At 39.8% G+C, this 72,089-nt stretch overlaps 1 long non-coding RNA gene across 1 annotated transcript; it reads right to left on the minus strand.

Moving 5' to 3' along the window:
- Positions 1–39,893: 39,893 nt before the first annotated feature.
- On the minus strand, positions 39,894–41,361 carry LOC147614451 (uncharacterized). The gene is made up of 3 exons (XR_015263032.1): positions 40,863–41,361; positions 40,329–40,457; positions 39,894–40,244 (listed from the first exon to the last, which is right to left on the minus strand). It is a non-coding gene; the product is annotated as an uncharacterized LOC147614451 (long non-coding RNA).
- Positions 41,362–72,089: the final 30,728 nt, after the last annotated feature.

Here is a 72,089-nt window from a genome sequence, read left to right on the forward strand (position 1 = left end):
ACCTAGGATCAAATATCCCAACAAAATGAAATGTAACAAATGTAAACAAACGGGACATATCACATCTAAATGTCCTAACAAAGAGTCACAGGCAAACTTTGTATCAGCCTCTACCTCTACTGAGAAATTGTTTTAAATCTCAATGTAATCACACCTATATTCCAAACCTTGTACGCCTAATGTTATAAAGGCATCCTATGTCCAATACCACCTATTCCATTCTTTCATAGTTGGTATTGAGGGGGGTATTAAAAGACTAAGGTTATGTAGAAGGGGAAGAGAAGGGTGTGAGTGTGAATGGACTTAAGGTCCACTAGCTCATCTATTTAAAGGTGGAGCTAGGAGGCATTTTGTATTGAGCAAGGCCTAGTTGTATTCATAAACAACTTAATAAGCAAGATATTGTTCTTGTATTTTGTGAGTCTCTCCTCTCCACACACTTGATCTAGCATGAGTACCACATTTTCTCAACTTGGTATCAGAGCTCATGCTAGATCAAGTGTGTAGGGAGGAAAGACTCACAAAATACAAGAACAATATCTTGCTTATTAAGTTGTTTATGAATACAACTAGGCCTTGCTCAATACAAAATACCTCCTAGCTCCACCTTTAAATAGATGAGCTAGTGGACCTTAAGTCCATTCACACTCACACCCTTCTCTTCCCCTTCTACATAACCTTAGTCTCTTAATAAAATGCACTTAGCCCCCGCAAATCTTTCTTAAGTGCAATTTCAATGCCAAATAATCCCATACTGGTCAAGGTGGAAGAAGTCTCATCTCATGATCCAGATTATCAAAGGATGATGAAGTTAGTAGAAGAAGGGGCAAATTCAGAGAAAGAGAAGAGTCTAATCAAGGGATACTCCACTCATGAAGGAAGCCTCTACTTCAATCACAGGCTATGTATCCCTAAGGATCCTGCTTTAAAGAAACTAATCCTCCATGAAGCTCATGATAGTCCTACTGCAGGACGCCCAGGCTATGCAAAAACATTAAATGCCGTAAGAAGGAGCTTTCATTGGGCAGGCTTGAAAAATGATGTCCTTCGGTACTTGAAGCAATGTCTCTCATGCCAAAGGATCAAAGCTGAAAGGGTCAAGATGCCTGGGAAACTTCAACCCGATATTCCCCAAATGAAGTGGGAGTGCATTAGTATGGATTTTGTCACAAGTCTCCCCACTGTTCAAGGAGGATATGACTCCATTCTGGTAGTAGTGGACTTACTTACCAAATTAGCTCACCTTATACCAGCAAACAAGACCTTCAAAGCTTTTGATGTTGCTCGAATATTCATCAAGGAAGTCCTCAAACTTCATGGTCTCCCAAAAAGGATAGTAAGTGACCGGGATTCTAACTTCACTTCAAAGTTTTAGCAGTCCTTATTTCAAGCCCTGGGAACTCAACTTTGCTTTAGCACAGCTTATCATCCAGAGATCGATGGCCAAACTGAGAGAGTCAATCAAGTAATTGAAGACATTCTCAGAGCATATTGTGGATGGGAACAAAGAAGGTGGATTCAATACCTTCCTCTGGTAGAATTTGCCTACAATGCATCTTTTCATCAGAGCATAGGAATGTCCCCATTCAAAGCATTCTATGGGCAAGAATGCTTGTCTCCTCTAAATTTCTCTGATATGACCATAAGAGTTGAGGCATCCAGGAAAATGCTCAAAGAGATGGAGGAACAAACCAAGGCAATCCAAAAGGATATTAAAGCTGCCCAAGATCGACAAAAGCATTATGCTTACACCAAGAGGTCTGAAAGGATCTTCAAGGAAGGAGACAAAGTTCTTCTACGAGTGTGACCCAAACGAAGTTCTCTATCACTTGGGAAATATAAGAAGCTCAGCCCTAGGTATTGTGGTCCCTATACAGTTATCAAGTGGTCCCTATACAGTTATCAAGTGTCTAGGTAAAAGTGCCTATAAACTCCAACTCTCAGCCCATATCAAAGTCCACAATGTATTTCATGTAAGTTTGTTAAAACCTTATGTACCCAGTCTCGATCATATTCTTGATGATGAACAAGTTGTAATCCCTACTCCCTACTCAAGGATTCCTTGAATTACAACACAATAGCATCATAGATTCTAGGAAAAGGCAACTCCGAAATAGAACTCTTGTAGAACATCTAGTATAGTGGAAAGATTACCCTTAAGAGGATGCAACTTGGGAAGATGAAGCTACACTCTTAAAGTATTATCCCCAATTCATGATAAGATGAGGACATTTCTATTTCTTTAAGGGGGGAAGGATGTAACATACCCATCTTCACTAATAAAGAAATGTCCACATGTAATAGATAAATTTATGAGTTTTTATGGTATAAAAATCAATGATTTTATTATTTGAGTCATTTCTACTTAGAATATTTAAATTTTGAGTCCAAATTTGAAATTTGCGTGCGATTTTAGCCTAATATAGGATTTTATAGCATCCAAAACGGACACCAGATCAAGCTTATACGCAAATTTCAGTCATTTTTAGTTAAAAAGCGACGACCTTTAAACCTTAATAAATGCACGATCGAGCGTCCGATTGACGAACGGTCTACACCCCAACGACCAAGAGAACATCTCACAGACAAAAAAAAAAAATCACCCCCCCAGGGTAGTCCGGCACGCAAATCGAGGCCGATGCCCCAAATTTGGAGACCCCGTCCCAAAATTTGGACCGTACACACTTACCAGGGTGCCCATACGATGGCCGCACAAGAACCAAAGGATGGTCGCCCATTGTGTGGTCCACACGTAGTACCGCTATGTGGACACCCATGCTGCCCCCTGACCAGATAAGGTACATGCGTACCACTCCTTTCCCTGTTAACCAACACCGTACCTTTCCCCCTGAGCCATGCAAGCCACTGATCTACAGCCTTTGCTGGTACACCATCCTTTCGTCCTTGCTTTGCGTAGTGCCCGTACCCGTACCCCATAGTTATATAAACCCCCGAGGTGCTCCATGGGCAACACGCATTTTTGCGTAGCTTATGCTCTGTTGTGCCACCGTCCGTACCGTCGTCTGTCCCTGTGCAGTGTACTTGCTGTAGTACAGCCACCCCTCTCCACACCCCCTCATTTGCCACTTTTCAGATAAGGCATTTTTCCTCTATCCCCCTCTTGCTACTAGGAGGCAGTTTCCTTAACTCTTCTCCTCCCCCCCATTTGCGTGGACTTTAGCAAGCGGTTTTTGCCTTAGAGAGGGTTCATGCACCGTGGTATTTTACTCATACGACGGTGAGCAAATGATCTCAGAATGAAGATCCGACTGGAGTGTTTCGACTGCGAGCGACAACGAGCCCTACAAGACGACGTCCAAGATGGCCCCTTCTCGAAAATGTCAGAATATTGCCTTGGGAGGAGCACGCAACAATGAGATTAGAGAAGATGCTCCCGATGCGGCTCCAACCCTCCCTTTACAAGCTCCTCAAGGAAATGGTGCTAGGTTAGCTTGGTTATCTTTTAAAAGAAGAGTTTTTTTATAAATATTAGTGTTAATAAATGTGTATCTTTTTCTTTTAAAATAATGACATGAAATTGTATGAAGTTACGAATTGAGTGATGCTGTATTCAATGAATTGCATTGAAATTGTTATCTGTAAAGAGTGCAAGTTTTTCTTGGCTTCGATGCTAACTCCGTTCTGTGCTTGTGTAGCCGGGCCGCGTCGTTTAGCAAAGCCCGGGAATGGCCCAAGGTATCCCTCATACCATTGGGAGAATAAGATTCTGCCGATTGAGGCGAGAGATTATGATGTTGTCTAGTTCTGAGGGGCCAGGCTAGTGTGGTGAATAAGCCCACCCTAGTGTGCAGACATCCCTCTAAGGGGCGGGAGGATCGAGCGATGGAGCCTGAGAGGACGACAGGCCGGCTTGTGTCCTCGCCAGCAGCCAACGATGAGGTGTATGGTCCGGTAGGGTTTTTCCCAGCATGTAGAGGCTGGAAGGCTGAATTCTAGATCATTGGTAGTATAAAAGAAAAAGAATAGGAGAGCCGGTTTGGCTTGTATGGAATTGATTCATGTATAAACTTTTTTTTATATAAATCTTGTCTTTGGCATTATTGTATTGTGAAAAAAAGCTGTTTTAACAAACCTTGTGAAAAGGGCCTTAATTAAGGAACATGTTTATTTATGTCAAACAGTGTGGTAGGATTAATTAGAAAACAAATTGACGCGTGAGTAGGGTGGAAAGTGGACGGATGGAATGCCCTGACGGCACCATCCTACAGACGGGTGGACCACCCGATTAGTCGGGTAGCTTTCCAACAGATTAAGTGAAAGCCCTACGCTAGATAAATAGGTTCTTGGGCAACTCTATTCTAGAAAACTAGGACAATTGTGCCTTGCATGGATGAGGAAAAAAGCGTTGCCTCTAGAAATCAAGTCTTATAGTTGCCCAATTTATGATCAATTATCCTATGGGTGATTTGATTTTTAGAAGATCACGCTCTCCTTGCGGGATAGGACTAGGTCTTACCTATGAATTGTATCCTTGAATCTCTACTTGGTCAAGGTGTCGATGAATGGGAAATTTTCTCCAAGTTAAGACTTAGTGAACTATCTTAAGTGTTTCCCCTATTTTAGAAGGGGGGGAACCTTACAGATAAATTAGTTTATTTAAACTTGAGTCAAATAACAATTAGTAGGGTTCTAGAGCTAGAGATTTCGAGATGGAAAATTGTTGGTTCTAGAAAAAATATGAGGGTCTGGAGGATAAGAAACTGACAGAGGTCACCTGAATCAGATTTCAGTTAGGTAGTGGTTAGCTGAGAATGAGCTCGGGTCAGTTTAGGTCAGCAGGTTATCAGAGAAGGTCATCTGAGGAAATAGGTTTGAAGATCAGGGTCATCTTAGGTCAGCAGGTTATCAGAGAAGGTCATCTGAGGAAATAGGGTTGAAGATCAGGGTTGTTTAGAGTCATATTTGACCTAAGAAGTCATTTTAGAGAATCAACTGATTTAAGTTGAGGAGGGTAAGGCTTCAGACTGTATCAGTAGAGATTCAAAGGATAGATGAAGGTTAGCTAAAGTGAGGTAAGTGACTGTAGTCTTAAATCTTTGTAGGATCTAAAGTGTTTGAAGGTCAGTGAGTGTCAAAGGACACATAGGTAAGGAGATGTGAATTAGCTAAATCAGGTCAGCAGGTTATCAGAGAAGGTCATCTGAGGAAATAGGTTTGAAGATCAGGGTCATCTTAGGTCAGCAGGTTATCAGAGAAGGTCATCTGAGGAAATAGGGTTGAAGATCAGGGTTGTTTAGAGTCATATTTGACCTAAGAAGTCATTTTAGAGAATCAACTGATTTAAGTTGAGGAGGGTAAGGCTTCAGACTGTATCAGTAGAGATTCAAAGGATAGATGAAGGTTAGCTAAAGTGAGGTAAGTGACTGTAGTCTTAAATCTTTGTAGGATCTAAAGTGTTTGAAGGTCAGTGAGTGTCAAAGGACACATAGGTAAGGAGATGTGAATTAGCTAAATCAGTTTAGTCAGACCTGAGTCAAATAAGAGTCACAATAGAGGACAATTGACATATTCAATAGGGTCCTAGAACTAGAGATTTGGGGATTCAAGATTGATGGTTCTGGAGGAAAATCCAAGGGTCTGGAGGACAAGAATCTGATAGAAGTCACAGCAGTTAGCTGAATTAGATTACATCGTGGTCAATTGAGAGTCAACTGGGGTGAGTTTAAGCTAGCAGGTTGTCAAAGAAGGTTAGATGAGGAGATAGGGTTGAAGATCAGGGTTGCTTAGATCATATCTGACCTAAGAAGACATTTCATAAGATCAGCTGACTCAAGTTCAAGAGGGTAAGGTGTCGGATTGTATTAGGAGAGATTCAAAGGATAGTTGTAAGTGTGTTGTGTACCCTAGGCTGGGCAACTTATACCCATCTGTAGTAGCAAATGTAGTCTTAATAGAGTGATGATCAAGGCTAGAATGAACCCATGTTCATAATCACGTGTATTCATAGTTCTAAGCAACACTCTTTCATTTTTACCATACAGAGAAGTTAAAACAAGGCTTTGATCCAGCAATACTCAGAGCTAAAACACATAATGATGCCCTTGAATACAGTTGTGTAGATAAGTTTAATTTCTTACAAAAACCCAGCTTATTCAAGTATGAAAAAAACAGTGTTGTTCTTAAGTACTTGTGTACCTAGGTAGAAGGACCCCCTGCAAAGGCAAGGGTGAGAGACATCGCGCAATGTTTGATAAGAAAGAAGACAGGCTAAGTGAGTAAGAAAACCCACCTCCATTCTAATATATATGTCACTACTGAGGTAGAGTGGAGAACCTAGGGGGGTCACTCATAAATATGTAAGCGTACACGTGGGTTCAATAGAAGGGATTTTTAAAATCCCATTTTTACACATTTGTTACATACAGAAGGGTACCATTTAAAGGGGATATTCACAGGTTGAATAGAAAAAGGGTATATTTTATTCATGAAAAATTTATAGATAAGGTATTTTTAAGATAGGCCTTGAACACACGTGATATAGAGGGTTTACTTATAGTGAGCCCCCTGAGGTGGAGAAATCTTCATCATAGAAACAAGTGCTGTAAGAACGTGATTGTCCACATCACCATCCTTTGTGAGATCATGAATAACAACCGTGTACGGGTTGCAGCAACCTGTATGTAGCGGGGCGGGTGCCACAAAAACGTAACTGCCCACCCCACCCCTTGTAAGTTTATGATGAACAAAGAGACGTGGGAGAGTCGCAACAACAACCAATAGGTCCAATGTGAAAGAATTTGCAGAAGTAAAGAACCTTAGTAAAGTAGGATATTATTCCATTTGTGACATTACATGTGTCATATGAGCACAAATGGAGTAAGTGTGTGTGTGTATGTTATTTGAAGCTTAAAGACAACCCAAATATAAAGCCAATTGCACAAGATGGAAAATAAGAAGGATCTTAATGGTGCCACTACTCCTTTTTAGGATGAAGTCCTAAGTGATGTACTTCATGGATATATTATGAGAGTAGTTGTAATAGAATTAGGCCTCTTATGACTAGAGTGCCCGGCTGGCCACAGTTTAAGTGAGTGTGAACACTTATGGCTATGTATATAATTGAATATCTCTCATAATGCATGATACTCTCCCATTGTGCAATGGAGTCTTGCTCTTGCTAATCTCTCTCCCTAATGCACGCTAGTGAGTGTGTGTGAGTAAGGTGTGAGATGAGAGGAGGGACGAGTACCCATAGTGCAACGCGGTGGTGTGATAACCAAGGATTTCACTGACGTAAATGAGAACATGTGAACATGTTAATAACACAAAAAATCTTGTGATCACATGTTATATTCTCATCTCAGTCCCCTGTAATCATCCCCTATTTTAGAATGCAAGAAAACATTGTTTTTCCTTGTTTTTGACCTAGAGAGAGAACATATTCTAGAGAGAGATAATATAAAATTGAGATATTTTTGAATACAAAGTTTCTCCTAATATCTAAGATAAATTCCCTGAAACAAAAGCTCAAAAATAATTTTTCAATGTGCATTAGAAATTAATTGAATATGTGTATTAAAGACCTTAGCCTAAGGGTCCACATTTTCAGAAATTTTTGACTAAGGTCCAAATAAGGTTCTAAAGGGCAAATAGGATTAATCCAAGTGTTGGGATGAAAAAAATACAAAGAATAAAAGAAAATATCCCAAAAATGAGTAAATGCTCACATAAGATGAAGAGTTGACCAAGTACTAGGTTGATTAGTTAAAAATTAAGGTTTATTAGTTAAAAAATCTAATTTTTGACAGTAAGGAGGGAAAGGGCTCATGAATTAGGCACCTTTTTTTCATCATTACCTTGCATTTTTAATTTAAAAAATTTGGGATATTTTATCCCTCCTCCTTCAAACTGGATCAAAAAATGAGCCAAAGTAGTCCAAAACTTGTCCAAAATGGATCAAACTGAAGCTCGAAGCCTCTAGATCCTAGTTGAACTTGGTTAGTGGCCTCCCTCACCTATAAATAGACCCTCATTCCTTTGTATTTTCATCTTTGAGTAATTACAATGCCAGTATTATCTTCATTTTAGTGTAAGTCTATTTTGCCTGTACTTTTGGAAGCTTTGGAGCTTCACAATTCTCCATCCTCTCTTGGAGATTACCCTCTCCAACTTGGTGGCCAAAGCTTGCTTTGTGGGCTTCAGTTCTTTCTTTAAAAGAATCAAGCCAAAATCAAAGGTAAGCCTTAATTCTAATGATTTTTCTATCTTTCTCAATGGTTATCTCCTTCCCAACCCCTCTAATGCTTGGGAAGCTTTCAATTAAATGGTTTTTCTTAAAATCAAGCTTTCTAATGATTCATAATGTTTAAATGGTTTTATACTAATCTTTATGCTTAATTATAGTATTTTTATTAGTAAATCTCTCTTTTTGAAAAGATTAAGGTTAGATCCTTGTTTAGAAAGATGGTTCTTAATGATAAACTTTTTATCTTAAACAAAACTCTAGGCTTGACAAGCTAGAGAAAAAGATTAGGTATTTTTATGATTTTAATCTAGTTAAAAATGATGATTAATTTCTTTAAGCTTGTTTATGATTAAGAAAAATCATATTAATTCATTGTAAGTTGAAAGAGGGTTATGCTAACATTTTTGGAAATGAGGAATGGATATTTAATAATAATCAAAAGATTTAATCATAATTATGCTTATAATTATGATTATAATTATGCTATGTATGCATAATAAAATTTTAGTTTAAAAGAGGAGTTCCTATTACATTTCATATTTATGGGTATTTATTTAAAAGTAGAATTTTGAGAATTCTCAAAAAATGCAGCAAAACTACGGTAAAAGTTTTTTAAAAATAAATTTAATTCATGCATAATTTTGTTAATGTACAAAAAGAGGAATTCCCATCGTATTCTAAGCATAAACATTTTTATGCTAAAAGAATGATTTTTGTTACATTTATGAAAACTTTTATAGTATTTATGCATATTTGTTTAAATAAAGAAAAGAGGAATTCCCATCGTATTCTAGGCATAGATATTTTTATGCTAAAAGAATGATTTTTGTTACATTTATGAAAAATACTTTTATAATATTTATGCATATTTATTTAAATAGAGAAAAGAGAAATTCCCATCATATTCTAGGCATAGATATTTTTATGCTAAAAGAATGATTTTTGTCATATTTATGGAAAATACTTTTATAGTATTTATGCATAATTGTTTCAATAGAGAAAAGAGAAATTTTTGTTATATTTATTTTTATATATGTACATGCATAAAAATTTAGATATAAAAAGAGAAATTTTCACGATATTCTAGATACAAATATTTTATATATTAAAAGAGGAGTTTTCGGCATATTTCAAATATGGGTATTTTTATTTAATTAAAAGAGAAATTTTCATCGTACTTTAATTAGAAAATTCATAAATTAATTTCGGTGTTAAAAGAGAAGGTTTCACCATAATTTCATGTAGAAAATTATGCTATATTAATGTTGAGGATCAAAATGGAGAAAATAATATTTTAAGATATTTCTATGTGAATAAATCAATAAAATGATGTATGCATATTCACAAATGGATTATTATAGAAAAAGAGTTATCTTTATAAAACTCCATCATTCTCGAATAGAACTATTTATAATTCTACTGTGACCAGGAAAGAATAAATTTTTGCAAGTTTTCCCTTACGATTGAAAATTACCGTTAATTTATCAGATAAATAGAAGAAAAATCCTTAGGGATCAAAGCTAAGATTAAATCCGAGTAATTTATGGTTAGACCACGACCACGTGAGAATGGTGGGCTAGTTAGATGCTTGCCCATCTCTTGAATGAGACATTAAGCAAAACCTTATGACCATTCCCATTTCTTCAATGCAAAGAATGAACTGATTTAGAGAAGTTTTCCTAAGACCCGAAATCGATGAAAAATAAGTTAGAAATTTGTTGTAACTGATGGGTGGATTACCGAGATACAAGATTCGTGATTTTCATTAAGAAAGTCTGGATTTTGAGAAAAAGGGTCTTGTGGAATCAAACTCAACGGGATATTCTTACTTGTGAAAAGGACAGTCTTACACCACCAGAATGCTAGAGGAAGCATTTGGCTTATGGTTTAAACTAAGGAGAGTTACGTTGCAATAGCTGACGGGGAGTCGTCAAAGGACGTCGCTCGGTGGCAAAGCCTGCCAAGGTCTTGACCAGCCTCGGTATGGTTGAAATGGTGCGCTTCCGGTACGATGGGCGAGGGCTGATGAAGCGGTCCCTGAGTGAAGTGCTAAGACACCTAAGGAGGATCCTAGAGGGTTCTTACTAGGCGATGCATGGGCTCGCGGTTGCTAGGATACCCATGCATATGTTGATAACGATATGGATGGATTGCTAAGGAATTATCTATGTGAACTGGAACTTAAATTTGGATCTCGTTTGGTTGACTAGCTGGTCTTCAACGGAGAGTCCGGATGATATTTTGATTGTAAAACAATGGACTTGATATTTTGGAGGATTATGATCGAAATACTATGGTTTCATTTCAATTCTACTTTAAAGACAACTGAATCTATAAAAATTCATATTGGGTGCGTAAGTGGTGTGTCTAAATTGTATTTTGCATGAGTGCCCCGGCTAGGGGGTCTGGGAACTCTTTTCCCTGGTACCCAGGACAAAACTCAACCAAATTTTTATATAAAGGGATCCCACCAATACAGTGGTTGGGCAGTTGGCTAACCCATGGGCCAGGCTGGATCAGTAGATTCCTGCAATACAGTTAGATACGTTCAAGTTACGTTAATTAGAATAAGTCCCAGGAAGATTCTTATTCTGTGGGAAAGAATCAGCAGTTGTGCCTCGCTTAAGGGGAAAAAAGCGATGATTTCTACTATGAACCAAGTGCAAGTCCCTTCCTTGATCTGGCCATGTGACCTATGGGTTCATTCGGAATAGAAAAGCTAGTTAAGGCCTTGACTTGTTAGATGATTTTCTTGGTGGAATTGCCCGAGCTTTCCCAGCGAGGGAAGTTTTTTTGGTCTCAGTTTTGGGAGGAACCGCCGGATTAGTATCTTGTCCGGACATTCGTGGGCGAGGCCCCGAGTGGGAAACCTTGCCCCACGTGTGAGGTTGCTACTTGTGCTACCAGCACCCCCGAGAAGGCCGCGCGGAGAGGGCAGAGGTCTCACAGCTGGTATCAGAGCTTTGTTGAAAGCTTAAGAAGGAAAAATGCATTTTATCAGAAATTTATAATAAAAACTTAGAAATGCATTTTCATGTTGTATTCTCATTCAGATTAAGTTTCATTAATGGAGATTTTTAATCGATGAATTTGATTTTATAGATGGACGTTTCGTGTTTATTTGGTATTCCCGATCTCACTCAATCTCAGGATATGGCTGCGTTCTCTTTTGAGCATATCCTCTCCTCCGCTAACGACTCGAACGAGCAAAGCAAGACTTGCAAATCATTTTGAGGAATTATATTTTCCGGACCCGATCGACTCAGAGACGATAGCATAAGTGGCACGTAGGGCAATATGTCCACGCCTCTTGAAACCAGTGCGCCTGATGCTGAGAAATAATATCTCTTTAGCCATGGTCCTGTTGAGGCTAAAGGTGGTTCGCGGTGTTATCCTTTATCACCCCACACCTCGAGATTTTAGGCTTTCTTGTCATATTTATAGACTTCTTAGATGTTTTATCCTGGGAAGTAAGATTGTAGCACCTTTAGAGCAGTAAGGAAATAATTGTATCGTGGCATGTCAGTAGCCCAGTATCCTGGTCTCATGCTTATACCATAGAGGTTTTGATTTTCTGGAGCCATGTTTCTCTATGTATATATTGCAAACCTTATGTAAATAAAGAATTTTTTGTAAAAAATTTCTGGTAATCTAAGTGATTTAACTATCAGATATAGAGTTTAAAGAAATAAGATCTATTTTCTTGGACGTATGTCGTAGATCTTTAATAAGATCGATTATCTTGTTCAAAGTAATTATTTGCAAACTTCTTAAGCTTATGATCTCGATAACGAAATTAAATGAAAATTTAACGATGTATCGTTTTGGCAGAATCATGAGACGTGCGAACCATGGCAAAAAGCCAGATCCTTTCACACAGATGAGGAAGAGCTTGACCCCGAAGCCCTTCACAGATCTCAGCCACATCCCTTCACTCAAAGGTGAAGGGAAAACCTTGGGCGAGGTTGTGGAAAAGTGGATCGAAGAAGTGGAAGAATACTTCGATGTCACAGGATATAATGAGAAAAGTAAAGTGGCTCTTGCAAGGCTGAAGATAGTAGAAACAACCAGAGTAGCATGGAGAAACCACTGTGAGACAAACTATCTGGATCGGAACACCCAGACATGTGAAAGATCCTCTGCACAACAAATTCGGGGGTACTAGCAGCGGAAGTAGCACTTCTTGCACAGGGCAGAGCCTCTCACTCCTCGGGGCCTTACCCACCACAGATATCTAGACAAGAGACTAATCCCTCGGTTCTTCCAAAACCGAACTTGGAAAAACTTCCCTCGCCCAGCAGACATAGGCGATTCCTCCAGGATATTTTTATTCTAATGCAGTCAAGAGCCTTAACTAACCAGACTGATCCGACTGAGCCCGTAAGTCACATGGTCAGATCAAGGAAGAGACTTGCACTTTTTTCCTCATCAAGATGCACAGCTGTTGATTCTTTTCCATAGAACAAAGACTACCCGGGATTTACTTCATCTATCGTAACATAACAGAATTGAGTCTCATTTTAGGGATCCATCAGTCCAGCCAATCCCATCGGTTAGCCAACCGCCCAACCCCTGTAGTGATAGGATCCATTTAGGAAATTGGTTATGTTTTGCCCCGGGTACTAGGGAAAAGAGTTCCCAGGGCCCCTAGCTAGCGCTTCAAGCAAACTTCAAGATAGTCACACCACTTACACACCCAATATGAAATTGCCTATTTCACACATTCAACTGTCTTTAAAACAATCTTTTAATGAAACCATAGTATCACTTATCATTATCCTCCAAAATATCCAGGTTGAATTCTAATTTCCAATCATTCCTTCATCATCGATGTACCTATGGCATCATTGGCAACCAGAACGCTCACCACCTGTCCACTCAGGGGCCTTTTCAATAGTTCCTAGCTCATAGTCCCCAGAAATATATTCACTTATGAAACTCCAGATGGACTCTCCGTTGAAGATCAGCAAGATCAGCAAGATCAGCAAGATCAGCAAGCTCAACCAATAGATCCATATTAAAGAGCCATGGACTCATCCGTTGAGGACCAGCAAGGATAATCAACCAGATCCATGCTTGAGTTCAGTAAACAACTCTAACTCCTTATTCCATTTTCTTCCTTGATGCACGCATGGGTATCTTCGGTGACCTAGAGCTCAAGCACCATATGGTCAGCACCCTCTAGGCTTCCTTCGCAGAGGTCACTAGCCCTTCACTCATATGCCGCTTCCTTGGTCCCTCATCCACCGTACTACAGAAGCTCACCATTTAAATCGAACCATGGCTGGTCAAGACCCCGGTCGAGACCTTGCTACACGAGACGTCCTCTGTTGACTCTCCATCAGTTGTTTGCAACTTTATCAATTAGGTCTCCACACGGCCTCATTCACAAGATGGTCAAAATGCTTTCCCAGCATTCTTGACATAAAACAGTCATTTAAAAACAGGTCATAAATACAGTTCCTAACAACTCTCATCTTTCCACATTATTCCACATCATTTCTCGTTATTCCACACTCTTCTACATCAATTCACATTGATTATTTCACATCCAGTAATATGTATTCCCATCGTCTTCATCCATTCTCATCCAATCACATCATATTACATCTCATCCAATCACACCATGTATTATGATATGAATGAGCATGAGTCATGCTATAAATCAATTGTAAGTCAACTCTACTCATTCATTTGAGCTTGTAACCACATTCCACTCACGATTGTACCCCACTTTATTCCTAGAATCTAGAATGAAGTAAGGGTACCTTGGCATTTGGAGGAGAGGCCAAGGGGAGAATGTCTTGAATCTTCCTTGCCGTTAGTGCCGGGTAACGCGGTAAGGAAGAGGATTAGGTACTTGGTGGTAAAGAAATGGCCTCAACCTTCACCTTGGATGTAAACTTGGTGAAGGGGTGAGAAGTGCTTGGCCGGGAGATCGGCAAGCATCGACGCGCTTCATCGACCACTTCATTCGACTTGAGCAAACAAGCAAATCCTCTACATCGACTTCTTATGTAAAAGGACAAAATTGATGCCATAAGGTCACATGCTCAGATGGAAAAATGATTGAGGATTGATTTGATTACAGTGGTCAAATGCATAAGGATTTTAATACTTGATTGAGATGCTTTGATTTGATTGAGATTTGGTGCAAAAAGAGGGGAGACCATGGCAAAATTTTTACAAAATTTGCCTACTTGCAGCCAGTCCAAATCCTTGAATTTCTAGGGTTTTTCAAAAGCTTTTCAAATCGGTCCTGAAAGCCCTTCAATCTACCCGAAACCCTCTTTCAAACAAGCTAAAGATCACTCAAATCGGAGTAGTATTGAGCGGTCAAAGTCAAGAGTTGACTTTCAGCTAGAACAGTTGATTGGTCAAAGGCTGTTGACTTTTTCAAATCTGTTTTTGGGGATCCTTACTTGTCTTGTCAAGAGCTTCGCATCGATATAAAGATCACCCAAATCGGATAAGAATTGGGCGGTTAACATCAAGACTTGACTTTCAGCCGGTATAGTTGACTGGTCAAAGGCTGTTGACTTTTTCAGATCTATTTTTGGGGATTCTTATTCGTCTCGTCGAGAGCTTCGCGTCGATATAAAGATCACCCAAATCGGATACCGTTTGAATAGAGAGAAAAAAAACAAGTAAGTGGTCTTTGCAAGGAGCGATCAATTACGCACATGGAAATGACTAGAGGAGGTCAAAACAAGGGAGCCCGGAATGAAAATGATCAAAGACAACCGGAAGCAATGATGGCAACAAGTTCACCAACAAGGAATGAAGAAAGTTCAACCATAAAAGCACCATCTCCAAATGAATCTCAGCCAGTGGAAATGCCTCAATCTTTGGGAACTACTCCGCTAACAGTGGACATGATGTTAATGGCTATGGAGAGCATGTTTCAAAGGATTGAAAATAACCAAACAAATCGGCAACAACAATTTGGTGAACACCTCATGGAACGGTTCGACAAGCGACACCACTACCTGGATGACGTGATGCAAAGAGGGTTAAAAGACTTGGAGAAAGCCATTAGTGAATTGGCTCCTCTCAAGCTCAACCAAGAAGCCGATATGAATGCAATGGATGGTGTACATTATGATGCCAAACATGATGGAAAGCCTTCTATGCTAGAAGAGAACAAAGTAAGACAAATGATACCACCTCAAATGATGCCACATTCTTCTTACATGGACAAGGGCAAGAGACCTATGGGTGATGCTTCTTATGAGAGATCAAAAGCCAGTATTCCAAGAACTTCATCCTTTATGCAAGATGCAAGAAGAGGGTATGAACAGAAGGGATTTAAAGATGCAGGTGATTGGCAATTGGAAGATGAGCAAATGCATAGACACTTGGGTGAAGGAAGAGGATTTGATGATCCAAGAGCACGGCAGAGGGGTTCAAGAATGCATGGTGATTTTGACAATGCTGTGAAGGACAAAATCATATTTAATAAGTTCAAAGGAGAATCAAATTCTATCGAAGACTTTGAAGAGTGGGCAAACAAGATGGATCTCTACTTCGAAATCAGCCCAAGGAGCGAGATTGCCAAAGTCTACTTCGCCTCACTTCATCTTGACGGTTTTGCTCACACTTGGTGGAGGAGGAAGCAATCTCATGGTTATGTCATCACTACTTGGGAAGAATTCAAGAATGACATGGCAGAAGAGTTTACTTCTCGCATGCAAAGGGACAATCACATTGTGGAATGGGACAAGCTAGAGCAAATCACTACCGTGAAGGAATATTCTCACAAGTTTCTAAAGCTTCTATTATACTTGGACGACTTTGATGAGCATTATCTTGTTGTCAAGTATATAAGGGGCTTGAAAGCTCCTATTGGTGGTGATGTCAAGTCTCATGAACCCGCCACTTCGAAGAAGGCAATGATGCTTGCAGAAATCCATGAAGAGAAGTACTTGACAAAGTGGGCTAGCAAAGGGAATATCAAAGGGGAAGTGATCACAAGGACTGAAATGGGTTCTCATGCAAACACAAGACCTAATCTTCCAAGATTTCCTACCGTGTATGGTAGAGGGTCTAATATATTTCCATTTAAACCACCATTTATGTCCAACAAAGCTACATACAATGAGTCCAAGCCAGCAAATGGGGGTTCAAAAAGCAAGGTTATCAAGGAGGACCGTTTGCATGAAATGAGGCTCAAAGGTCTATGTTTCAAATGTGGAGAAAAATGGAACAAGGATCACTTCAAAGTATGCAAATCCAAGGATATTTCCATAAGCTACATTATCACTGAGGACAATGCTAATCATGAGGAGGAGGAATTCCTTGAATGCAATGATGCCTTAGGATGGGGAGATCCTCATGAGGGTGGAGATTCTCATGATGATGGTTTTGATGAAGAAAATCCCGAGTTTCCTTTTGATCCGGGTGGGAAACTAAAGTTTTCTCATGACAAAATGGATGATGGGATGCCTCTATGCGTGTGGAATGAAAATGATAGTGCACATACTACCTTGTGTACAATCTCTCATGATGCTTATGCGGGAAGTAAGGGTGCCAACACATTGAGATTGAAGATCAAGGTGAATGGAAGAACAGCATATGCACTCATTGATACTGGAAGCACGCATAGTTTTGTCAATAAAAGGTCTTTAAACACTCTCAAAATGCAACCAACTTCTTTACCAAACAAGCACATGGTGCAAGTGGCCAATGGTGATTCAATGGGTTGCAATATGAAGTGTCAAAGTACAGAATTGGAGTTGTCCAAGAACTACTCTTGCAAAGTTGATCTTTTGGTGATTGAGTTGGGACCAATTGACATAGTACTTGGATGTGATTGGCTGTCCACTTTGAACTCTTTTACCATGAACTTACAGAAAAGTTTCATGAGTTTTGTGCATCATGGAGGGGTTATTACATTGAATTGAATGCAAGGGTCCAAGCTCTTCATGATCAATGCTACTCAAATGAAGAAAGAGTTCAAGAAAGAGGGCTATGTTTATGTACTACAGCTTTGCAAAGAGGAAGATAATAGCAAAAAGGATTGCATCGAAAATGTGGACATGGTTAAGCTACTCAAGGATTATGAAGATGTGTTTACCATGCCAAAATCAATGCCGCCAAAGAGGAGTGTTGATCACGCTATTGATTTGGAACCAAATGCCAAACCAATCAACAAGCCTCCCTATCGTTTGTCAAAGGTTGAAAAGGAAGAGGTGGCAAAGCAAGTCAAAGAACTCATTGACATGGGATGGGTTGAACCAAGTCAATCTCCTTTTGCTTCTCCGGTGCTACTTGTGAAGAAAAAGGATGGTACTTTCCGCATGTGCATTGATTACCGTGATTTGAATAAGATCACCATCAAAAATCGATTTCCAATACCAAGGGTGGATGATCTTTTGGATGAGTTGAAGGGTGCCACATGCTTTTCAAAGATTGATTTGCATTCCGGATACCATCAAATAAGGATGAAAAGTGGTGATGAGTTCAAAACAGCATTTCGTACGGAAAGGGGTCTTTACCAATTCATGGTTATGCCATTTGGATTATGCAATGCACCAGCAACTTTTCAAGCATTGATGAACAAAGTGCTTCAACCTTTCCTCTACAAGTTTGTATTGGTCTTTTTCGACGATATACTTATCTATAGCAAAGATGAGGAAGTGCATTTAAAGCACGTGAAAGAGGTTTTGGAGGTCTTGAGGCAAAACAAGTTGTATGTTAAGGAGACAAAATGTACCTTCATGGCACATGAGGTGGAATATTTGGGTCACATTGTGAGCAAGGATGGCATTTGTGTGGATCCAAAGAAAGTGGAATATATTAGGAATTGGCCGGTTCCTTCAAACACTACTCAATTGAGGGGATTTTTGGGGTTATCTTCATTCTATAGGCGCTTTATTGCCCACTATGCAGAAATTGCAGTCCCAATGACGGACAAATTGAAGAAGGAAACCTTCTTTTGGGATGCCATTGCCAACAAAAGCTTTGAAGATATGAAGAAGATGCTCACATCATCACCTATTTTGGTATGTCCAGACTTCACCAAACCTTCTTTTGGGATGCCATTGCCAACAAAAGCTTTGAAGATATGAAGAAGATGCTCACATCAGCACCTATTTTGGTATGTCCAGACTTCACCAAACCTTTCACAATAAGGGCGGATGCAAGTGGAAGAGGGATTGGTGCGGTACTTTACCAAGACCATGGAGTCATTGCTTATGAAAGTAGAAAGCTGAATGACAAAGAAAGAGAACTCCATGTGTATGAGCAAGAGATGATTGCTATACTCCATGCTATCAAGAAATGGCACCATTACTTATATGGGAGTCATTTTTATGTGAGAAGTGATCATAGGGTACTGAAGTATTTCCTCACACAACCCAATTTGTCTCCTAAGCAAAGAAGGTGGGTAGCAACACTACAAAACTATGATTTTGAAATCACATACACAAAGGGCAAAGAAAATGTGGTTGCCGATGTGGGCCTGCTCATTGTATGCTATTTCTGAGGTGCATAAAGATTGGATCATGGAGATACAAGAAGAGTACTTGTTTGATGAAGAAACCTCACCAATAGTGCAGAAATTACAGCAAGGTGTATGTGAAGAGTTATTCCATTATGAGCTGAAAAATGGTCTCCTCTACTACAAAGGAAAAGTCTACTTGGTTCCTGCTTCATCATTTATCAAGAAGATCATGGAAGAGATGCATTGTACTCCTATGGCTGGTCATTTGGGTGTCTACAAAACCTTTGATGCAATAAGGAAAAGTTTCTTTTGGAAGGGGATGTGGAAGAGCATTCATGCTTATGTAAGTGGGTGCCGGTCATGTCAATTGAACAAGGATCCTACACATAAACCGGGAGGTTTGCTTCAGCCATTGCCCATTCCCGAAGGCAAATGGAGTCATATATCAATGGATCTCATTACTAACCTTCCGCGCACAAAGAAAGGGTGGGACAGCTTGTATGTTGTGGTGGATAGATTGACCAAAGTGGCCCATTTCATTCCTTCCAAGGTCACATATTCAGCCCAAAATGTTGCCAAGCAATTTGTTGATGGGGTTTTCAAGTTGCATGGTATGCCGTCACAAATTGTGAGTGATCGTGATGTCAAATTCATGAGCACTTTTTGGAGAACATTGTTTGAATATATGGGAACCAAGCTTACTCCAAGCACCGCCTATCATCCTGAAACCGATGGTCAAACAGAAAGAGTAAACAAATGGGTGGAAACATATCTACGCCACTATTGTCGTGATACTCAAAGCACATGGGATGATTGGTTACCTTTGGCTGAGTTTGCTTACAACTCAACATATCATGTGAGCATTGGCATGTCACCCTTTGAGGCTTTATATGGTTACAAGGTCAATTTGCCTATGTTGGTGGGTACATATGAGACTTCTAACCATAATGCCAAGGAGGAAGCTGAAAGGATGCAAGCTTTGTTGCAACAATGCAAAAGTAATTTGAAGGTTGCACAAGAGAAAATGAGACAATATGCCAATGTTCATCGAAGACCATTGGAATTCAAAGTGGGAGATTGGGTTCTTTTGAGAATACCAAAGTCAAGATATGCGTCTTTGAAGGGAAGCACCAACACCAAGCTAGCTCATCGCTATTATGGTCCTTATCAAGTGATACGAAGAGTTGGGGAGGTTGCATATCAACTCTTACTTCCATCTACAACAAAGATTCATGATGTGTTTCATGTCTCTCACTTGAAAGGATATGTGGGTATGATCGATCAAATGGTTGATGAGTTACCTCCAATGAATGAAGAGGGAATGATTGAATACATTCTAGAAGCTATCTTGGGTACAAGGAAAAAGGTACTTCGCACTCATACCTTGGTGGAGTATCTTGTTCAATGGAAAGGTTTACCTAAGGAAGAAGCTTCATGGCAACCTATTTCAGCATTGGAGGGATATGAAGCATTGATAGAGCAATATGGGTTGGTGTAAATTCAGCCACATGGAACATTCTTCTCCGAATTTGGGGTATTCATTTGAGGTTTCGAGGACGAAACCATTGGGGAAGGGATGGTTTGTAAGAAAGCATTATGGGCCCAAGGCCATGGACATTCTTCAGCCACATGGAACATTCTTCTCCGAATTTGGGGTATTCATTTGAGGTTTCGAGGACGAAACCATTGGGGAAGGGATGGTTTGTAAGAAAGCATTACGGGCCCAAGGCCATGGACAACTAGTAAGTAGGTGTGAACTCTTGGGTGGAGTATAAATACCAATGTAAATGGGATTATGGCTCATTCATGATAATGTTATCTATTCCAAGAATCAATGGTGAGCTTCTCCCGTGAGATGCTAAGTGGTGACTCCTTTATGAGCCACTCCCTTGGTGAGGGACTAACCCACCCCTGTTACTTTCTTTCAAATTGATTTAAAGTAATCTATACTAATCAAAATTCACTTATAAAAGAGAAAACATTATAAAAAGTTTAATTCCAACAATTTTCACTTAACTAGGATAAAGAAGGGTTGATTCTAAGAAGAGAGAGGAGAAAAGCCTTTCAATCAAGGCATAACATCCATTTATCACTTCAAACAATCATAAACATTAGAAAAACATAAAATCAATAAAGAAAAATACAAGAATCTCTACTTACATAATTTCTTGGAGCTTTCCTTTGGCTTGATGGTTTGAGGGTTCAACTCTTGTTTGTAACAAGAGTGGCCACCAATCTTTGGAAGAGGGAAATGTCAAAAACTAGTGAATTATTAATAAATTCACAGTTCTTGGCTTGGGAGGAGCAGAGTAACAGTGCATAAAACACTATTATGCTTCAACAAAGGAGAGGGCTTCTATTTATAGGAAAAAGTGAGCCTCTAACTAAGCCAACTGATTCTAGAATTTTCCAGATCAGTTTGGTCAATTTTTGACCATTTTTGGGTCAGTTTTAGTCACTTTTTGGATCTAGTTAAAATAGGAGAGAGGAGAGATGAAAATATCTCATTATTTGGGAGTTTAAAACTCATTCAAGCATGTGAAATAGGTGCCCTCTTCATGAAGGGAATTCCCCCATGCAGAGGCGTCAAAAATGCATCATTTTACCTAAATATCTCTCTTTTTTAACAATTAACCTTATCCTTAGTCAACTTTTCATCTTATGTGAGTATTTACTCATTTTTGGGGGATTTTCCTTTTATTTCTTCATTTATCTCCTCCCTACATTTGGATGAATCTTATTGGTCCATAGGAACCTTAATTTAAAATTTCAAAAAAATCTTCACTCCCAGGATAATGTCTCTTGAACAGATTATACTCAATTTCTAATGCACCTTCTAAAAATCTTTTTGAACTTCTGTTTCAAGAGAATTTATTTTAATAAGGTGAGGTATTTTTCTATCCAAAAATATTTAAAATTTGAATATTATCTCTCTAGAATATTTTCTCTCTCTAGGCCAAAACAGGTAGAAACAAGATCTTTTATATTTCTGAAGAGGGGAATGAATTACAGGGGAAGATACTGGACATCATGAGGGCTGGGGGGAGGAATCTTACATGGATGAATGTGATGAGATGTAGATCTAAATGAATATAAATGAATGTGATGTAATGTGAATAGATGGATGAGATGTAAGGTGGATGAATGTGATGTGATGATGCTGATCTAGGTAGATGTGATATGATGTGGATATGGGTAGATGTGAATGGATGAGATGTGATGTGATGTGGATATGGGTAGAGGTGAATGGATGAGATATGATGAGGATAGATGTGATGAGATGTAATATGATGTGATTGGATGAGATGTAATATAGTGCTTCCTTCATCACATCCACTCATGGCAATGTCAATACATTTTCACATACATCAACAACATCCAAATCATGTGAAGTATGTATTCAATCCCCCAAATGTGCCAAAAGCTATGCTCACTTATGCCAATATGCAAGACATAGCATTGAATGGCTATGTGTAGCATTCAGGCATTCATAATGCATAAAGAAGAGCATGAATGGCCATGATTAAAGTCCAATTTCTGAAAATTAGGATTTTATGTGTAATAAAACCCTAATTCACTCCATAGCTTGAAAGGATGCTTCAAAATTGTAAGGAAGTGATGGAGCAACTCACCAATGTCACCCGGGAAGCCTTAATGCTTGAATTTGTTGAAGGAGATGAAGATTAGGGTCACTTTGGTGAAAAACGTGGGCAGCTTTGGTAGTGATTTTCAGCCACATTGGGAGCCCCATTGCTCATGGAAAATAGGTGAAATACTTCATAAAACATTGCTACATACATGAGAGAACATACCCAAGCTTCAATGGGGAGCTTGGCTTAGTAAGCCAAGCTCTTTGTGAGCTTGAAAAATGGCGTTTTCTAAGGTGGGCTGCTGCAGTTAGCCGCCCCTCTTCTGGTGCTCTTTGGTGTGCTTGAAAAGTTGCTTTCACTCCCAATTGACTTGGAGACTCAATGCCCTTTGCTCATGTTGAGATTCCATGGCTAGGGTTTGCAAGAAAGCTCCCAAACAGAAAAACGTTTTTGATTAACAACTGCTAATCAAGATTAGTGAATTTTCCCCAATTTGGTCCACTCATTCAAAAAAATTAGGTCCATGTGCTCAGATTTGAACCACAAACTCTACCTTAGCCATATCCCCTTCCCCCATGAATCAAATGAAGCAGAAATTTCACGAAATGTGAAGAAGAAAAGAAAAATTAAAAATCATGGATCAAAAGCCATGCTCTGATACCAATGAAAGAAAGTAATAGGGGTGGGTTAGTCCCTCACCAAGGGAGTGGCTCATGAAGGAGTCACCACTTAGCATCTCACGGGAGAAGCTCACCATTGATTCTTGGAATAGATAACATTATCATGAATGAGCCATAATCCCATTTACATTGGTATTTATACTCCACCCAAGAGTTCACACCTACTTACTAGTTGTCCATGGCCTTGGGCCCATAATGCTTTCTTACACAATTAGAGTTAGTTTTTAAGATAAAATTAAGTAGAAAAATTTTAAAAATGGTCAGCCATACAAAGGATGTTATGGTAAAATTTTTAGAAATAAGAATTATCTTTTATTATGCTAAAAGAGTAATTCCTATCAATTCTATACTCTAAAAGTGTCATTTTCATGCATAGAAGATGCATATTGATTATTATTATTCTTATGCATAAAGGAATAATTTTCTTTTATTATGAAAGTGTTACTTTCATAATAATTTTCTTTTATTATGAAAGTGTTACTTTCATCAAAATAGATTTTTATGCATAAAGGAATAAGTTTCTTTTATTATGAAAGTGTTACTTTCATCAAAATAGATTTTTAGGCATAAAAGATTATGTTTTTATTATAAAAGTGTTACTTTTATCATAATTGATTTTCATGCATAGAGGTATGCATGAAAGATTATTATTTTATTGTAAAAGTGTTACTTTTATCATATTTGATTTTAATGCATAAAGGTATGCATAAAAGATTATTATTTTATTGTAAAAGTGTTACTTTTATCATAATTGATTTTCATGCATAAAGGTATGCATGAAAGATTATTATTTTATTGTAAAAGTGTTACTTTTATCATAATTGATTTTCATGCATAGAGGTATGCATAAAAGATTATTATTTTATTGTAAAAGTGTTACTTTTATCATATTTGATTTTCATGCATAAAAGTATGCGTAAAAGACTATTATTTTATTGTAAAAGTGTTACTTTTATCATAATTGATTTTCATGCATAGAAGTATGCATAAAAGATTATTTTTTTTATAAAAGTGTTACTTTCATCATAAATGATTTTATGCATAAATTAGATGCATAAAAGAAATTCTTTTATATTAAAAGAGTGATTTTCATCATAAATGATTGTATGCATAATCATATGCATAAAAGATATTTTTTTATATTAAAAGAATGATTTTCATCATAAATGATTTTATGCATAAATAGGATGCATAAGAAAAAAAAATTATTCTAAAAGTGTAATTCCTACTAAATTGGATTTATGCATGGAAAGATGCATAAAGAAATCTATTTTTAGTTCAAAAGAGTTATTTTCGTCAATTTTGATTTTATGCATAGGAAGATGCATTAAAGATTTGATTTTCTATTCAAAAGTGTCATTCTCATTTAAAATGAATTTATGCATAATAGGAAGATGCATAAAAGATTGATTTTTATTTCAAAAGTGTTAGTCTCCTTAAAATGCAATTTATGCATAAATAAATGCGTAAAGAAATCTTATATCGAAAATAAGAATTCTCTTGTATTCTATAAATAGATATGAGGATGTGAAATGAATCAATTAGATGAAAATGAATGAGGAATAGATGTAGTTATATGTATGTGAAAGAAATGATGTAGATGTGGAATGTGGATATGGATGTCTGGATGTGAATGTGAATGTGAATGTGGATGTATGTGAATGTGTGAATGGGGATATGGATGTAGATATGGAATGTGAATGTGGATGTATGTGAATGTGAATGTGGATGTGTGAATGGGGATATGGATGTAGATATGGAATGTGAATGTACATCGATGAATGAATGATTAGAAATATGGATTCAACAAAAGATTTTGAGGATAGTGATCAATGACATAATGGTTTCATTAAAGGATTGTTTTAAAGTTAGCTGATGCTGAGAAAAAGGCAATTTCATATTGGGTGCATAAGTGGTGCGACTAGTTTTATGTTTGCATGATATTTCGGCTAGGGGGCCTGGGAACTCTTTTCCTTGGTACTCGGGACAAAACCTAACCAAATTCCTAATTGGATCCCATCACTACAGTGGTTGGGCGGTTGGCTAACCCATGGGACTGGATGGGGTTAGGCTGGACTGATGGATCCGTAAATCGAGACTCAATTTCTGTTTAGTTCGATAGATGAAGTAAATCCCGAACAAAAATTGTTCTATGAAAAAAGGATCAATGGTTGTGCCTCTCCGATGAGGAAAAAAGCGTTGGTCTCTATGATCCAAGTACAATCTGACTATGGAACTTACGAGTTCGGTCAGATCAGTTCAGTTAAGTAAGGCTTTTGACTACGTTAGGGAAAAGCTATCCTGGTGGAATCGCCCGTGCTTTCCGGGCAAGATAAAGTTTTTTCAAGTTCGGTTTGGAAGAATCGAGGAATTAGTCACCTGTCCGAATATCCGTGGGCGAGGCCCCGAGTGTGGGACCCTGCCCCACGCAAGATATGCTACTTTCGCTGCTAGCACCCCGAATCCGTTGCGCGGTGGGGTCAGGGATCTTACAGTTGGTATCAGAGCTATTTGACTAATGAGGATCAACCGAGAAGCCAAATATGTCAAAAATTTATCAAGAAGCACAAAAAAGTTATAATTGTGTGATAAAAAAATTCATACAATTTGATATTCAAACTGAAATTCATAATTTGGTAATTTGGTCTTCAGGTGGAAGTACCGCAATTGTATGGAATCCCTGACTTGCTTGAGGCCTAGACATGATAGTATTTACCTTATAATTCTAAGGACCGTGACTACCCGTATATACCGAGGGTATAACTGCAGCCCTTTATATACGAGTAAATCTAAGACTTGAAATTATAAGCAGTAATGCTATCCAGTTGATGAATTCGAATGTGGTTGATATGATTTTTAAATTTTGGTTGAGAACTGATGAGTTGATTTGGAATGATGATCCCTGAAAATTGGTTGAAATGTAATAAGCTGAGCGAAACCGCAATGAGGATGAATGGGACGAGTCCCTGTGATAATGTTCGTAGCTAGAATGAAGTTAATGACTTCAGCCAATCACTATCAGATTAGTGGATTGTGCTGCCAGATTACTGCTGTTAACTTTTGATCAGTGGATCAAGTTAAGGGATGATAAAAATCTGAAAAATTGAAATCCCCATGGAGGACTGTTCAGATGGAAAAATTTAGTCTAATGGACCATTACTGTGTTAAAGATATGAATGAGATATTCTGAATGAATTATTAACTGATAATGCGTTCTATATGAGTATCTTTATCCCTTTATTCTGTGGGGAGCCGACCTATTTAGAGAACCCCGAAATCAGTTGAATCAAAATTCGGATTGAATCATAAATAAAGAGACTTAACAAGAATTTTCGTATTGAATAGGAACATGGATCGAGGTCATCGTGGTAGAAATGTTAACCCCCAACTCGATGAAGAAGAGCTCGACCTGGATGTTCGTAAAACTCTTCATAGTTCGCAGCCTAGACCTTTCAAAGGTGAAGGGGAAAACTTGGGCGAGACTGTGGAGAAGTGGATCGAATCAATGGAAGAATACTTCGATGTCACCGGGTACAATGAGAAGAGCAAAATGGCTCTTGCAAGGCTGAAGATAGTGGAGACAGCTAGAGTGGCATGGAGAAACCACTGCGAGACAAACCATCTCGACCAAAATACCCAAACCTGGACCGATCTCAAGGCTTACCTCAGAAAGAGGTTTTGTCCCCCAGGCTTTCTTGAAACTAAGATGAATGAGTTCTTGGAACTGAAGAGTACCATCAAGCTCTTGCACTTCTCCTTAAATATTCCCCTCAATTGGATGAAGAGCAGCTGATGGCCAGGTTCATTCGGGGAATGAACGAGCCATTAGATACTTTAGTCAAGAATGCCAAACCTATTTCCATGGCCGAAGCAGTTCGGATGGCGAAGGATTTTGCCAAAGCCTTTGATGTCAAAGTCTCGCCAAAGCTAGCACCATCACCTTTCAAAAGGTTTTTATTCCTTGAAGGTGATTTCAACATTCCTCCACCTAAGAGATATCAGGGTCAAACCCAGGATATGGGAAGTTTCAGAATGGAAGAAATGTCCTTTTTCCGAAACTCAATTCCCTGGATTTCAACTTTAGAAGTTCCACCCTTGAACAAGAGAGTGAAATGCTATAACTGTCAAGGATTTGGACATCGCAGTATGGATTGCCCAACTCCTTTTGGATCAAGATTTTCAGGGCAGGAAAATCAGGGATCAAGATTCCAGACTCCAGCCCCTTCCGTCCAGAGTAATCACGGTTCTATCCGCCAAAATCAGGGAAGTCTCAGAGGTAGACCCTTTATCCAACCTGCAGTTTTTCAATCCAAAGTAATGCAAGACCTATACCTCAGAATAGGGGAAGTCAAAGAGAGTTGTTCCCAAATCGGCCGTCCACTTCCAAAGCAGTAACGCTGGAAGTGATTGAAGAAGAAGAAGAAGATGAAAAAGATCATACTCCACCTACGAGATGAGGACATCTCGTGTTTTTTAAGTGGGGTAGAATGTAAGATTCCTCCCCCCAGCCCTCATGATGTCCAGTATCTTCCCCTGTAATTCATTCCCCTCTTCAGAAATATAAAAGATCTTGTTTCTACCTGTTTTGGCCTAGAGAGAGAAAATATTCTAGAGAGATAATATTCAGATTTTAAATATTTTTGGATAGAAAAATACCTCATCTTATTACAATAAGTTCCCCTGAAACAGAAGTTCAAAAAGATTTTCAGAAGGTGCAGTAGAAATTGAGTATAATCTGTTCAAGAGGCATTATCCTGGGGGTGAAGATTTTTTCAAAATTTTAAATTAAGGTTCCTATGGACCAATAAGATTCATCCAAATGTAGGGAGGAGATCAATGAAGAAATAAAAGAAAAATCCCCCAAAAATGAGTAAATACTCACATAAGATGAAGAGTTGACTAAGGACAAGGTTAACAGTTAAAAAAGAGAGATATTTAGGTGAAATGATGCATTTTTGACACCTCTGCATGGGGGAATTCCCCTCATGAAGAGGGTGCCTATTTCACATGCTTGAATGAGTTTTAAACTCCCAAATGAGATATTTTTATCTCTCCTCTCTCCTATTTCAACTAGATCCAAAAAGTGACCAAAACTGACCCAAAAATGGTCAAAAATTGACCAAACTGATCTGGAAAATTCTAGAATCAGTTGGCTTGGTTAGAGGCTCACTTTTTCCTATAAATAGAAGTCCTCCCCTTTGTTGAATCATAATAGTGTTTTATGCACTGTTACTCTGCTCCTCCCAAGCCAAGAACTGTGAATTTATTAATAATTCACTAGTTTTTTACATTTCCCTCTTCCAAAGATTGGTGGCCACTCTTGTCACAAACAAGAGTTGAACCCTCAAACCATCAAGCCAAAAAAAATCTCCAAGAAATTATGTAAGTAGAGATTCTTGTATTTTTCTTTATTGATTTTATGTTTTTCTAATGTTTATGATTGTTTGAAGTGATAAATGGATGTTATGCCTTGATCGAAAAGCTTTTTCCCTCTCTCTTCTTAGAATCAACCCTTCTTTATCCTAAAGTGAAAATTATTGGAATTAAACTTTTTATAATGTTTTATCTTTTATAAGTGAATTTTGATTAGTATAGATTACTTTAAATCAATTAGAGTTAATTTTTAAGACAAAATTAAGTAGGAAAAATTAAAAAATGGTCAGCCATACAAAGGAGGTTATGGCAAAATTTTTAGAAATAAGAATTATCTTTTATTATGCTAACCACGTTCAGTTTGGAAGAATCGAGGAATTAGTCACCTGTCCGGATATCCATGGGCGAGGCCCCAAGTGTGGGACCCTGCCCCACGCAAGATATGCTACTTCCGCTGCTAGCACCCTGAATCCGTTGCGCGGTGGGGTCAGGGATCTTACAATCCACCTTACATCTCATCCATCTATTCACATTACATCACATTCATTTATATTCATTCAGATCTACATCTCATCACATCACATCCATCCACATCACATCTCATCCATTCACGTCACATCATACTCACATCCATTTTCATCTCATCATATCATATTCACATCGCATCACATCCAGTTAGATATTATCACATCACATTCACATACATTCACATCTCATCGCATCCATTCACATCTCATCACATCCATCACACCCATTCACATCCATCACAACCATTCACACCACCACATTCATTACATCCACATCACATCATCGCATACATTCCATCCATATTACATCACATCCACACTATCCACATCACATCTCATTCATTACATCCACATTACATCACATTCACATCTATCCATATCTCATTACATTCACATCACATCTCATCCACATCTCTTCATTCATTCACATGCACATCTATCACACCACATCTCATTCTCATTCATTTACATCACATCACATCCTTTCACATATCATCACATCTCATTCTCATCTCATCACATTCACATCCACATCCATTTACATCATATCACATCCCATCCACATCTCTTCACATCCGCATCCACATCCATTTACATCACATCACATCACATCCACATCTCATCACATCCACTCACATCTTATCACATCCACTCACATCTTATCCACATCTCTTCACATCCGCATCCACATCCATTTACATCACATCACATCACATCCACATCTCATCACATCCACTCACATCTTATCACATCCACTCACATCTTATTACATCTTATCACATCCACTCACATCTTATTCACACCGTATTCACATCTATTCACATTTAGTAACATTTTTTACTTTTGATACCTGATGGGACTTTTCTAAATTTTGCCAATTGCTTGGCCTAGTTAAAGGTACTTTTTCTCGATGAATATTTTCATATTCTTTCTCAAATTTCTCAAGTGAAATATATTCAATATTCTTCTTTTGAGTGAAAGATTCATGGGATTTACAAAAATCCATGCTACCCATATTTTCCAATAAAATTAATAATGCTCAAAATCACTTTTGATAAATACTCATAATTTGAATTATGCTAAAAATTCATCTTTTACCATTTAATTTCTTGGATCTCAATTATCATGGGAATTCCTCTTTTTACATAAAAATAAATTTACCAAAATTTCTTCTTTTACCATTTAATTACTTGGATCTCAATTATCATAGGAATTCCTCTTTTTGCATAAAAATAAATTTATCCAAATATACTATTTTCTCATAATCAATTAATTATGCATAATTACAAAAAAATTATTTCTCATGAATATGATGAAAATCATTCTTTTTGCATAGGATGTCTAATCCTAGAATATGGTAGGAAGTCCTCTTTTAGCATTATGCATAAAAATAAGATATGTATTATTTTCTAAAAATTTTACCATAGCCTCGTTGCTATTACTGATAATTTTTAATTTTTCTAAAAAAGAATAAGACATTGTAATACAATTATGATAGAAGATCTATTCTTAAACTTAAATCTAAATTATGAAATTAAATCATAAATTTAATCATAATCATAAACTTAATTATGATTACTCTACTAGATTAAGCTATTTCTATAATTCCTCTTTTTTCAAAATGATAGGATTATCTCTTTCACATTTAGAATCAATTAAAGTAGCTTTTTAACTACTTATAATAATCTAAAAGAACTTACCATTACTTTGTTAACATAAAATCATAAAAATACCATTTTTTTATCCTCTAGCTTAACAAGCTTAGAGTTTGGTTTTGAAATAATAATTTATCAATGAGAAGTATTCTTTTGCTATAAAGAATTAGCCATAGGAATGACTATTCTTTTTGAGAAAGAGATATACATAAGAAAGCATTCTATTGAAGCATAAAGATTAACTTTTTCTTGATTACTCATTAAAATTCTTAGAAAAAGCTTGATTTGAATTTAAAACAACTAATTAGAAACTTCTCAAGCTTGAGAGGGGTTGAGAAGAGAAATCATTTGAGAATAATAACAAAAACCATAAAATTTCTTCTTACCTCAAGGTTTAGCTTGCTTCTTTTTCTAGAAGTGAAGCCCCCAAACAATCAATTGGTTTAGTAAGTTGAGAAAAAAGCTCCAAGAGTTGTTTGGCATGGTATAGCTCACAGATGTTTTTACAAAAGACTAAGGATCTATTTATAGGTGAGGGAGACCACTAACCAAGTCCAACTGGGTTCTAGAATTTTTCAGGTTCAGTTTGACTCAATTTGGACAAGATTTGGACCACTTTGGTTCCCTTTTTTATTTGGTTTGATCCAAGAGAGAGGAGAGATAAAAATATCACAATTTTTTTGAATTAAAAACCCTTCCACACATGTGAAATAGGTGCCTACCTTAAGAGTCCCCCTCTCCTTACCCAAGGTGTCAAAAATGCATCATTATTCTAAAATATCTCATTTTTTTAATAGTATCTTATAATTTTTAACCAATAAACCTTGTACTCAGTCAACTCTTCATCTTATGTGAGAATTTACTCATTTTTTGGTATTTTCTTTTATTCTTTTGGATTTATCTCATCCCCACACTTGGGTTAATCTAATTGGTCTATTGGAACCTTAATTGGACCATAATCCAAAAATTTCTGAAAATGTAGACCCTTAGACTAAGGTCCATTATACACATTTTTAATTAATTCCAAATGCACATTGGAAAGTTCATTTTGAATTTATGTTTCAAGGGACTCCATTTTAGACACCAGGAGGATTTTTATATCCAAAGATATCTCAATTTAGGATTATCTCTCTCTAGACTTTTTCTCTCTCTAGACCAAAACAGGGTAAAACAAGATCTTTCTTCTATTTCAAAGAGGGGAATAATTACAAGAACAGAAGGGGGGGTTCTTACACCTTTACACCTCAAAACCTCGAGGGAGGAATCTTACAACATGGAATGATCTCAAGACATACCTAAGGAAGAGATTATGTCCTCCCGGCTTCTTGGAAACTAAGATGAATGTATTCTTGGAGTTAACTTAGGGGAGCAGAACTATTGAAGAGTATCGCCAAGCGTTCGCTCTCCTCCTCAAAATACTCACCACCGCTGGGATGAAGAACAGATGATGGCCAGGTTCATTCGGGGAATGAACGAACCTTTGGATACCCTGGTAAAGAATGCCAAGCCAGTTTCCATGGCCGAAGCAGTACGGATAGCAAAGGACTTTGCCAAGGCCTTTGTTGTTAAGGTCCCGCCAAAGCCAGCTCCCTTGTCCTTCAAAAAGATTCCAAACACTGGGAAGTACTTCTAACTCTCCGCCTCCTAAAAGACACCAGGTCCCAATTAGAACCAGGAGACGGGAAGTTTCAGAAATGAAGGAAGACCTTTTTCCCAAAGCTCTTTTTTAGGAACTTCGACTCTTTCCAGAATGCAGAAGGAAGAGCTTCGAAGTGAAAACAGGTATTTTGGTTGTCAAGGTTTTGGGCACCAGCTCAAGGATTGCCTAACGCCTTCTATGTTAATGGGCCAAGGAAGCCAAGGTCCTAGAATTCAGAGACCGACTCCATATCAGTTCAGTCAGGGTCCCCCTCGCCAAAATCAGGGCAACCCTAGAAGAGCGCCAGCTCAGCCTATAGCCTCAATGCAAAGTAGTCTCAGAACTCCTTTCCAGAATTGGGAAAACTAAAGAGAGAGAGTTCCACCTCAGACTACAACAGCTAGAGCCGCCACAATAGCTGAGGAAGTGGAGGAAGAAAGAGGACAATTTATGCCGCCATTGAACATCAAGGGCATAATCGTCAATTCTCAGTCCTCCAGACTTCAGCAGAGTATAAGGGTAAGCATTTCAAGCTTTTGATTGATTCAGCACATTACACATTCTTTTATTTTCCCTGGATGCTTGCGTAAGTTAGTCCTAGATCAAAAAATAGAAAAACCTATGCAAGTAGAATTGGCTAGTGAGAAGATTCTTTTCACACACGATGAGATAGATTGCATTCAGTTTAATCTAGATGGGAATGCGATAGACTGCCAATTCAGAGTCTTACCCTTGGGAATCTATGACGGAATCCTTGGAATGGATTGGATCCATAAGAATCATGCTGACATTCACTATCAAAATGGAACCATTTCTTTCCTCGACCTGCACGAGAATCAAGTCCAAAGAATTGGAATTTTTGGATCCCCAATTCTGTAATTAGTCAAAGCTTCTAAATTTCTGAAGGGACTCAGAAAGAGGCAAAGTGTCTATGTCGTTTAAAATGAATCCAGTAGATAGAAAATGCAAGGCTATAGAACTAGAATGGCTAAGTGAGTACGCTGATGTATTCCCAGAAGAGCTGACTGAGATGCCTCTAACAGAGGGCCAATGCCATATATGCATCTGGCATGTAGTGACACAACACCATGTCTGCAGGCTGCATGCGTAAGAAATCAAAGTAGGGTAGACTATCACCAAGGTAAGATGGTAGATGCATCCCACAACGATGCAATATCAAAAGCACAGAAGTGTCACATTGAAAAGTCAAGCAACATAATGAATATTATCATGACTACAACTAACAAATTTTTAACAAAAGATGCAAACAAGCACACACCAATCTTACCCCGATACGCAACCCAACAATCTCAAGGTAGCCATATGCGTTGTGGTGAAGCACAACAACACGACGTACTATCACCAAGTTTGAAACTCAACAGAACCTCCCCAACCACCCTATTGAAAAAATGCAGGGGGAAGAGAGCTTGAGCTCTTGCAAGCACACACACACTCACAAAACCCTAATAGAGAACACACAAGATGAGAGGCTGAAAATCTTCTTCTTCTTCACTCAACACTCAACACACCATATACAAGATAAGAGTACACACAATATAAAAGGTACTCAACCAATACATACACGGGTTCTGGTATGCCTGACATTTCTGCAGGGCATTCTCATGTTGATGGAGAGTCTAGTGGCTCAGATATGAGCCTTGATGAGGAGCTTGGGATCCCAACTATGAGAACACCTGGTGTAAAGAAGGCTATGGAAGCCATGAATGAAAAGCTGCGAAGATCTAGGAGAGTGAAAAATCCTGTGTAGAGATTTACCTATGATGGTTATGTGGCACATTACTATGCATATATGGCAAAGGTTGTGTAGGTTGTTGAGCCCACATGCATTGATGAGATTGTTGGAAATGTGTGTTGGGAGAAAGCTATGGATGAGAAGATGGATGCACTATATGGAAATGAAACTTGGGATTTAGTGTAATTGCCTGAAGGCAAGAAAGCCATTGGATGCAAGTGGGTGTACAAAGTAAAACATAACAGTGATGGAAGCATAAACAGGTACAAGGCTAGATTGGTAGCCAAAGCAGCCACCTGGTTATGAGGATGTGAGTCACCCTGAGCATGTTTACAGGTTGAAGAAAGCCTTGTATGGCTTAAAACAAGCACCAAGAGCATGGTCTGACAAGATTTCTGAATATCTTGTCACTATTGGCTTTCATGTAGCCAATGCAGATTTCTCGTTGTATGTGAGACATGGTGATAGAGGGGTTGTGCTTGTTGTCATCTATGTAGATGACTTGATCATTACAGGAGACCATGATGCAGAGATCTTTGATGTAAAGATCTTACTTAGACAGAAGTTTGAGATGAAGGATCTGGGTGAGCTCAGATATTTCTTGGGCATTGAGGTGATTAGGTCACCACATGGTATTGGATTACTGCAGAGACAATATGGCTTGGACATGTTGTCCAAGTATGGTATGACAGGCTATAAGCCTATTTTCGTGCCATTGGATCAGAATGGCAAGTTGAGTGCAGATTCAGGAGAGATTCTGGAGGATCCTACTATGTATAGGTGCATAGTAGGAAGCTTGATCTACATGACGATCACTAGACCAGATTTGAGCTATGCTGTTGGGTTGGTGAGTCAGTTTATGCAGGTTCCACGGAAACTGCATTTGGATGCAGTGAGACGCATACTGAGGTATGTGAGGTCCACTTTGCATTGTGGACTATTCTATGAGACTGGGACAGAGATATGTGTACATGGGTACACAGATGCTGATTGGGCTGGTAGTATCTCAGATAGAAGATCTACTAGTGGCTTCATGTTTTCTTTGGGGAGTGCTGCTGTGACTTGGAGCAACAAGAAGCAGCCTACGGTTTCTCTATCCAGTACAGAGGCCGAGTACAGAGGAGCTGCTATGGCAGCATGTGAGGTAGCTTGGTTGAGAAAGCTACTTGCAGATTTGGGTCTATCAGTGGATAGACAAGTTGTCATTTTCTGTGACAACATTAGCATTATACAGTTGGCCAGGAACCCAGTCTTTTATGCTCGCATGAAGCATATAGAGGTCCACTACCATTTCGTCAGAGAGAAGGTCTTGGCACAGGAGATCTTGACCTTGTTTATGTCAGCACAGAGGATCAGGTAGCTAACATCTTCACCAAAGCATTGGGTACAGAGAAGCTCCACAGATTCAGGGCTTCGCTTGGTGTACATGAGATGGAGTTGAGCTCGAGAGGGAGTGTTGAGATATCGAGCTTGTCTAGTGAGGCGGTGCACACTGATGACCCGCCTGGGGGATAGGCCCCACACTTCCACCACTGGCATGGTTGGTGAGATCATGGGTGTGATATGCGGCCACTGGGATGACAGGCTGTGTGACAGCCATTCTAGAGATTGGCATAGTTATAGCGCCAGCTCATTTAGTTGGGTTCACACTATAGAGGACCACTTTCTCTTTTCCTTTACGTGATGTACTAATCACATTTGTAGGAATGGTATTATGACGTAGCCTGCTGCCACTCCATGGTCTATCAACAGACCCACTAGATGAGGACTCCTGGTCCACTCAAAGACTGTGATTGCTGATCTGCATTCTGTGCAACCACACTTCCACTCACATGAGCTCCAACAGCTTCTTTTTCAGCAGCATACCAGCTGCTCATCTCATCAAAGACAACATCCCTGCTTACCCTCAACTCACGTGTAGCAGGGTTATAACACATGTATCCCTTTTGCTCAAGGGAATATCCAATAAACACACATTTTTCAGCTTTTGGATCCAGCTTAGTTCTGAGCTCATCTGGCACATGCACATATGCAATGCATCCAAAAACTTTCAGATGAGACAAATCAGGTTTTCTGCCAGTAAACCTCTCCTCTGGAGTTACATCATGTATGGCTGCAGTTGGGGTCCTGTTCATGATGTATACTGCTGTAGAAACAGCCTCAGCCCAATAGCTATGCGGCATATTTTTCTCTTCCATCAATGCTCGCGCAATCTCAGCAATGTGCCTGTTTTTCCACTCAGTAACTCCATTTTGCTGCGGAGTGTATCTGCATGTAAACTGTCTCCGAATACCATTCTTCTTCAAAAATTCAGAGAACTCATTGGAGAAGTACTCTCCCCTCCATCTGACCTTAGGCACTTTACATATTTCCCTATTTTGCTTTTCAACCAAAGCTCTGAAATTCTGAAAGTGAGTAAACACCTCACTCTTCTCCTTCATGAAATATACCCACACTTTCCTTGTGTGGTCATCAATAAATGTCACATAATATCTGCAGCCTCCCATAGACATGGTCTTCGTAGGACCCCATACATCTGAATGCACAACATCTAGTGCATTTCTGCTCACATATATATTACATGGAAATACATGCTTTGTTTGCTTTCCAAATTGGCATGCTTCATATATTCTCTGCATACCTTCCACTTTAAACTTTGGCAGCCCTATCACAATTCCTTTAGTCTGCATAGACTTCATTCGCTGCACATTTACATGTCTAATTCTTTTATGCCAAATGTTTGTGTCTGCAACAATCCCTGAACCATTTGCAAGCATCGCAGCACTCATTTCAGGCATGTCTACATTCAATGTAAACATTCTGTCCACTCTGTTGCCTTTTGCAACCAACCTGCACTTGTCTTTAAAGTCTTCAACATAACAACCATCAGGGTTAAACCGAACTTGCAAACCCTGCTCAATCATTTGGCCAACTGAAACCAGATTCTTTGTTATGTTCGGAACGTGAAGTACATCTACAAGGTACTTCACTTTGCCATCCTGCATAGACAATGGCACATCTCCAACATGGGCAATTGGATGAGCAGTGTCATCCCCTATTTTCACAAAACCTGGTCTTTCCGGGTTTTTCATCTCCTTGAACCACTCCCCATGACTTGTCATGTGGTTCGAAGCACCTAAATCCACATACCATACATCATCTTTTTGTGGTGCATCAACATTTTTAGACATGGCATTCACGACATGCTGCATAACAAACAACCTTTCATTATCCTTATTGTTTCTGCTTGAGGATGCATAGTTGTTCTACTGCACTTTCCCATTTTGCATGTCAGCCTGCTTCTTATAACATTCTGCCTGCACATGTCTAGGCTTACCACAATAATAGCATTCACGTGCATCATTATACTGCCTTTGCCAATTTCCACGGCCTCTTTGACTCCCCCTGCCTCTGAATTTGCCTCTTCCACCTGTGTGTTGTTGTTGTTGTTGTTGTTGTTGTGTATTCTAGGACTGTTGTTGCTGCTGCTGCTGGCCATAATTCTGATTACCTGTTCGGCCACCTCCTTGACCGCGTCCACGGCCTCCTCTACCTCGTTCTCTACCTGAACTTGTGTAGAAGGCCTGTTGCTCTGAACTGTTTTTGCTTTGTGAAGATTGTTGGTCTTTTCCCAAGCTCTTCTCTTCTATAATCAGCATAGACACCAAATCTGTAAAGTTGAGAATGTTTTTCCGAGTCTGAATAGACGTCTTGAACGTCTTGTATTGTGGCCCGAGACCACGTAGACAGACTTCCACCTTATCATCATCATCTACTGACACATCAATAGATGCAAGGGATTCTACAATACCCTTTATCTTCAATGCATAGTCATTCACAGACATGCTCTTTTTCTCCACAAAATGAAGTTCGTTCTTCAATTGTATCTTGCGTGCCTTGGTATTTGTTTCATAGAGTTTAACCAAGGTGTCCCACGCCTCCTTGGGGGACTTGGCATCCTGAATATGCCCAATCATGGTCCTGTATACTAATGGAGAGCCAATACATAACTTTCCTAGCTCCTTGGTTCCAGTCTTTAAACTCTTTCACATCTGCAGCAGTCGAATTTATATCCGGTATCTCTGGTGCCTCTTCATGCTCACCTTCTATGTAGTCCCAATAGCCCTTTCCCATCAGGAAATTTGTCAACCTAAACCTCCAAGCATGGAAGTTATTCTTATCAAGCTTCTCAGCCACAATCTGGGTTATGCCATCATTTGACATCTTGCCAGATACACAAATTTACCAAAAACAGCACTCTGGTTTTTCCTGCACAAACTGCTGTATTTTTAGCAGCGGTACTGTAGTACTCTCAAATGTCACAACCAGTGACTTCAATGTGCATACATACATCCAATGGCAACTGTTGACCTCTTTGCAGCACCCACAATGTCTGCACAGTCAATCTGTCTTCCTGCAGTTCTTAAAACAGAGTTCTGCAGAGAATCGATAACTTACCCGCAGTGCTCGAAATCGCCTGCTTTCTGAAAAACGGAGATCCAGACACGCCCGAAACGCGTTTTAGGCCCAGAAAATTGAGTCCGATAAGACAGTATAGTTGCCCTATAGCTTTACTCCCGCGAAGAAAAAAGCTCCTCAATCAGAGATCGTTTGCCGGTGCCTCCCGTAGAGCTCCCGACAAGGGTGTAGTCACCAACACAAATAGGAAAGAGTAGTTGAAGCTCTTACCCTCGTACCGCTTCCTGTGGTTCTCTTGCTTGCAGCTCAGCCCTTAGTACGAACCAAGCTCTGATACCATGAAAAGATGCAGGGGGGAAGAGAGCTTGAGCTCTTGCAAGCACACACACACTCACAAAACCCTAATAGAGAACACACAAGAAGAGAGGGTGAAAATCTTCTTCTTCTTCACTCAACACTCAACACACCATATACAAGATAAGAGTACACACAATATGAAAGGTACTCAACTAATACATACACGGGTTCTCTATAGTGTGAACCCAACTAAATGAGCTGACGCTATAACTATGCCAGTCTTTAGAATGGCTGTCACACAGCCTGTCATCCCACTGGCCGCATATCACCCATGATCTCACCAACCATGCCAGTGGTGGAAGTGTGGGGCCTATCCCCCAGGCGGGTCATCAGTGTGCACCGCCTCACTAGACGAGCTCGATATCTCAACACCTATCAAATCTCCTGTGTGGTGGGGGCAGGCAGCAAAGTGACGAGCAATGATTCATGCGGACAGAATATTAAATACACTCAATTTTCAAACCAAAGTTATAGACGTACTTTCCAATGATGCCATAATAATAAGCAACCAACCGGTGTCTAAGTGTTGAGGTAGAATGGGCCACACCATAATGCATATGGTCCCCTGTACACACATCCCGAACAAGGTGTGTAGTTGGTGCATGATGCACCCCTCCAAATGGGAGGTCCAAGAAGATGAAATGTGCAGTCCAACCCACTGGCCTCCGCTTCCTAATGTACTCTCTACCTTCTAAATTAGTTTTGATCATATGCTCATGTACCGGCACACCCACCCAAGTTTTCTCACGTCGAAAGCGAAATCCTAGCTTATAGCAATGTAGTCAGGGGCTATTGCTATGCACTCGGCATCTCCAAGTACTCGTAGATCACCATATATGCAAACTTTGACACAAATACAAAAGAAGAGTTTTTAACAACGATGGGGCTTTTAAGGCCTACATAAAAACCAAATAACCTAGAATTAACGATGCGGCCTTGAAGGCCTGAATAAAAACCAAATAACCTAGAAGGACAAGACCCCAAAGAATTGAAACACGATCACATAAGCACATAGTAATACAATAAATCATAATAGCAATACCCCCCCAAGACCTTGAAAGCACACACATCATCCTTTTGAACATACATTCATTTTAACGAGATCAAGCTTCTTAATAGCTCTCAATTAAAGGCTCTTTTCCTTTGTTTCAATTCTACCCTCAATAGGAAAAATGTGCTTCCTAGCCTCAAGCTTCACCTCTTCAAAATAGTCAAACACATAGGGAAATCTCGAGGAATAATAATTCCTCCAGGCACATTGACATAATCACCAAGAACACCCCTCTCTTCATAAATAACCAACTACATCAAATGCAGAGACTCATTCAGAAATCGGCAATGTATAAGTCAAGCAATGATTTTCAAACACACTTTAATGATTAAGATACTTACTTTCTACCATGAGTAAGCCCATAATCTACCTTTGTTACCTTATTAGCCTCTAAGAGAGACAGCCAAAACACTTTTGTTTCAATTGAAGCATCACACAAGGCCAACATATTTAGCATCTCCAAAGTCGTGAAGCTATCGTGTCCCCATTTCAGAGCCCAGATTTTCCTCCTCCATTCATCACCAAGCGTAGGATCAATAATGTTAAGTATCTACAAACCATTTCTACATTATTATAACACATTCTCATATCACATAGTCATGCTTATATTTTGCAAGAGCTAACACTTGTATACCTTCCCAATATGGTCACCAAACCTAGATGCAAGCTTGCTAAGCTCCTTCTCCAACATTTTCAACTCCACCTCTGACATACTGTGCCTTGATTGCTCAACCTTCTTATTAAGATCTTGAGTCATTTGAACCTAGCATAAAAAGACCAAGTCATTCAAAAATTGACAACAATCAACTACTTTTATCATGAAAACAAGAAAAAACATTATTGTGTAATATTTGTACCACACAAGTTTACATAATAAACAACTTTTTCCAAATATCTACAATGGCTCCAACATTTTTGTATACTTCTTTCTAATATGAGAAATCAACCTCTTGTCTCTCTCCAGCAAACCATCTATGTAGTCACTATAGTTTGCCGCACAAATGTTGGCACAGTTTATAATCTCATCTCTTAAGGTAGTGGCTACTAGTGCATGGGTGTTCAAACTGGAAACAAAAGAAAATAAAACAAGTGCATTGGTTTTCAATTCACAACTAGATAGATATACGCAATGTGTAGACTTACTCATTTCCAAAAAAAAAGAACTCACAAGTTCATTCGCTGTAGACTCAATAGCAAGGCGATCTCATGTACTCTTGTTGGGTCGATCATGGTACACAAAATTCTACAAAGCTTCTCTTTTGTTTGAGATAACCTTTCCCTTATTGCGGATTGCCATGCAACTGTCCAATAGTTTCTCTCCCACACATAGAGCATCCTATTTGACAACACATGGAGTTCAGGCCTTTCATCTATCTCTGCTTCAAACTTCGTGTTTATCTCCTGCCAAATAGGGTCCCATCCTACCAATACCTCATCCTCAACCAAAGTCTCATCTCTAAGACCTGCTATTATGTGAAGATGGTAACATGAGAACACGTAAATAGCTTATTCCCATGTGTAGCCAAGCTTTTAAGGGGTTCCCAAATGACAAGTGACCTGTTATTTTGTGAACGGTAACATGAGAACATGTGAATAACTTGTTCACATGTGTTATTATCACAAAAAATCTTGTGATCACGTGAATATTAAATCCCTATACCCTACAAAATCAATTTCCATCCATACAAATCCATTCTAGAGACTGGCATAGTTATAGCGCCAGCTCATTTAGTCGGGTTCACACTATAGAGAACCCGTGTATGTATTGGTTGAGTACCTTTCATATTGTGTGTACTCTTATTCTTGTATATGGTGTGTTGAGTGTTGAGTGAAGAAGAAGAAGATTTTCAGCCTCTCACCTTGTGTGTTCTCTATTAGGGTTTTGTGAGTGTGTGTGTGTGCTTGCAAGAGCTCAAGCTCTCTTCCCCCCTGCATCTTTTCAAATCGAACTACAGAAGAAATGCAAGCTTACCTCGAGATGTTGATTTGCAAAAGAAACGCAGAGATGTTGATGCTGGAAATCGTCAGTCTACAGCAAGTTTTATCCTTGCTCTTTGGCGGGAAACCCAGCAACGAAGACGCGCCAATCCACAAGATTGGGTGGAGGGAGTTGCGCCCAAGTTTGGGCAGCCAGGTCCCGCTGCCCACGCACAAGCGAAATGCAGGCATGGCGTGGAGGCCAGCGTGGCCCGGCACAGAGGGGGGGACATGGCGGTGTGTAAAGACGGGTTGCATGGCGGTGTTCCTCATTCGCCCAACGCACCACACCTGCATGGGCACCACGTGGTCTGCAAAGGGCCTTTGCACCCCAACTTGATCTGCATTTCATAAGTGAGATCTGGGAATTTTTAGGGTTTTCTATCTTCCTCTCTACCTCTCCCTCTCTCTCCCAATCAATAAATCAAAAAAAAACTCCCTGCAACAGGCCATGTCGGCGCGCAGCCTATTGCACGGAGTTTTTTTTAAGTTCGTTGTGGGAGGTAGAGAGAGAGAGAGAGAAATCCCTAAAAATTGCCATTTAGGACAGCGCAAGTTGTTCATTTTCTATTTTCGTTGAAGGTCAAGCTGAAAAAAAGAACAAAAACCCGTCCTTGTGCATGACTCTTTGCAAAAAATTAAAAAAATTAAAAATTAACACATTGTATATATGCGCTCGACTCCGTGCAAAACTTTTAAAAAGAAAATGCCTGCAGCAGAGCCGCCTGCTGTACGCAATTTTTTTAAAGGCATCTAACGGAGCCTCATAGTAAGCGCCTCATGGAGCCATCTCCTGGCAAAAATGAAAATAAAAAATTTGTGAGTTTGTGATTTGTAGAGAGAGAGAGAGAGAGAGAGAGAGAGAGCGTCGTGCTACCTGGCAGGGGGTTTGGAGGTGCGCAAAGGTCGGCCAAACATGGTGGCTTTGCTTGTTTGGTGTAGCTTCAATCGTTGGCAGCTTAAATTGTTTGTTTGATGCAGCTTCAATCTTCAAGCTAGGGTTTCACACTAAGTTTTATTTTTCCAAGGTATGGGTCAAAAACTATTAGTTGACCATTTATTATACTTTTGGAGCTGGGACAAAATGACTCTAGAAGGGCGATAGATATTGAGTGAAAGATATTGAGAGATTGAGCATTAAAAATTAGAATTAATGTCAGTATTTAAACCTTCATTAACAACCTCTAGGAGTTAAGTACCATTGCTTGTTTTTGTTGGATAATGCCCACATTGAAATCGAATACCGTATTCCCCAATCATGCCTGAATATTATTATGTACTCACTATGGCCTTTTATTTTCTTGTATTAGAATATAAACATAGAATATAAAGTTGAATGTTCTTTTATATAATTCTTTTTTTTATTAAACAATTTATATTTTTATTTAAATCTTTCATGCCAATATTAAAATTCAAGAGTTTATTTATTAAATATTTATTTAAAATGTGTATCATATATTTGAATGGTTAAATCGCTATTTAAATCATTTTAATTAGTAAACTACATCCTCCAAAATAATATTTCTATATTCCGTCTATTAGAGGCCACCGTCAACCATATTTGCGAAAAGAGATACTTCTCGTTGTTTGCCAACAATTCCTTCTTGTTGCCCTACCAAGGGTTTCTCAGACTGCACCACAATGAGTAGACATATCACAATCTTTAGTCTGTCTGGAGGCCAAAAGCTGGTTCTTGTTTTGAGTTGAGTTGAAACTCTCTTCCTTGAAGGAATAGTTTGAGTTGCAAAGCACTACACTTGCATTAAGGCCATTGTCTCTCTCTGGTGTTCAAGTAAAACTTGACCCATTGATTCTCAATGACGGTGAAGAAGGGTTCTTGCTTGATCATCATGAAGCCACACATTTCTACAAGGTGGATGTCTCTGCTACTCCCCTAGAAAGAGTCACGTCCCTCCAGCCTGAAGCGGTTATGGCACGAGGCTCAAAGGCCTCACCTATCTATCTAGATGATGAATGCAACCATTTGGAATGGAGAATGAGGAGCGTCATCGATAAGATTAGGGTACTGCATGCTGCTCTACAAAGTGTCAAAGAAATCACTAAGGTAGATGAGCTTCCTAAGTGGTATGATGGCTGCACTACACTTGCATTAAGGCCATTGTCTCTCTCTGGTGTTCAAGTAAAACTTGACCCATTGATTCTCAATGACGGTGAAGAAGGGTTCTTGCTTGATCATCATGAAGCCACACATTTCTACAAGGTGGATGTCTCTGCTACTCCCCTAGAAAGAGTCACGTCCCTCCAGCCTGAAGCGGTTATGGCACGAGGCTCAAAGGCCTCACCTATCTATCTAGATGATGAATGCAACCATTTGGAATGGAGAATGAGGAGCGTCATCGATAAGATTAGGGTACTGCATGCTGCTCTACAAAGTGTCAAAGAAATCACTAAGGTAGATGAGCTTCCTAAGTGGTATGATGGCTGCATTTCTTATGAGCTTCCACCATGTGGTGGGAAGGCCCGAATGTCTCGTATGGAGCAAAAAAATGGCAGACACTTGTGGTCAGAGTATGTTACTTTCAGTAGTGATTTTTTTGCTGGTGTTGTGCGATTGAGTAGATGTCCTTCATCTATATGAATTACGACATACCAATACCTTGCATCACTATCAGAGTATACAATCTCAAACATAGAAGCATCTTCAAAATATAGTTCCTCGATATCCGGACCAAGTTCCAGGACAAGATACATATCTGTGGTGGGCTACCCTCAAAGCTTTACTTCAGGTTTACAAGACTGTATATTTCAGGATAGTGACTATTACAAACAAGCATACAAGTATTCAGTTCTTGTTTTGACTCTTTATATAAAACTTCCCAGAAAACCCAAGCTTAGAGATTCCATGCGCAGCTTCAACATCTTTGAGCTGAAGACCAAAAATCACCATTACTTGCTATCAGTTGTGATTGCATTGGAGAAGACAATGACCACCACCAGAAGGCACTAAAAATAGTTCATAGGCCGGCCGTATTGAGGAGGTAGGCTTTGTTGCAGTTGACGCCCTATCGACGTGCTCTCTCTTGGCGACTCCCTCTCTCTCATTCACTGTTTTTACAATCGACGCCCTTCTTTCTCCTTCTCTCTTTTGCTGCAGACGACACCAGCCTCTCCTTTTATTCTGCTTCTCTACAATCGATGCCCTCTCTTCTTTTTTGGTTCTCTACAGATGTCATCACCCTCTCCTTCTTCCTGGAGTCGGCATGCTCTCTCTCTCTTTTGCTGCAGTCGACACCACCACCACCCTCGCCTTCTTTTAGCCTGCAGTCCACGTACTCTCTTCTTCTCTGCAAAGGACGCCACCACCCTTGCTTGGCTTACCTGCAGTCGACGTCTTCTCTTTTTCTTCACTGCGCTCTGCACTCGACACCAGCCTCTCTCACGGCTTCACTGTAGTCAACGCCAACCTCTCCTCTTCGCTTTTTTGCTGCAATGGACGCCTTCTCTCTCTGCTTCTCTGGCTTCGCTGCAGTTGACGTTCTCCCCTTCTTCTACTCTGCCTACAGCAGTCGGGCGTCCTCTTCCTCTACAGCTTCGCTACTGACGTGCCCTCCTTTTGGCGACTCTCTTTTTTTCTCCCAAGGATTCTCTCCTCCCCCATACAGTAAGCATCACCTCCCATTGCCATGTGGCTCCGCCCATCCCCTGGCGCATGCAGTGAGGGGCAACCTGCCAAAATCCCGTTGGTAGCCGCCACCCTTGCTTATTTCTAGAACTTAAAGCCTTTTATTTTCATATTAAAATTTTTATTGTTTAAGGCTGTTCACACTGCCTTAAACCATATCCCCACTAATGCCATTTATGCCTTCCATTCTTTGCCCACATGCCATTAGCACCCGCATCCGTTATCTCCATCCATACTACACATTTACAAAGGGCATGCCCAAATGCGAACGGTCAGCACTCATGCAGGCACTGACACACACACACACTGTGCCAAAAATGCAGCTCTAGCTACACGGTACTCAGGATCCTGTTGATGAGCATTCCTGTGTGTAGTCACAAACATCTGTAGCCATGCTTTTGCGTCACCCTGTAAGCAATAAGTCAAAATCTAAGAGAGGATCTCCAGGGTTACTCTGTCTTTCATCTAGGCTGTAAACTCAATCTTCTCCAGAAACCTGATTGCACTTTCCTGTGGCAATCCCCAATACTCTGGAAAATCTTGAGCCATTTCCCAAATCTTTCTTCACACAAACCCTTGTCTTCTTTCACGAACCGAAGAAAATTTCTTCCTCTCTGGAGGCACCAAAAAGTGATGACACGGAAGTACTATAGCTGTATATGCCTTTATAGAGTGTCAAACTTCCACACACTGATACAAACACACCCAGAAATCCAGACCCAAGAGCATAAACAAAACTTTATTTCAAAACAAGTCTTCGTCTCTACAAAGTTGGATATCCATTACATCCTCAGAACCATCTTCATCTAGCACCCATTCACAATCAGCCCACTCTCCTTCATCTATATGAATTACGACTGACCAGCATAGAAGCATCTTCAAAATATAGTTCCTCGATATCCGGACCAAGTTCCAGGACAAGATACATATCTGTGGTGGTGGGCTACCCTCAAAGCTTTACTTCAGGTTTACAAGACTGTATATTTCAGGACAGTGACTATTACAAACAAGCATACAAGTATTCAGTTCTTGTTTTGACTCTTTACATAAAACTTCCCAGAAAACCCAAGCTTAGAGATTCCATGCGCAGCTTCAACATCTTTGAACTAAAGACCAAAAATCACCATCACTTGCTATCAGTTGTGATTGCATTGGAGAAGACAATGACCACCACCAGAAGGCACTAAAAAAAGTTCATAGGCCGGCCGTACTGAGGAGGTAGGCTTTGTTGCAATTGATGCCCTATCGACGTGCTCTCTCTTGGCGACTCCCTCTCTCTCATTCAGTGTTTTTACAATCGACGCCCTTCTTTCTCCTTCTCTCTTTTGCTGCAGTCGACACCAGCCTCTCCTTTTCTTCTGCTTCTCCGCCCTCTCTTCTTTTTTGGTTCTCTACAGATGTCGTCACCCTCTGCTTCTTCCTGGAGTCGGCGTGCTGCAGTGGACGCCACCACCCTTGCTTGGCTTAACTACAGTCGACGTCTTCTCTTTTTCTTCACTGCGCTCTGCACTCGACACCAGCCTCTCCTTCACGCATTGCAATCAACGCCAACCTCTCCTCTTTGCTTTTTTGCTGCAATGGACGCCTTCTCTCTCTGCTTCTCTGGCTTCGCTGCAGTTGACGTTCTCCCCTTCTTCTACTCTGCCTACAGGCAGTCGGCGTCCTCTTCCTCTACAGCTTTGCTACTGACGTGCCCTCCTTTTGGCGACTCTCTTTTTTTTCTCCCAGGGATTCGCTCCTCCCCCATACAGTAAGCATCACCTCCCGTTGCCATCATGTGGCTCCGCCCATCCCTTGGCGCATGCGGTGAGGGGCAACCTGCCAAAATCCCTTTGTGGTAGTTGCCACCCTTGCTTATTTCTAGAACTTAAAGCCTTTTTTTTTCATATTAAAATTTTTATTGTGTAAGGCTGTTCACACTGCCTTAAACCATATCCCCACTAATGCCATTTATGCCTTCCATTCTTTGCCCACATGCCATTAGCACCCGCATCCGCTATCTCCATCCATACTACACATTTACAAAGGGCATGCCCAAATGCGAACGGTCAGCACTCATGCAGGCACTGACACATGTTGAAAGATGTAATCGCGGTGATGTGTGTAAGTGTGAAAGCACCCTAGAGGTGTAAGATATTGTGGTGAGATAGGAATGCCACATGTAAAATTGTATGGTGTGTTGTGTTGAGTGAAGAAGAAGAAGATTTTCAGCCTCTCACCTTGTGTGTTCTCTATTAGGGTTTTGTGAGTGTGTGTGTGCTTGCAAGAGATCAAGCTCTCTTCCCCCTTGCATCTAACATGGTATCAGAGCTTGGGTGGGCTCTTGGTCATGGTGATTATTATGTATATTATCTTGCTTATGTGTTCATTTGATTAAGCATTATTTTTAGTTTATTATGGAAAAAATTATGCACACTCATATTATCATTTGGATTTGCATTTGTGAGGATTTGAGAGGAGATTTGCATTTGTGAGGAATTGAGAGGAGATTTGCAACAAGGAGGTTGCATAGAAGCTGTCCAAGAGAGTTGCAAATGGAGTTTTGCAACATGGAGAGCTTGCTCATCATCAAGGAATCTGAAAATGGAGATTTCAGCATTATGAAGGCTATGGAGTCTTCATCATCATCAAGGAGAAGCTGCCAAGAGAAGATATGCTGCTGATTATGCCTCAAGAATGTTGGTTTTGTGAAGTTTTGCCTCAAAGTTTTGTGTTTGAGCATGGAAGAATGCTCTATGAAGGGTTGCTATGAATGGGATTTGTGTATCCCATGAATCTTGTGTGGAGGTGCATGCTTGTCAAGATAATGGCAAGTGAGATGGTGAACTCAATGGAGTTCACATGTGTGTGCATCAACAAGAGGATGCACTTGTGGATGTTTGCTCAATGAAAGAGAGCAAAGGAGGGGATGGAAACCTTGGCAGTTTCCACATGTTTATGCACCTATGGTTTCATTTGAGAGACCATGTGAAGAAGCACCCTTGAATGGATGCATGCATTGAAGCAAAAGCATGCTGATTTGGAGGCCATGAAGGCCATGGAAATGAAAATCCCAATGAGGAGATTTTTTGGTTGAATCAAAGAAGAGATAGTTGGTGTGTGAAGCCAGTTGTGTCATGGAGGAGCTGCATATGGAGCTCATGAGGAGCTCAATGGTATTGTGGCCATGCTGATGGCCAAGTTCAAGCTTCAGAGAAAGTTGAGAGGCAGGTGATGGAAAGCCTGTGAACAATCCACAAGGAATCAAATCATTGCCAAGTGGTGATGGAAGAAGAGGCTATGACTACAAGGTCAATGAGGAACTCAAAGCAGGTTCCAATAAGGCCATGAGCAGCAAGTCTGTCGTCTAGACAGGGGCTCTAGTAGCATGATGTCCGTGGTGTAAGGCCAAACCACCATGCGTGTGATCGGAAAACTAGAATGAGACGAGGTGACATAAACTATGGCAACCCTATGCAACATGACAGAAATGGAGTTGGTTGGCGAAGCGGGCAGGCAAAGATGTAGTAGGCAGTAAGGCCAGTGGAATCTGTAGAGAAAGCGGGCAGCGAGACGAACAGCAACATTTGCTCATAGACATCGTGAGAAGCGAAAACATGTGAAGAGACTAGAGGAGGCGCATCAGCAACACAATAGCAAGCAAGCAGCAAACAAGGCAGCAGCAAGCTAGGCAAATAGTAGCAAAGGTGCAGAGGCAAGGGACTTACTGCAGGAGAAGGAGGGCAGTGTGGAGAGGATGTCAAGTGAAGGCGAAACTAGAGAAGAAAGGTCGTGGCCAGTGCAGGAAGCTGCATCAAACATCAATGCTGGAGGAGACTGCCATAGCTGGCTGCAGAAGCAGTCGAGAGGAAGGAGAAGACGACCATCTGGGTGTCAACATTCAATGCGCGGCGCACAGAGGCGCATTCAACGCGCTGCAGGAAATTAGCATTTCAGAGATTTTTAAAAAAAAATTATTTTATTAAGGTCCACAACCTTTCCAAAATCTCAAAGGGTCTATTTTCATAAATCCCTTGTTCACATGCTTTTTAAGAAGCATGTACTTTGCAATTGATTATACACTCACATGAGTTTTCTGCCCGGCTTTGGCCAAAAAGACTGTGTAATTTTTTATTTTGTTTCACTCAAAAATGATGATGGACAAATCGTCCACGAGCATGCGTGCTCAAAACGGGAAAAATTTTGTAATCATCCATGGTATGAGGGTTGCCTGCCCGAGCTCACCGAGAAGCTCAAAATGGTTGTTGTGATGTGTACAAGAGCAATGCACGTGTGAAGTGCATGCGCATGGGTTGGTTCCCACCCAAACTTCCATGTTCAAATCGGACTTAGTGGTTCCGCTGTGAGCGAGTCGGCTCAAAATGGACTAGGTGTCTAAGATGGTAGACACGCGCACACATGTTTGATTGAACACTCTAATGTATCATTGAGGGGGAGTGTTGAGAGGTAGCGATTGCGTTTGTGCAATGCTACATTGATATGGATGATGGATGATGGGTGACTTGTGGAACACCTCGATTAAGAGGGGGTGTTGAAAGATGTAATTGTGATGATGTGTGTAAGTGTGAAAGCACCCTAGAGGTGTAAGATATTGTGGTGAGATAGGAATGCCACATGTAATATTGTATGGTGTGTTGAGTGTTGAGTGAAGAAGAAGAAGATTTTCAGCCTCTCACCTTGTGTGTTCTCTATTAGGGTTTTGTGAGTGTGTGTGTGCTTGCAAGAGCTCAAGCTCTCTTCCCCCCTGCATCTTTTCAAATGTTGAGCAGTAGGGATTGCGGTTGTGCAATGCTACATTGATATGGGTGATGGATAATGGGTGAGTTGTGGAACACCTCGATTAAGAGGGGGTGTTGAGAGATGTAGTCACGGTGTTGTGTATGTGGGAAAGCACCCTAGAGGTGCAAGGATATTGTGGCAAGATAGGAATGCCACATGTAATATTGAATGGTGTGTGAGTGTTGACCAAAAGAGTGGAAAAGAAGTTGCCACATGGATGATGACATGTAAAGTGGGATAAGGCTAGAGAGCCTATATCATTGTATGGTTCATTGTGATATGCAATACAAGGGAATAGTGTTGAGTGTGCAATCTCTCTCTCTCTAGTCATGGAGTTTTTAGTGTGATTTAATCCACCTTAATTATGTTGCTTAATCTATGTCCTTCACCATGATCAATCCCATTTCTAGATTGTTAACATGGGATTGATCATGGTGAAGGACAAAGATTAAGCAAGATAATTAAGGTGGATTAAACCACACTAAAAACTCCATGAGAGAGAGAGAGATTGCACACCAACACTCAATTCTATTCACTTGCATATCTCAATGAACCGTACAATGATATAGGCTCTCTAGCCTTATCCCACTTTACACATCATCATCCATGTGGCACTCCCTTTTCCACTCTTTTCGTCAACACTCAAAGACTGTGATTGCTGACCTGCATTCTGTGCAACCACACTTCCACACATCACCGCAATTACATCTTTCAACACCCCCTCTTAATCGAGGTGTTCCACAACTCACCCATCATCCACCATCCATATCAATGTAGCATTGCACAAACGCAATCGCTACCTCTCAACAACACACACACACACACACCCGAAGCTCGCTAACAAAAGCAACAAATTCTCCACATCATGTGGATGATGCAAGGAATGATGGTTATGCCTCCACTCCTCCTGCTCAGCAGATTTAATCTCAACCAAAACTCAAAGCTGACCCAAACTGATTACATATTTCCTGAAACTCTCAGTACTCTACACAGTATGTACACATCATCAGCCTCTGTTTTTGTCCACACAGCGGTATGACGGAGTTGATATGGGATTTGGCTATTGCTGTCAAGGAGATTTTGTTGTGGGGTGGCGACATTATCATATGTAGTAGTTTTGCTCAAAAGGTATGGTGGTATGGTTACTTCTTCTTTAGTTAGCAACTCCGGTGTTATGCTAGAGCTGGAGTGTGCCTTTTGTGATGACATATCTTTTGTTGCGCCGTTTATGTTATTTGCACATCTACTTTTTTGCGACAATGTAATATTATGATGAACTTTTTTTTTGGTTGTGTGGCGACTATGCCATATGCGACACTATTTGATGAAATTCATTGTGATAAGGTTACGACTTCATCCCCTCCATGATAGATCTGAAGGAGCAAAACCAAGTCCTACAAATTTATCTCTAGAACACACAGGCCAAGTTGGCAAAAACTTCTACCCTTACATAACCAATTGGTAGCTTTGGAAAATTAAAATCATATCATGAGTCACTCTCTAGAGGCCATGCAAAAAGATTTATGCTAGGTGTAATTTGATAAAGATAAGTTACAAGGGGAAATTATGGATGTACAAAAGAAATATAATACTATAGAGATCTAGGTAAATAGATATATAGAGGCTACATCTTGAGAAGACAAAGCTCGATTGCATATTCTTAAGAGCTAGATAGCTTTAATGGAATCCAAAGAAGATTTATAAGTTTATGAGTTATCCCGGCTACTAAAATGGATGCATATGAATCTCATTGTATATCCAACTTTTATAGGATGCATATGATGGATACATGAAGCATCTAGAGTCTACTTCAACCTACCTATCGACCAAATGCTTTGATACTCCAAAGTCCAAAAGATAGTTCTGATGGATCTAGAGGCCCCAATGATGCTACTGAATAGTCTAAAAGGTGAACAAAGAACAAAAAATTCTCAACTGTACTTAATAATTTGTGAAGAAGAAAAAGATTGGGATTGGACATGGTAATGAGAGTAAGGCAACAAAAGCACATAAGAAAGCGGAAGCAAATAAGATAGAAGAGCATAGCAGCCAAGCAGTAGAGGCAAGGGTAATAGTTTAAACACCAACCCTTAAACACAACACTAAAATCACTAGATAAGGGTTCGAGCAAGCTTATTGAACCCCCCCTGGGATGCCTTTTGAAACTCCCGTAAAACACCTTCATTAAGAGAACAACAGAGACAAGGTAGTAGAGGTAAGGGCAACAACTAAAACACCACTCCTTGGACATATCACTGAAATAAGTGATAAGGGTTTAATTTTCCCGATGCATTTTTAAACCCTCGCAACACCTTCATCATCAACAATTGTTTATAGGGAAGTAAGCTTGGACCTAGTTTAATTAGCATGTTCATACATTACCTAGTGTGCCTCACTAGTAGTAGAGAGCTCCTTGATAGAGCGGAAGGAGCAGAATCAAGTCCTACAAATTCATCTTTGGAACACACCGACCAAGTTGGCAAAAACTTCCACCCTTACAAAACCAATTGGTAGCTTTGGAAAATTAAAATCATATCATGAGTCACTCTCTGGAGGGCCCTGCAAAAAGATTTATTCTAGGTGCAATATGATAAAGATAAGTTACAAGGGGAGATTCTAGATGTACAAAAGAAATATAATTGTAAGATTCCTCCCTAGCCTCTCAAGATGTCCAACATCTTCCCTTGTAATCAATTTCCTCTTCAGAAATAAAAAAAATCTTGTCTCTGCCTGTTTTGACATAGAGAGAGAAAATATTCTAGAGAGAGAATATTCAAATTTTGAATATTTTTAGATAGAAAAATTTCCCATATTATTAAAATAAGTTCCCCTGAAACAGAAGTTCAAAAAGATTTTCAGAAGGTGCATTAGAAATTAACTATAATCGGTTCAAGAGGCATTATCCTAGGGGTGAAGAGTTTTTCGAAATTTCAAATTAAGGTTCCTATGGACCAATAAGATCAATCCAAATGTAAGGAAGAGATAAATGAAGAAATAAAAGAAAAATCCCCCAAAAATGAGTAAATACTCACATAAGATGAAGAGTTGACTAAGGACAAGGCTAGTAGTTAAAAAGGAGAGATATTTAGAAGTAATGATGCATTTTTGACACCTCTGCATGGGGATTTCCCCCTCATGAATGAGGCACCTACTTCACATGTGCAATTGAGTTTTAAATCTTCAAAAATTGTGATATTTTTATCTCTCCTCTCTCTTGAACCAAACCGAATCAAAAAGGAACCAAACCGAATAAAAAAGGAACCAAACTAGGTCCAAATCTAGTCCAAATTCAACCAAACTAAAATCTGGAAAATTCTAGAAATCAGTTGGTCTTGATTAGAGCCTCCCTCTCCTATAAATAGAACATGAGTCCTTTGAAAAAAATAAGAGAATTTTACTATACTAGAATTATGCTGAAATAATGCTAATTTTTACTATTCTCTAAAATTCTCTCCAAATTGAAGAAATTGGAGCTTCCCTCTTTCTTCAATCCCCATTGGTGGCTCCATCAACATACTAAACCAATTGATTGGTTGGGGGCCTCTACCGTGAACAAAGAATCAAGCAATTTGTAAGGTAAATGGTGAATTTTGATCTTTTCTATAATTTCTCAATGTTTCTCTCTTCTCAACCCCTCTCAAGCTTGAGAAGCTTAATTGGAATGATTTTTGAATGCTATTGAAGTTAATTGATGAATGGTAGTAAATAATTACATAAATTGATGAATGCTATTGAAGTTAATTGATGAATGATAGAAAAGAATTACATAAATTTTCATTTATGCTTAATTCTAATGGTTTTTATGTAATTTCTCTCTCTCTCCCTCAAGAAATGGTCATACTCATGACCTATTCTCAATCCAAATGAAGCTTTTCATAAAGCTTTTCCTTAATCCAAGATTAATCTATGCTTGAGACCAAATTAATGGCTTTTCCTATACTTTTAGTTTATGTATTTCATGAATATTGATGATTCAATCCATTATGGGTTAATGATCCAATTAGGGATCATTCTAATCATTTCCTTAATGATAAGGTTTATCTTTTAAAATAATTGAGATTTATCAGTCATAGCAGCGGAGCTATGGCAAAATTTTTGTAAAAATTACACATAAAATAATTTCATTCAAAGCATGAAAAGAGGAATTCCTACCATATTCTAGGAATTATCATCCTAGATTAATTAAAAGAATTTTATTGTAATCATGGAGAAATTAATTTTTATGTTATGCATAATTGATGAATGAAGAAAAAGAGGATTTCTAGTAATTAAATTTTATGTTAAAAAGAGTAATCCCCATCGTATGAGTATTCTTAAAGGGTTAATTTTCATTCTAGGCATAGAAAAATATATACTAGAAATACGTTATTATAAAAGTGAGATTTTTATCTCATAAATGAATTGTATGCATAAACCTATGCATAAAGGATATAATTTTTATATTAAAAGTGTAATTCCTACTAAATTAGATTTATGCATGGATAGATGCATAAAGAATTTAAATTAATCCAAAAAGTGTTATTTTTATTAATTCTTATTTTATGCATAGAAAGATGCATAAAGAATTTTATTTTAATTCAAAAGAGTGATTTTCATCATAAATAATTTTATGCATAAATTAGATGCATAAGAGAAATTCTTTTATTCTAAAAGTGTAATTCCTACTAAATTAGATTTATGCATGGATAGATGCATAAAGAATTTAAATTAATCCAAAAAGTGTTATTTTTATTAATTCTTATTTTATGCATAGAAAGATGCATAAAGAATTTTATTTTAATTCAAAAGAGTGATTTTCATCATAAATAATTTTATGCATAAACTAGATGCATAAGAGAAATTCTTTTATTCTAAAAGTGTAGTTTTCTACTAAATTAGAAATATGCATAAAAGATTGATTTTTAATTCAAAAGTGTCATTCTTATTTAAAATGAATTTATGCATAGGAAGATGCATAAAAGATTGATTTTTATTTCGAAAGTGTTATATCTCCTTAAAATGGAATTTATGCATGTGTAAAGAAATCTTATATCAAATATAAGAATTCTTTTGTATTCTATAAATAGATATTAGGATGTGATAAGATACGTATGAGATGTAATAGGATGAGTTAAGAGTTATATGAGATGTGATAAGAATGAGTATGGGATGAGTTAGGATGTGGATGTATGGATATGAATGTGGATGTGGATGTGGATATATGGATGTAGATACGGATGTGGATGTATGTATGTGGATGTGGATATATGAATTAGGATGTGAAAATGGATGTATGCATGTAGATGTGGATGTGTATGTATGAATGTGAATGTGGATGTGGATGTATGGATGTAGATACGGATGTGGATGTGGATGTATGAATGAGAATGTGAAAATGGATGTATGCATGTAGATGTGGATGTATGAATGTGGATGTGTATGTATGAATGTGAATGTGGATGTATGGATGTAGATACGGATGTGGATGTATGTATGTGGATGTGGATGTATGAATGAGGATGTGAAATTGGATGTATGCATGTAGATGTGGATGTATGAATGTGGATGTGTATGTATGGATGTGAATGTGGATGTGGAAGTGGATGTATGGATGTGGATATGGATGTGTATGTATGAATGCGGATATGGGATTGGATGTATGATGTGGATGTACGAACATGGATGTGTATGTAGAATAATGAATGTGAATGTGTATGCGAAATAATGTGTCGTCGATATGAGTGAATGGATGAGAATGAGTACACATATGAATGGAATGTGGAATAAGTAATGTGGACTGAGGAGGGATAATGTGGAAAGACGAGAGTTCGATATAGAAACTGTATGTTGTGACCTATTTGTAAATGACTGTTTTATGTCGAAAATGCTGGGGAAGCATTTTGACCATCTTGTGGATTAAGGTCATGGAGACCTAACTGATAAAGTTGCAACTGCTAACGGAGAGTCAATGGAGGGCGTCTCGCGTAGCAAGGTCGACCGAGGTCTTGACCAGCCTCAGTTCGATTTAAATGGTGAGCTTCCGGTACGGTGGATGAGGGACCAAGGAAGCGGCCTATGAGTGAAGCGCTAGGTCACCTGCGAAGGATCCTAGAGGGTGCTGACCATACGGTGCTCGGGCTCTGCATCGCCGAAGTTACCCACACGTGCATCGTGGAAGAGATTGGAACAAGGAGTAAGAGTTGTTTTCTGAAACCGGGCATGGATCTGGTTGATTGACCTTGCTGGTCCTCAAACGGATGAGTCCATGGCTCTCTTATATGGATCTGTTGATTGATCTTGTTGATCTTCAACAAGGATTCCATCTTGATTTTTATATGTGAAAATATTGTCGGGTACTATGAGCTAGGAACTATTGAAAAGGCCCCTGAGTGAACATGTTGTGAGCATTCTGGTTGCCAATATTGCCATAAGTACACCAATGAATGAATGATTGGAAATATGGATTCAACTAGAGATTTCGAGGATTGTCATCAGTGACATAATGGTTTCACTAAAGGATTGTTTTAAAGTTAGTTGATGCTGAGAAAAAGGCAATTTCATATTGGGTGTGTAAGTAGTGTGACTAATTTTTTGTTTGCATGAACTTTCGGCTAGGGGGCCTGGGAACTCTTTTCCCTGGTACCTGGGACAAAACCTAACCAAATTCCTAATTGGATCCCATCACTACAGTGGTTGGGTGGTTGGCTAACCCATGGGATGGACTGATGGATCCGTAAATCGAGACTCAATTCATGTTATTACGATAGATAAAGTAAATCCCGGATGGTAATTGTTCTATGGATAGGAATCAACGGCTGTGCCTCTTGATGGGAAAAAAAGCGTTGATCCCAATGATCCAAGTGCAAGTTTCTTCCTTGATCTGACCGAGTATCTTTATAGGTGCAGTCGGATCAGCTTGATCAGTAATGGTCTTGACTACGTTATAGTAAAAATTTTATCCTGGAGGAATCGCCTGTGCTTTCCGGGCAAGAGAAGTTTATTCCGAGTTCGATTTTGGAAGAACCGAGGAATTAGTCACCTGCCCGGATATCCATGGGCGAGGCCCCGTGTGTGGGACCCTGCCCCGCGCAAGATGTGCTACTTCTGCTGCTAGCACTCGAATCCGTTGTGCGGTGGGGACAGGGATCTCACAGTTGGTATATCAAAGCAAATTGGCTAATAAAGATCAACTGAGAAGCCAAATATGTCAAAAATTTATCAAGAAGCACAAAAAGGTTGTAATTGTGTGATATAATACAATTTGATATTCAATCTGAAAATTCGTAAATTAGTAATTGGGTGTTCAGATGGAAGTACCGCACAATTGTATGGAACCCTGACTTGCTTGAGGCCTAGACATGATGGTATTTACCTTATACTTCCAAATATCATGACTACCCGTGTATACCGAGGGTATAACTGCAGCTCTTTACCGACAGTATATACGAGTAAATCTAAGACTTGAAATTATAAGCATTAATGCTATCCAGATGATGATTTCGAATGTGGTTGATATGATTTTTAATTTTGTTTGAGAACTGATGAGTTGATTTGGATTCTAAATTGAAAAATGATGATCCGTGAAAATTGGTTGAAATGTAATAAGCTGAGCGAAACCACAATGAGGATGAATGGGACGAGTCCCTGTGATGATATTCATGACTAGAATGATGATAATGATTTCAACAAAATACTATGAGATTAGTGGATTGTGCTGTCAAATTGCTACTGTTAACACTTGACACAGTAGATCAAGTTAAAGGAGGACAAATTGAGAACTTGCTTGACTGAAATTCCCGTGGAGGAATGTTCAGAAAGAAATTTTTCGGTCTAATGGACCATTATCGTGTTAAAGATAATGGATGATATGATCTGAATGAATTGTTATTTAATGATGAGTTCTATATAAGGGATATTTATCCCAGTATTTTGTTGGGTTGACCAGAATATAAGGAACCCAAAATAAATTTGGATCTTAAGAAAAAGAGTTGTCTCTACTTGCGAGATGAGGACATCTCGCATTTTTTTAAGTGGGGTAGAATGTAAGATTCCTCCCCCGGCCTTCAAGGTATACAGGAGTAAGAATCTCCCTTTTTGATCTTATAATTATTCCCTCTCTAAAATAAAAGAAAGATTCTGTTTAAAAAGGAAGACCCTTTCCCCAGAATACTTTCTCAGGAGCCCCACCTGTATTAAGGATTCAGAACGACGAGTTCAAAAGTGAGAACTGATGTTTTGGATGCCAAGGTTTTGGTCATCAGTTAAAAGACTGCCCGACTCCTGCCATGTTAAGGGCACAGGGAAGTCAAGAACCCCAAATTCAGAGACCAATCCCTTCATACCAGTCTAATCAGGGTCCGTCTCGCCCAAGCCAGGGTAACCCCAGAAGAACTCTAGCTCATCCATTTGCCTCTGTCCAGAATAACCTTAGAACTCCTTTCCAGAACTCGGGCAACCAAAGAGAAAGAATTCCGCCTCAGACTGCAGGCAGCCAGAGCAGTCGCAATTTCAGATGTAGTAGAAGAGGAAAAAGGACAGATCTATGCTACAATTGAAAACCAAGGCCTAACCGACAATTCTCAGTCATCCATACTCCAGCAGAGTATCAGGGTAAACCAAGTAATCGAAGATGCACTTCGGTCATGCTGTGTGACAGGGAACCCAAGAAGTGGCTAAGCTATCTGCACCTAGTCGAGTTCGCCTACAATGCTTCTTATCACAGAAGTATTGGGAATGAGCCCTTTTAAAGCTCTGTATGGACAAGATTACTTAACTCCATTAACTAGGTCTGACCCATTGATTAGGGTCGAGATGTCCAGACAAATGCTTGACGACATGGAGCAGCAGATACAGGCAATTCATAAAGATATAAAAGCTGCCCAGGATCGACAGAAACAGTATGCAGATAAGAAGAGGGCAGTCAGAGAATTCAAAAAAGCAGATATGGTCTTCATTCGAGTACGGCCCAAAAGAAGTTCTTTATCTCTTGGGAAGTATAAGAAGTTATCCTCCAGATATTGTGGGCCATATCTGATTTCAAAGAAAGTAGGTGACTTAGCCTATGAGCTTCTTCTACCTCCTCATCTCTCAAAGTTCATAATGTATTTCATGCAAGCCTTCTAAAGAAAAATGTGCCAAATCCAAATCATGGAAAGACGGTAAAACTTCAGTGGTAAGATACACCGTTGGCTTCTAAGTTACGCTAGTTCCTTCTTTTATATAAGTCGTAACTCTTACTTGTCGCTCGCCTCCTTTCTTTCTTAATCTCTTTTATGGCTTGGCAGGAGGACTTGGTTTTATCCATGATGATTTCTCACCTTCAAGACGCAAGTGAGTCTGTGAAGAAGGATTTTATAGAACTGTATGAGCGCTTACTTTTCCCTCACTTGGGAACTTCTGTAGCACAGACCAAATGGCGGACCTATCGAGACATAACTAGGGTAACACCGTGAGGTCAGCATCACTTTCGTAACAATGTCTGCTTGGCTATGGTTATTGAAGCTTTGGGTTTGGATCCCCGATACTATTGCGTGATGAGATCAAGGCATGGTGGGTTTTCTGAGCGGGTCTTCTTACTTGCGTGTTTTCTTCCTCACCAGAAGATATGCCTTTATCCCATTTTTGGCTTGCCTCTTAGAGGTCCTTTTATTAGGTCACCTCATACCAATGAGGTAGGTGCTGCAATAACCGGCCGAATTATTCCCATAGATAAGTTACCTTATACGTGTGCTGCTTGCGAGTGCTGCTTTTGTGACCATATAATGGACGGGCTTATTGAATTGTAAAAAGTTCTTCTATCTTGCTGTATATATTCCAAGAGTGTATAAAGTTGAAATCTTTGTTCTTGTCTTGAGTCTTGCTTTCTTTGAGACTTTTCTTGGTGGTTACTCTTAATTAAATTTTCTCTTAGTCTCATATTCTTGCATCTTATAGAATTACCTCCAATTTGCGAGATGAGGGCATCTCGCGTTTTTCAAGTGGGAGAGAATGTAAGATTCCTCCCCAGCCTCTCAAGATGTCCAGCATCTTCCCCTGTAATCAATTCTCTCTTCAGAAATAAAAAAAATCTTGTCTTTGCCTGTTTTGACATAGAGAGAGAAAATATTCTAGAGAGAGAATATTCAGATTTTGAATATTTTTAGATAGAAAAATTTCTCATATTATTAAAATAAGTTTCCCTAAAACAAAAGTTCAAAAAGATTTTCAGAAGGTGCATTAGAAATTAAGTATAATCGGTTCAAGAGGCATTATCCTAGGGATGAAGATTTTTTCGAAATTTCAAATTAAGGTTCCTATGGGCCAATAAGATCAATCCAAATGTAAGGAAGAGATAAATGAAGAAATAAAAGAAAAATCCCTCAAAAATGAGTAAATACTCACATAAGATGAAGAGTTGACTAAGGACAAGGCTAATAGTTAAAAAGGGGAGATATTTTGAAGTAATGATGCATTTTTGACACCTCTGCATGGGGATTTTCCCCTCATGAATGAGGCGCCTACTTCACATGTGCAATTGAGTTTTAAATCTTCAAAAATTGTGATATTTTGATCTCTCCTCTCTCTTGAACCAAACCAAATAAAAAAGGAACCAAACCGAATAAAAAAGGAACCAAACTAGGTCCAAATCTAGTCCAAATTCAACCAAACTGAAATCTAGAAAATTCTAGAGATCAGTTGGTCTTGGTTAGAGCCTCCCTCTCCTATACATAGAACATGAGTCCTTTGAAAAAAATAAGAGAATTTTACTATACTAGAATTATGCTGAAATAATGCTAATTTTTACTATTCTCTAAAATTCTCTCCAAATTGAAGAAATTGGAGCTTCCCTCTTTCTTCAATCCCCATTGGTGGCTCTATCAACATACTAAACCAATTGATTGATTGGGGGCCTCTACCGTGAACAAAGAATCAAGCAATTTGTAAGGTAAATGGTGAATTTTGATCTTTTCTATAATTTCTCAATGTTTCTCTCTTCTCAACCCCTCTCAAGCTTGAGAAGCTTAATTGGAATGGTTTTTGAATGCTATTGAAGTTAATTGATGAATGGTAGTAAATAATTACATAAATTGATGAATGCTATTGAAGTTAATTGATGAATGATAGTAAAGAATTACATAAATTTTTATTTATGCTTAATTCTAATGATTTTTATGTAATTTCTCTCTCTCACGCAAGAAATGGTCATACTCATGACCTATTCTCAATCCAAATGAAGCTTTTCATAAAGCTTTTCCTTAATCCAAGATTAATCTATGCTTGAGACCAAATTAATGGCTTTTCCTATGCTTTTAGTTTATGTATTTCATGAATATTGATGATTCAATCCATTATGGGTTAATGATCCACTTAGGGATCATTCTAATCATTTTCTTAATAATAAGCTTTATCTTTTAAAATAATTGAGATTTATCAGTCGTAGCAGCGGAGCTATGGCAAAATTTTTGTAAAAATTACACATAAAATAATTTCATTCAAAGCATGAAAAGAGGAATTCCTACCATATTCTAGGAATTATCATCCTAGATTAATTAAAATAATTTTATTGTAATCATGGAGAAATTGATTTTTATGTTATGCATAATTGATGAATTAAGAAAAAGAGAATTTCTAGTAATTAAATTTTATGTTAAAAAGAGTAATCCCCATCGTATGAGTATTCTTAAAGGGTTAATTTTCATTCTAGGCATAGAAAAATGTATACTAGAAATACTTTATTATAAAAGTGAGATTTTTATCTCATAAATGAATTGTATGCATAAACCTATGCATAAAGGATATAATTTTTATATTAAAAGTGTAATTCCTAATAAATTGGATTTATGCATGGATAGATGCATAAAGAATTTAAATTAATCCAAAAAGTGTTATTTTTATTAATTCTTATTTTATGCATAGAAAGATGCATAAAGAATTTTATTTTAATTCAAAAGAGTGATTTTCATCATAAATAATTTTATGCATAAATTAGATGCATAAGAGAAATTCTTTTATTCTAAAAGTGTAATTCTTACTAAATTGGATTTATGCATGGATAGATGCATAAAGAATTTAAATTAATCCAAAAAGTGTTATTTTTATTAATTCTTATTTTATGCATAGAAAGATGCATAAAGAATTTTATTTTAATTCAAAAGAGTGATTTTCATCATAAATAATTTTATGCATAAATTAGATGCATAAGAGAAATTCTTTTATTCTAAAAGTGTAGTTTTCTACTAAATTAGAATTATGCATAAAAGATTGATTTTTAATTCAAAAGTGTCATTCTCATTTAAAATGGATTTATGTATAGGAAGATGCATAAAAGATTGATTTTTATTTCGAAAGTGTTCTTCTCCTTAAAATGGAATTTATGCATGTGTAAAGAAATCTTATATCAAATATAAGAATTCTCTTGTATTCTATAAATAGATATTAGGATGTGATAAGATACGTATGAGATGTGATAGGATGAGTTAAGAGTTATATGAGATGTGATAAGAATGAGTATGGGATGAGTTAGCATGTGGATGTATGGATATGAATGTGGATGTGGATGTGGATGTATGGATGTAGATACGGATGTGGATGTATGTATGTGGATGTGGATGTATGAATTAGGATGTGAAAATGGATGTATGCATGTAGATGTGGATGTATGAATGTGGATGTGTATGTATGAATGTGAATGTGGATGTGGATGTGGATGTATGGATGTAGATACGGATGTGGATGTATGTATGTGGATGTAGATGTATGAATGAGAATGTGAAAATGGATGTATGTATATAGATGTGGATGTATGAATGTGGATGTGTATGTATGAATGTGAATGTGGATGTGGATGTGGATGTATGGATGTAGATACGGATGTGGATGTATGTATGTGGATGTGGATGTATGGATCTGGTTGATTGACCTTGCTGGTCCTCAACAAATGAGTCCATGGCTCTCTTATATGGATCTATTGATTGATCTTGGTGATCTTCAACAAGGATTCCATCTTGATTTTTATATGTGAAAATATTGCCAAGTACTATGAGCTAGGAACTATTGAAAAGGCCCCTGAGTGAACAGGTGGTGAGCGTTCTGGTTGCCAATAATGCCATAAGCACACCGATGAATGAATGATTGGAAATATGGATTCAACTAGAGATTTCGAGGATTGTCATCAGTGACATAATGGTTTCATTAAAGGATTGTTTTAAAGTTAGTTGATGCTGAGAAAAAGGCAATTTCATATTGGGTATGTAAGTGGTGTGACTAATTTTATGTTTGCATGAACTTCTGGCTAGGGGGCCTGGGAACTCTTTTCCCTGGTACCTGGGACAAAACCTTACCAAATTCCTAATTGGATCCCATCACTACAGTGGTTGGGTGGTTGGCTAACCCATGGGACTGGATGGGGTTAGGCTGGACTCAATTCCTGTTATTACGATAGATAAAGTAAATCTCGGATGGTAATTGTTCTATGGATAGGAATCAACGACTGTGCCTCTTGATGGGGGAAAAAGCGTTGATCCCAATGATCCAAGTGCAAGTTTCTTCCTTCATCTGACCGAGTATCTTTATAGGTGCAGTCGGATTAGCTTGATCAGTAATGGTCTTGACTACGTTAGAGTAAAAATTTTATCCTGGAGGAATCGCCTGTGCTTTCCGGGCAAGAGAAGTTTTTTCCGAGTTCGGTTTTGGAAGAACCGAGGAATTAGTCACCTGCCCAAATATCCATGGGCGAGGCCCCGTGTGTGGGACCCTGCCTTGCGCAAGATGTGCTACTTCCGCTGCTAGCACCTGAATCCGTTGCGCTGTCATGCCATGGCACGTCTATGGTGTGAAACCATGCATGTGAGGCCATTAAATGCAAATCCAGATGCATGGGATTAAGTGCCACAGTGTATGGATGGTGTGAGGATAATGATGTGGATAACTTGTTGGATGATGCACTGGAGTAGTGTATGGATGGTGGTGAGGATAATGCTATGGATGGCTTGTTGGATGATGTAATAGAGGGATGGAAGACGGTGTTGTACCCCTTTGACCCAGGTGGGTGATGAGGTGCTAGATGATGTTCTTGATTTAAATAGAGCTGTATAGGAGGGTTAGTGTGAAGAGAGAGAGTTTGAAACATAAAGAGAATGTGAAAACATGAATGTTTTCACCCCAGAAGGGGCTATATGCGAGATGAATCCATGGCCCCATTAAAGCATGGTATGTAGGTAGATGATGTGTACATAATGTGGTATGTGATGGATCCCGGATGGCAAAAGACAGCGCATGGACAAATGGATAAGAACGCATGCATCAAATGAATATAGAAACTATATGGCAACCACGAGGAGCTGGGTGACATAGGTTCCAAAAGAGTTGGAGGTGGTGGGTGATGCGCAGCGGAAAACAAAAAAGGTGTGTCGCCTTGCCTTGTAGGTGGGCTCTGATTGATTTGCAGAGAAGAGGCGTGGAAGAGTCGCCGGGCTGCAACCAGAGTGTGGGGGCCTCCCTTGTGAAGAGGAACGAGTGGAAAAGAGAAGGTGAGCCGCCTTGTGAACGTGGAACTGCTGGTCGACGAGCTAGCGCGAGGAGTTAAGGTCGCAAGATGTGGCCGGTGATACTGCAGTGAGAGGCCTCGAAAGCACACACAAAGGGGAGAGCTACAAGGCAAGTGTGGAGGGCGCCAGATGCAGAGACAAGGGTGGTGAAAAGCTGACGGGCTGGCGGGCACTGATGGCGACGGACTGGTGGCTGGAGTTGGGGTGGCGATGACGTGTAGAGGCCGCCCTTGGAGCAGCTGAAGCCGGCAATGAGCTGGGGCGCAGAGCAGTGAAGGGTGAGGTGACCTTGAAAGGTGGCCGCGTGGAGATGAAGGAGCTTTGGGTGATCTGCAGAGACAGAGTTTTGGGCTGGAGCTTGTACGAGAATTGAGAGAGAAGAAACCGGCAGCTAAACCAGTTAAGAGAGCGCTTTTGTGCATCAGAGCATTCGGGCTGGGGAAGATCTGTTCATCCCATTATTGGTGAAGAAGTGTTGCATCCATTGTTCTCTTTGGTGTGATCCTGGGGTGTGAAGGAGTTGCCGCTCGTTGAAACAGACGCCGGGGGCTGGTAATACTGCGGGGGGGAGGAGCAGAGAGGTGGTGGTCGTCTAGAAGCACAGAGCAGAGGTGTAGTCGAAGGAGCCCAATTCAGGCGTGGACCGGCCGACAAGGAAGGGGCGCAAGGGCCTGGGAAGGACCTTGGAGACGGCATAGCGAGGAGTGTGTGCGGAGAACACTGCAGTGCAGGGAGAGCGCTGGTTGAGTAGAGAGCTAGTCTATGGAGCAAGCCCTTGAGGGTATCAACAAAAAGGTGTTTCCTTGTCATGGAGGGACTTTTTTTTTTCTCTGCACACAAGGTTAGTGACTCAGCTCATCGAGTGGTATTAGCATTGGAGGTGGTCCATGCTCATCCTTGACCGTTGGAGCCTTGTGGTGATGATGCGGTTTCCCTATTAAGAGTCTATGAAGGAAGCTTCAAGGAGGCGTTGATTCATCAAGAATTTGCTGAAGTTTTACCCTCAAAATGTCCTTTCCCTCACTCTTGGTCTTGGGGACTCTATGGGTACCACTAGTTAATCTCTACTATGCACATGAAACAAGCAATATTGGCTTGGTTGTTTGGTAATGGGGATGATGATAAATCTCAGCCTATAAAGAGGTCATCCTTGTGTTGGGGTTCTAAGGTTATAATGTTATCAACCTTGGATTTTGGTTTGAACCATGATGCTTATGATGGTTTTTGGTACAACTCATATGTCTTGCTGAGATTTGGTATGTAAATATTATGGTTCCAGCTTCTGCTGGTGGTTCCCCTTGAAGAGTTATATGTTTTGTTTCCTTGCTGGGATTTGAAGCTACTCTCACAGCTAGAAGTCTCGCACTTGCCCAGCGATACCGCCCACGTCACGACAGCTTTGGTGAACCCGACGTGAAACTGCTGGGGTGAGAGTTAGTGGTGAAATACACAGTGCAAGCTATGGCTGAGAATCCTGAGGGATAGGGGGTTCGTTTTGACCCTGGGGTTATGCAAATGTTTCAGATGTTTACTATGTATATGCAACAGCAGCAAGCGGCTGAGAGGGGGCAAATTTCCATGACTAAAGCACTGCAGTCAATCGTGAAAAAGGTGGATCAATTTGATGGTAAAGACATCACAAAGTACCTGCGCAATTACACAAAGGAAATGGAGGTAAACAGGGTGACTGAGGAGGATATGGTTCGAAGCTTTAAGCTGGTATGTGTTCCCGAAATAAGAGAGCGCATAAGAGGATTACAGGCAGCACATGGTGGCAGAAATTGGGAGGAGTTCAAGCTTGCTTTGAAGGATGATTATTTCATGGAGGATTCCGAGCGGGTGACCAAGCGAACTTTCTTGGAGTGGGTTACAAAACCCAAAATTGGAATTTTTGCCACAGAGTTGCTAAGAGAGTTTGAGAAGCGCTATGCCCAGCTGTCAAGGATAGAGCGCACAACCTTAGACAGGGAAAAAATAGAGCTCTTCTTACAAGCAACTGGGAAAGATCTCCAAGAAAAACTGGAAATTCTCCTTGAGGATAAGGATACGGAGCAGGGGTTAAAGAATGATTGGAATGATGTCGAGGATGCGGTCACCATGCTAGCAAAGCGGTAGCGAAGGAGGGATAAAATGGTGATGAGCTCGGCAACTCCTATAACTGTTACCCCTGAGAATCTACCAAAACCTGCTGCTGCAATCCCAAAGGTTGAAGGGCCGATGGATGAGCTTATTAAGGGCATGCGAGACCTAAAACTAAAGATGTCCAAGATTGAGGAAAAAGGGCTACCATTAGGGCAGGCTTCTATGCAAAGGCCTCAAAGCAAAGAAGGGTTTACATTCAGATGTATATGGTGTGATGACCCAGAACATGCGAAGAAAGACTGTGCCAGTTATAAGGAAGCTCTCAGAAACCAACTTGTATTTTTCAAAGATGGAAAAATCCACCTTACAGAGACTGGAAGCACAAAAAAGGAGGGATGAAAAAGATGGCTGAGGATATGGCTGCTAGCCATGCCATCTCTATGGTTGAGGCAGCAATCTATGGGTTAAAGGCCATCCAATCAAAGCAGGAATCTGAGAAGGATGAAGATTATGAGAATGAAGATTTTTGGCCATCAACAATGGAGCTAATTGCGTCAAAGAAGGTGTCTAAGCAGGCTTTGCATGAGGCAGGAGACTGTATACGTCTTGAGACTGGCTGGGAAGAACCTGTGGATTCTCAATCTGTTCATGCCTACATTGCAAAATGCCAGAATAATGAGGCACAGGTAGAGGAAAAGCGTAAGAGGGAAAATGACGAAGGAGATGCCATGGATGATGGATATGATGCTTCTATGAATGCTTTGCCATGTTTGTTTGATAGTGTTCAAGGTGTTGATGATATGCATGTTGCTAATGATGTTATGGAGGATAGTGCATATGTGACCGGAAGTCATACGAATGTTGTTTCAGAGGATGTTTGCTTTGCAGATGGTGGTTTTTGTTTGGAGTTTCTCTTTCAAGACAAGCAGGTTTTGTTAGAGGATCAGTTTAGTGAAGTTAATGTTTATGTGGATGAGTCTATTGCTCAAGACAGTGAGGATCTTGGGATGGCTCAGCTGTTTGATGATGATGAGTTTCTATTTGCAAACATCGGTAACCAACAATCTATGAATGAGGCTTCTTGCACTCTTGATGATGCTAGAGATGTGTTTTGTTTACATGACAAAGATGATGCTTTTGATGTTTATGCTATTGATGAACCGGGACATTTTGATGTAGCATCACACCTTGATTTTCTTGCACCAGTTTGCATAGATGCATGTGAAGCATGTAAAGGCTTTGACAGCATATTGGTGGTGAAGATAGATGAGGAGGTAATATGCAAAAGAGCACAATGTGATGAATGGCTTGCTATGATGCCATTATGTGTATTTGAACCAAGGATATGTTATAAGTCAATGGAGCAGGCTCATGTGGAATGCAAATGGGTATTTGATCGTGGTGTATGGATTGTTGGCAACCATGACAAATGTATTTGGGGATTGAATGCAGAACAATGGTGGATAATCAGGAAGGCTTTGTTTTTTTTACTTGTTTGATATTTATGGATACCAAAGCTTGGTTTGAAACACTTTAAAGTGTTCCAAACATGGGGGTTGGCCAGATGACAGGTTCTTTTTACTGATTAATGTATGAAGATGACATTCAGATATATGTGGATCTTGATGATGACTTGGCACATACCGGAGGATGTGCAAGTTTAGAGGGGGTGGATGTCGTGCCATGGCACGTCTATGGTGTGAAACCATGCATGTGAAGCCATTAAATGCAAATCCAGATGCATGGGATTAAGTGCCACAGTGTATGGATGGTGTGAGGATAATGATGTGGATAACTTGTTGGATGATGCACTGGAGTAGTGTATGGATGGTGGTGAGGATAATGCTATGGATGGCTTGTTGGATGATGTAATAGAGGGATGGAAGAGGGTGTTGTACCCCTTTGACCCAGGTGGGTGATGAGGTGCTAGATGATGTTCTTGATTTAAATAGAGCTGTATAGGAGGGTTAGTGTGAAGAGAGAGAGTTTGAAACATAAAGAGAATGTGAAAACATGAATGTTTTCACCCCAGAAGGGGCTATATGCGAGATGAATCCATGGCCCCATTAAAGCATGGTATGTAGGTAGATGATGTGTACATAATGTGGTATGTGATGGATCGCGGGGGATGGCAAAAGACAGCGCATGGACAAATGGATAAGAACGCATGCATCAAATGAATATAGAAACTATATGGCAACCACGAGGAGCTGGGTGACACAGGTTCCAAAAGAGTTGGAGGTGGCGGGTGATGCGCAGCGGAAAACAAAAAAGGTGTGTCGCCTTGCCTTGTAGGTGGGCTCTGATTGATTTGAAGAGAAGAGGCGTGGAAGAGTCGCCGGGCTGCAACCAGAGTGTGGGGGCCTCCCTTGTGAAGAGGAACGAGTGGAAAAGAGAAGGTGAGCCGCCTTGTGAACATGGAACTGCTGGTCGACGAGCTGGCGCGAGGAGTTAAGGTCGCAAGATGTGGCCAGTGATACTGCAGTGAGAGGCCTCGAAAGCACACACAAAGGGGAGAGCTGCAAGGCAAGTGTGGAGGGCGCCAGATGCAGAGACAAGGGTGGTGAAAAGCTGACGGGCTGGCGGGCACTGATGGCGATGGATTGGTGGCTGGAGTTGGGGTGGCGATGACGTGTAGAGGCCGCCCTTGGAGCAGCTGAAGCCGGCAACGAGCTGGGGCGCAGAGCAGTGAAGGGTGAGGTGACCTTGAAAGGTGGCCGCCTGGAGATGAAGGAGCTGTGGGTGATCTGCAGAGACAGAGTTTTGGGCTGTAGCTTGTACGAGAATTGAGAGAGAAGAAACCGGCAGCTAAACCAGTTAAGAGAGCGCTTTTGTGCATGAGAATATTCAGGCTGCGGAAGATCTGTTCATCCCATTATTGGTGAAGAAGTGTTGCATCCATTGTTGTCTTTGGTGTGATCGTGGGGTGTGAAGGAGTTGCCGCTTGTTGAAACAGACGCCGGGGGCTGGTAATACTGCGGGGGGGAGGAGCAGAGAGGTGGTGGTCGTCTAGAAGCACCGAGCAGAGGCGCAGTCGAAGGAGCCCAATTCAGGCATGGACCGGCCGACAAGGAAGGGGCGCAAGGGCCTGGCACAGGCCTAGGAAGGACCTTGGAGACGGCATAGCGAGGAGTGTGTGCGGAGAACACTGTAGTGCGGGGAGAGCACTGGTTGAGTAGAGAGCTAGTCTACAGAGCAAGCCTTTGAGGGTATCAACAAAAAGAAGGTGTTTCCTTGTCATGGAGGGACTTTTTTTTTTCTCTGCACACAAGGTTAGTGACTCAGCTCATCAAGTGGTATTAGCATTGGAGGTGGTCCATGTTTGTCCTTGACCGTTGGAGCCTTGTGGTGATGATGCGGTTTCCCTATTAAGAGTCTATGAAGGAAGCTGCAAGGAGGCGTTGATTCATCAAGAATTTGCTGAAGTTTTACCCTCAAAATGTCCTTTCCCTCACTCTTGGTCTTGGGGACTCTATGGGTATCACTAGTTAATCTCTACTATGCACATGAAACAAGCAATATTGGCTTGGTTGTTTGGTAATGGGGATGATGATAAATCTCAGCCTATAAAGAGGTCATCCTTGTGTTGGGGTTCTAAGGTTATAATGTTATCAACCTTGGATTTTGGTTTGAACCATGATGCTTATAATGGTTTTTGGTACAACTCATATGTCTTGCTGAGATTTGGTATGTAAATATTATGGTTCCAGCTTCTGCTGGTGGTTCCCCTTGAAGAGTTATATGTTTTGTTTCCTTGCTGGGATTTGAAGCTACTCTCACAGCTAGAAGTCTCGCACTTGCCTAGCGATACCGCCCACGTCATGACAGCTTTGGTGAACCCGACGTGAAACTGCTGGGGTGAGAGTTAGTGGTGAAATACACAACAGTGCAAGCTATGGCTGAGAATCCTGAGGGATAGGGGGTACGTTTTGACCCTGGGGTTATGCAAATGTTTCAGATGTTTACTATGTATATGCAACAGTAGCAAGCGGCTGAGAGGGGGCAAATTTCCACGACTAAAGCATTGCAGTCAATCGTGAAAAAGGTGGATCAATTTGATGGTAAAGACATCACAAAGTACCTGCGCAATTACACAAAGGAAATGGAGCTAAACAGGGTGACTGAGGAGGATATGGTTCGAAGCTTTGAGCTGGTATGTGTTCCCGAAATAAGAGAGCGCATAAGAGGATTACAGGCAGCACATGGTGGCAAAAATTGGGAGGAGTTCAAGCTTGCTTTGAAGGATGATTATTTCATGGAGGATTCCGAGCGGGTGACCAAGCGAACTTTCTTGGAGTGGGTTACAAAACCCAAAATTGGAATTTCTGCCACCACAGAGTTGCTAAGAGAGTTTGAGAAGCGCTATGCCCAGCTGTCAAGGATAGAGCGCACAACCTTGGACAAGGAAAAAATAGAGCTCTTCTTACAAGCAGTTGGGAAAGATCTCCAAGAAAAACTGGAAATTCTCCTTGAGGATAAGGATACAGAGCAGGGGTTAAAGAATGATTGGAATGATGTCGAGGATGCGGTTACCATGCTAACAAAGCGGCAGCGAAGGAGGGATAAAATGGTGATGAGCTCGGCAACTCCTATAACTGTTACCCCTGAGAATCTACCAAAACCTGCTGCTACAATCCCAAAGGTAGAAGGGCCGATGGATGAGCTTATTAAGGGCATGCGAGACCTAAAACTGAAGATGTCCAGGATTGAGGAAAAAGGGCTACCATTAGGGCAGGCTTCTATGCAAAGGCCTCAAAGCAAAGAAGGGTTTACATTCAGATGTATATGGTGTGATGACCCAGAACATGCGAAGAAAGACTGTGCCAGTTATAAGGAAGCTCTCAGAAACCAACTTGTATTTTTCAAAGATGGAAAAATCCACCTTACGGAGACTGGTCTTCCGTTAAGCACAAAAAAGGAGGGATGAAAAAGCTGGCTGCGGATATGGCTACTAGCCATGCCATCTCTTTGGTTGAGGCAGCAACCTATGGGTTAAAGGCCAGCCAATCAAAGCAGGAATCTGAGAAGGATGAAGATTATGAGAATGAAGATTTTTGGCCATCAACAATGGAGCTAATTGCGTCAGAGAAGGTGTCTAAGCAGGCTTTGCATGAGGCAGGAGACTGTATACGTCTTGAGACTGGTGGCTGGGAAGAACCTGTGGATTCTCAATCTGTTCATGCCTACATTGCAAAATGCCAGAATAATGAGGCACAGGTAGAGGAAAAGCGTAAGAGGGAAAATGACGAAGGAGATGCCATGGATAATGGATATGATGCTTCTATGAATGCTTTGCCATGTTTGTTTGATAGTGTTCAAGGTGTTGATGATATGCATGTTGCTAATGATGTTATGGAGGATAGTGCATATGTGACCGGAAGTCATACGAATGTTGTTTCAGAGGATGTTT

This window comes from Cibotium barometz, chromosome 42 (genome assembly GCF_041138505.1).
Source record: "Cibotium barometz isolate CiBa-2024 chromosome 42, ASM4113850v1, whole genome shotgun sequence".
NCBI classification, from domain to species: domain Eukaryota; kingdom Viridiplantae; phylum Streptophyta; class Polypodiopsida; order Cyatheales; family Cibotiaceae; genus Cibotium; species Cibotium barometz.